Source organism: Alosa sapidissima, chromosome 3 (genome assembly GCF_018492685.1).
Source record: "Alosa sapidissima isolate fAloSap1 chromosome 3, fAloSap1.pri, whole genome shotgun sequence".
Taxonomy (NCBI): Eukaryota; Metazoa; Chordata; class Actinopteri; order Clupeiformes; family Clupeidae; genus Alosa; species Alosa sapidissima.
In genome coordinates this window covers 14,415,020-14,487,108 of record NC_055959.1, presented here as the reverse complement: position 1 = coordinate 14,487,108, position 72,089 = coordinate 14,415,020, and the positions used below count along the sequence as shown (strand labels likewise).

General features: G+C 41.8%; 3 protein-coding genes across 6 annotated transcripts; 1 reads left to right on the top strand and 2 right to left on the bottom strand.

Moving 5' to 3' along the window:
* The first annotated feature begins 31,827 nt into the window (after window positions 1–31,827).
* On the top strand, window positions 31,828–35,615 carry LOC121706267 (E3 ubiquitin-protein ligase RNF14-like). 3 transcript variants are annotated; one of them, XM_042087877.1, is made up of 6 exons: window positions 31,828–32,134; window positions 32,293–32,423; window positions 32,701–33,156; window positions 33,688–33,994; window positions 34,212–34,384; window positions 34,685–35,615. In XM_042087877.1, the coding sequence occupies exons 1-6, from the start codon at window positions 31,993–31,995 to the stop codon at window positions 34,745–34,747; spliced, it is 1,272 nt and encodes a 423-aa protein (XP_041943811.1). In that variant the 5' UTR covers window positions 31,828–31,992; the 3' UTR covers window positions 34,748–35,615. The 3 variants fall into 3 exon arrangements, with proteins under 3 accessions (XP_041943811.1, XP_041943812.1, XP_041943810.1); XM_042087878.1 differs by having other exon boundaries at window positions 32,290–32,423; window positions 34,692–35,615; XM_042087876.1 differs by having other exon boundaries at window positions 32,290–32,423.
* Window positions 35,616–42,881: 7,266 nt separating this feature from the next.
* Window positions 42,882–60,816, bottom strand: nags (N-acetylglutamate synthase). Of its 2 annotated transcripts, XM_042087873.1 has the most exons (9): window positions 60,286–60,816; window positions 58,717–58,979; window positions 58,282–58,498; window positions 57,470–57,650; window positions 56,249–56,288; window positions 55,880–56,011; window positions 54,849–55,031; window positions 43,495–43,628; window positions 42,882–43,463 (listed from the first exon to the last, which is right to left on the bottom strand). In XM_042087873.1, exons 1-9 carry the CDS (start codon window positions 60,649–60,651, stop codon window positions 43,402–43,404), a joined length of 1,578 nt encoding a protein of 525 aa, XP_041943807.1. In that variant the 5' UTR covers window positions 60,652–60,816; the 3' UTR covers window positions 42,882–43,401. The 2 variants fall into 2 exon arrangements, with proteins under 2 accessions (XP_041943807.1, XP_041943808.1); XM_042087874.1 differs by having other exon boundaries at window positions 42,882–43,628.
* A 9,362-nt stretch (window positions 60,817–70,178) lies between these two features.
* LOC121706269 (slit homolog 2 protein) lies at window positions 70,179–71,976 on the bottom strand. The gene is made up of 3 exons (XM_042087880.1): window positions 71,856–71,976; window positions 71,261–71,663; window positions 70,179–71,005 (listed from the first exon to the last, which is right to left on the bottom strand). The coding sequence occupies exons 2-3, from the start codon at window positions 71,531–71,533 to the stop codon at window positions 70,229–70,231; spliced, it is 1,050 nt and encodes a 349-aa protein (XP_041943814.1). The 5' UTR covers window positions 71,534–71,663; window positions 71,856–71,976; the 3' UTR covers window positions 70,179–70,228.
* Between the last annotated feature and the right edge of the window lie 113 nt (window positions 71,977–72,089).

The following is a 72,089-nucleotide window of genomic DNA, read 5'->3' as shown; positions in this document are numbered from 1 at the left end:
CTGAAATAATACTGAATACAGTGGCCCCATCTATATTAACACAGCAGTAGTCACTCCATTACTTTCAAAATCTCAGCCAAATATTTTGTCAGTTAAAACATCTGCATTCATGCAATATTGCCTGAAAAGTTAATTCATTATTATCAGATTGTATTGAAACACATTGATTTCAATGTCAATCCATTCATGGAGTTGATATAGATAGTGCATACCAAAATATTGAAACATACAAATTCATGTCCAGCATGACCAGAGATTTGTTTTTGTTTGCCATTGTTTGGCCCTGTAGCTCTCAGCCTACCATGGTTAACAGATCACAACCATTTCTCTCCCTTAGCACCTCACCATGGGGCAGGACCGCAACACTCTTCACCACCTCAACTCCCTGCACCTGCATTTAACATACGGAGAGTTACTCAAGGTAGGGACTGATCTCTGAAATATTAGTGAATAGAAAGGCCCCATGTGTATTATCAGTCATGGTTAACAGATTTAATAAAATTTTTTACAATTTAATACAATTTTACAATTTAATACTACCATTTAATAAAAAAATGTTCCCCCTCTCGCACACCGCCCACCTCACTATGGGCCAGGAACGGCAGTCCCTCCTCAACTCCCTCCACCCCCACACTAGCCCTCAACGTGCAGCGAACAGAGGAGCTTTGTAAGTCATGTTTCTTTTTAAATTTAATCTCCTTAATACCTATCTCATATATTGTATTGTGTAAGCATACTTGGCTTTGGATGCTACATACCATAAACATAAACATATCTGTCTGTTTGATTACAGGTGCTGTGAGGAAAAACATGGTGACACGGTCTGCCACGGACACTGAGGTCACCAAACACGCAATCAGGTGTTTCAACCGGCGGTGGATCGGGCAACGAGGAGATGTGTTCCGCCTCCATCCACACAAATGGAGTAATAGGAGAAATAAGCATTAAACAATCTTTTTATTGAACTTCTTGTCATTCACCAGTTATTCATTTTCTGATATTTTAGCTGTGCATAGCGCAGTATTTCATTGAAGTTGTAGCCTATTAGATAAAATATTTCATGTCTGCACTGACCTAGGCCTATAAAGCACTAAATTAGGTTTTGACCACAAAATGAATGTAAAGTAGCCTAGGCAATGTAGGCTACTTAACAAAAACAGAATAGCTTATAACCTGTAACTTTCCATAAATGTCCATTTTATATTTCCATTGAGTAGTGATCACGTTTGTACAGTAAATTGATGTCTTGACTTAAACCTTTTCTGTTAGGTTTATTGACAGTATTGTTAAGTTAAAATACGAGGCAATGCAGATTAATCGTAGGCCTATATTGCTGTAGTAGCCTATGCTAGGCCTAGTGATAGTTTTACTTTTATCCTATAGTTGCCTAGTTTTATCCTACAGCAAGAACAGAAGGAATTTTGAAAATGAGATAAACGGGTCCAAAACGGACCCGGGCCAGATGAGCCTTTGAGTCCGTTGCGGGTCCGCGGCGGATGTATGTATCCATTTGCGGATCCCAAACGGACCCGCCGCGGAGGTAAGGTTTTAATCGCGGATGCGGAGTGGATGCAGTGCGGAGCCACGGCGGGTCCGCGATCCGCCTTCGTAGCGGATCCGTTCCTGAGAGCATCTGGACTCCGATACGGGTCCGTTTCGCGGGTCCGTTCCGGAAGTCGTCATACCTCCGCGGCGGATCCGCCGCGGAGTCCTTTTGCTGTGTGGGTCTTACTGGCTCAAAAGCATTGGTGGGTCTATCCCATTCGTCCATATCCATTTTATTGAGGCAATAAGCTAACTGTGAGGCTATGACAGCCGCTATGTAAACAGCGTAGAATGTTGTACCAACCATTCTTGTGATGCCATCATTTTCTGAAAACAAAGATGGCGGTGCACAGCTGAAATTAATGCAACTTGTTTGTGCTTTATTCTGAATAACGGGTCATATTTCTGACTTTATTTGTATTTATGGTATATTTAAATATTTAACTAGTGCTAGACATCTGTTTTATTTGACTGCTTCATTTCCACTTTAAAGCAGGTTAATTAGTGGTGTAGGAAAACAGAAGTTTGCATCTGGCAGTTCTGTTGATAGCTGTATATTTGTAAATAGTTTGTTTGCAGTGGGTTAGGCCCTGAAATACTCTTATTAGGTCTACAATATTCAATCTATTTCAAAATTGGCTTTAAAAAAATGTAGAATGGTATTACTGGTAGGATATATTTTCAACGTTTTGAAAAGTCCAATAGTAACAAATCTGATTTACACCAGGTCATAATCATTCAGCTAATCGCATTAGTAGTTACACATTGTATTGTTGAAGAAGGTTTCTGCCTGGCAGAAGTTTATGCCTGGCAGTTCTGTTGGTAGCTGGTGTATATTTGTACATAGTTTCGCTGGGTTAGGCCCTGACATAGTCCAGGGGTTCCCAAACTTTTCCACGACAAGGCCCCCCAAATACCAATAGGTTCTGGCCAAGGACCCCCTTGATGTTTTATTAATTAAACCCATCGATAATACTACAGCAAATGTAAAAATACATTAAGCTAATCTAATAATTATTTTAGCCACAACCACATCGCGATAGAGCATACAGTGTGTAAAAAGTTTATTTGGGGCTTTCTGCTATATGAGAGCAATTACTCTACTATTATTCCCAGTCATTACCATTGGAAATATGTTCAGATATGTGTCACATTATTATAATGGCATTGTATAACAACCCTCATAGTATATTTTAAATGTTTCAAATGTATTTATTTCTTGCTTTTATTTTTCTCTCCAACTTGCTGACCCCCTCGCGGCCCCCACTTTGAAAACCATTGACATAGGCTACACATACTGTATCCTCTTCATTGTATGCAAACTAGGGATGTCAATCGATTAAAAAAATCAATCTAATTAATTATATACTCTGTGATTAATTAATCTAAATTAATCACATATATAATTTTTGCTGTGAAAGTATTTTAAATATTTAAATTCAAATGAATCATTGAATAATCAGCATTAATGACATTAAAGTTCAAAAACTCTTTTATTATTATTTTCACTGTTCAAATAAAAGTTTTTTTTTTTTCACATACAAGGCATTTCAGGCCACAGATATAACCTAGGGGACACAATGAAAATTTATTAACACTCCCCTCAATGTCAACACTTATTTCTTTTCATTGATGTGCGACTATAGAGTTGATGAACTCCGGTGATATGCAAATTCTTTGCTGCAGACATTGCAGAGGACTTTATTTTTATCACTTTATTTTTTATCAACATCATCAGGCCATTTTTTAAAAGTAAATGTTCCAATCAATGATCCAGGCAGCACATTTTCTTATCTCTCGTTCATGTTACAGTCTGACTAGAACGGCTCAGGGTCAAAGGTCATACGGAATCGATTAATCTGCACTAATTTTTTTAATCAGTTATTTTTTCTCAAATGAATTAATCGAAATGAATCAGTTATTTTGAATATACTTAAACGGCACCGACAATCAAAACATCCAGTGGAAACTAGATGGCAGAAGTGTGTAGGCCAATCTGCCCACCAGCTTTTTCTACTTCGCTACCTACAGATGTTTTACCAGTATGATATTTCGAAACGCCATGTTATTTCCCATAGACAATCGACGCCAGGAAGTTGGATGGATACGGAAGTTACGGAGGCGGGACTTATTCTGGAGAGAGTTTCGCTGACGTCACAGCTGAAGGAGACCTAATTGGCTGTGGCTATGGGTCACTTTTAAATCAATTAAAAACTAGGACTGACCATGAAAACAGGGACAACAAATTAGTACGTGTTAGGAAGCCAAAGCGCCTTTCTACATCAACGTCCGAGCCTTCACCATTCAATGACAGTCACACTTCCAAATGTTCAAAAACTGATATCTATGGGTGTGTTAATTGGAACCCTGTTGACCTCCCTAAAGGAGAAACACCAGAATCAGTAGAAGAGAAAAGAAAGTAAATGGTGAGACTATTCTCTGAAGAGGGACCCAGAGCTGCTGAACGTACCTGGGTGGATGAGTACATGAAAAAAACATATGCCACTCAGCGCTACTCTATTAATGCCAGCCCTCCACCCACCATGGATGAAGTTCAAGAAAAGTGGCCATTTCTTTTTCTTAAGCCATTTCTATCTAGTCATTTTGCTACATTGACTGGGACTTACATTGATGTAAGATTCGGCTGTCTTGGGACCAAAGGGAAGAAGATTCTTCATTTCTTCCAAAGTCAGCTTACACGGTGGAAAAAAGAAGTTAGAAATGTCTTGCAGGACATAGAAAAGGCTGGCTGTGACACCGTCGACCTTGGTTTGGCATGCACTCTCACCACAATGGCATTCTTCAAAGAAGATGTTGATGCTCTGTTTCTTCTGGCAGATGTAAGATAGAATTGGAATTTTCCAAACTTTTATACTTTTTAAAAATATAATTCCTTTGATATTTTATGCATGTGTTAAAACAGGATCCCATAGGGAGTACTCAACTATGACGTCTTTGTATTGAAACTTTGTATCCTCCTTTTTTTGTTGTTTGTTGCTCATAGGTGACCGCATCTGCAGCTGAAGTAAATGGCAGCCTCTCTATTCCCAGCACCCCTAAGGGTGATTGCTCTTGGTAAGGTACACACACACACACACACACACATTACCAGATACAAGTCCAATAGTGCACCTTAAATATAGAATAGCTTTTATTTGTCATTGTTTATAAAAATAAAATGAATTTCGCTGTGCTGTGCCTCAATCTGAAGAGGGTTATAAATAACAACACATGTAGGCCATGTATAATATCAATCATATAAAAGACAGTAGTAAATACACACAACAGTTAGCAGGATGAGATCAACACTTAACGCAAGTGATCCATTATTGCACAAGATCTAATCAGGTTTCTGTGATAATCCCACACTTGCATCCCGGGTGGCTGTCCTGAAAGACAAATCCAGTGTAAGCTTGTCCATTTTGTTGCTCATCGACCTGGCATTGAGACTGTGTAGTGGTGGTCTGCTTGGCGCCCTCCTCAGCTTCACAAAGTGTCCCGCCTGGCATCCCCTGTTCTGTTTGTGTTCTCTTATCTATGGTGGCTCCTGGGCGGCAGGGTGATCCACAGAGATGCCACTGCTAAAACGGTGTTATCTTTTTTTGTTACAGGGGATTCCGTTCTTCAGGCCAAGGCGTGGATGCTTACCGTTGATGGCAAAGTGATTATTGGACCCCAAGAGCTGCCAGATTTTGCCGCTGCATTGGCGGCCCTTTTCTGCTGCTTTTATAATTTCAATATCCAATACCAACAAGAGGCAGAGAACACCCTGGAACTTATTCAGAGGTTTGTTCATTATGAACTTGTAATATATATTTTTGCAGGATAACTCCAGTTTTAAGATTTTTCTGTTTTGGCTGAGATGTTAAAGATATTATTAGCGGGCATGCCCCCAGGGGGGGACTTACACTTTTTGCACTTTGGAACTAAACACTTATACATACTGTATAAGTCTATGTAGGCCAATGCTCTCACAGTGAAACTTAATTGAACTCAATCTAACTACATCGAAATTGGCAGCACCTGTGTAGCTCACTGATCATTGCCAAAGGACATCGTTGAAACTTAATTGAACTCAATTGAACTCAATCTAACTAAATTGAATTGTCAACACCTGTAGAGCCTTTTAACCTTCATAACTCTGGCTCAGCTCGCCTAGGCTACTCTACATTGATTGAAGGCATCTAAATTTAATCTAAAATGGGCTTCTCATCAATCCCTTTAAACTGAGAGACATGGTAGTTCCCTCATTGATGCCACTAGTAATACCTGTACTTACTTCATGGCCATTTCTTGTTTGATTACTCATGACCACATGCTGTGTAGACTAGACTGCTTTTATATTGTTCAACTTCCCTGCTTCTCTATTCTAGCCTACATTTATTAATAACACCTGAATTCAGCTCACTGTTCAGTAATTATACACCTGACTCAAAGTGAAGTTCTCTCTGCTTTACTATAGCTGTGCTTAGTCTACTTCACAGCCACCTTATTCCTCACATATGTATTGGTGGACTGGCTCACTGATTCCAGTGCAAATCACTCTCCCTCTCTGCCTTCATTTCAGTTTTTCTAAATAAACAGTAGGCCTATATTCTCTCCAATAGTCTAACTGCTTTTATGACTATTGCTCAGCTTGCCTAGGCTTCTCTGCTCTACATGTATTAATTGCACCTTTCTGTGCTTCTCATCAATTCCTTAAAACTGCTTGGCCTATTATTTCATCCACTGAACTCATACGGCTACTGTGAAAATGGACATAGGGAAACTATGCAAATTGCGTAGGCTAGCTAGTTGATTAATGCACCTGACTTCTGATGGCTCACATAGGTCATGCCGTTGCCTAGGCTCTCTGCAATTGCAAATTGCATCTCTAGTTGCTTTTTATGACTCTATTGCTAAGCTTGCCTAGGCTTCTCTACTCTAAAATGGGCTGCCTTTATCTGCCTCTCATCAATTCCTTAAGACTGCTTGGCCTATTATTTCATCCACTCAACTCATATGGCTACTGTGAAAATTACATAAGGAAACTTTGATTCTAAATTGACTTTGATTGACACATCACATTTTTTTCTGGCTTCGCAATTTGCGTAGGCTAGTTGATTAATGCAGCTGACTTCTGATGGCTTAGCTATCCTAGGCAACGGCATGATCTCTCTGCAATTGCAAATTGCATCTATTGTTTTATTGTAATATTATGTTGAAAATTGGTGGTAAGCATTGGTTTGAGTCTATTGGCCCTTTTATGTCTGCAGATTCATTCTCAGGATTAATCCTGAAGGTTCCAAGTGCCAAACCAAATCCCAAATCAGCCGCCAGACAGGGAAGAAGGTTCAAAGGAAGACGCCCTCAACCCAGTCGTGGCGTCTTTTATTAGAGAGTGGGTGGATTTTGAGTGGCTGAATTACTGATAATTATCAGGCTAATTCTGCCATATGCCATATTATGAACTCTGTAACACATCACAGGCCTTAAAGGAACATCACATTTTAGGGAAAATAGATTGTTTGTCATCTATCCCTTGGTTAGCTAAAATGATGCATGACCTGCCCTTCCCTGTGTGTGCAGAACTTGTTGGCTTATCTTACCATAAAGACAGTCATGTTGTTTTACAGTTAGTTTTTCTAAGGTTGCCATTATATTTGTATTGACGAGGTTATATTAGTTGTATTATTAGCACAATCTAAACGAAAAGCTTATCAGTAGGTTTTTCCAATTAGTAAGATGTGTCTATGTCTATTGTGAGTGATGTCTTACGTCTGCGCTTAATGACATTGATGACAAAGCCAGAAATCGTTTAAGGGAGCGCAGCTTAAATGCGCTTCTTTTTCTGAGCATCAATGCGCCTCCCCTGGTCCAGTTCAACCCTAAGCCATTCGTGAAATCATGGCTCAAGGCTGGGCATCGTCCATCAACTGCGTGGAAAACGGGGAAAAATGCCCAGAAAGAGACCAATAGGCCACTTTGGGACTATCTCCAGTAGGCTTAGCCGAGATGTGATAAAGACAGCTGTTTTGTGTTAACTTTCAGTTTTTTCAGTTGTGCGATGTTCGGTTGTGCACGTAAAATATTTGACAATAGCTCTATATATAGCTCTGCACAGATTTATTTTTGACAATAGCCTTTGTTATTAGGCTGAATTTCAGAATGTCATAGATTTCATTTTAATAAACTGACTACCCTGCTTATTATAAACTATTGGATGTTGAATCTTTGCTTCAATTGCACTTTCTTGATTATCTAGGCTACACAAGATGTGCCTAGGTCAGATGTAGCTTAACCAAAAATATATGTTAATTAGGCTATGCTTATAATTTCAAAAACAAAAGCAGCATATCTCAGGTTCTGTTTAATCTTTTGTTTTTTAATGCACCTGGGGCCGTATTCACAAAGCCTTTTATCTTACCACTAGGAGTACTCCTAAATCGCACTAAAAGATTTTAGCTAGGAGTTTTCTCTTAAAAGTTATTCACAAAGCCTTTCAGACCTACTCTTAGAAAAATGACAACTCCTAAACTAAGAGTGAGTCTTCGTTGCTATGGATGACGTCATTACTCATGCACGAGCTTGACTGAAGTGACCACCTTGATTGGCTGATGATTGTAACGCGGGAATGATTCCAAACACCTCCCTTACGATGATGAGTGACAGGTGACAGGTCTGAATGCGTGCGCTACACAGGTAGTGCGAAGGACGAAAGATGATGAAAAACTGAATAAAAAGGCCTAGCCAAAATGAATAGAGTAAGGCAAAACAAATAGCCTAGTAGCCTAATAAAACATAGGCCTACGGATTGATGCAGTATCGTTGAAACATTATTAAATTAATCTGTCACCATATTGTAGTGAACTGAGCCTAGCTGGTTCATGACTGAACTCCCATAATGCTGTGCAGTGTGTGTGTGTGTGTAATGTTGATGTTGGTTTTAGTATGAGTAATTGCGTTTACCTTGTCATGTATGTGTTAGCTGGTATAGTCTTTCTTTATGTTGTACCTCATGTTGACCTCCTTCGTGTTGCCTGTGTAATGACGTTTGTGTGTTTTGGTGCATAACCAATAAAACCATTCTGAGACAACTTTGCAAGATTGTTACATTGGTGTCAGAAGTGGGATGGCGACCCCTACTGGACGGGAGGAGAAAGCTGCAACTGATGCCCTGGCGATGATGAGTTTCCTGCCAAGACGGCTCTTCGACAGCGCGCTCGCCCATGGCCACCTGCTGGGCCCAGCAGACGGAGCCAGCCTGCAGCGTGACCGTGACGAAGAGACCCGCCCCCGGCAACAGGAGAAAACGAACCGGGCTGATGGCAGCATCCTGCCACTTGAACCCGCTCCACACAGGAGCGATGGAAACCGGCCGGTCCCCGGTGCGACGGCGGCGGTAGAAGGCCGCCCCAGCGTAAAGTTTCCCCACTACAATGGCGAAAGGTCGCTGGCGACATACCTGGTACAGGTCCGGCTGGCAGCCGAGCTGAATGGCTGGTCGGCGGAGAGAACGGGCGTACAGGTGGCGTTGGCTCTGGAGGGGGAAGCGCTACAAGTATTAGAAGACCTGCCACTGGCGGAGCAAGTAAGCTGGACCGCAATCAAAGCAGCTCTGCAACGACGATTCGGACAGAGAATCTTCATCAGCGATGCCAAAGAACAACTCGCTTCCAGACGGCGACACAAGGACGAGAGACTGGGCAAGTTCGCGGCTGACCTGCAGCTGTATGCCCGGCGGGGCTACCCAACGTACAGCCAGGGTCTACATGAAGAGATGGCACTGGAAGCGTTCGTGCGAGGCATCCACCCAGAGCGGCTCAAAGAACACCTTCGCCTGAGCGCCCCCAGCTCGCTGTCCGCGGCCCTTGCGGAAGCCGAACGGGTGGAAAACATCTTCCGCACAACAGAGTCGAGGCATTGCGTACGCCAGACATCGATGGAGGAAGACGAGGAGGAACTGGAGGTGATGCGGCAGACCACGACACAGCCACCACAACGCCGCCCACGCGAGTGGAAGAGCCCGGCCAGCAGAGACGGATGCCACCGGTCTGGCGAGCCGGGACACATCACGTGGTACTGCCCAGCCCCGGCACCCCTCACGCTCGCGCCCCAGTTACTAGAAGAAGGTGACACGGCGGGAGGGGCTATGGATTGCATACGGCTGGGCCGGCTCGGCCAAACTAGAGGACTGTATGTGGACTGCACGCTAGACGGGACTAGATACTGGCTCCACCATCTCGCTTGTGCGCCCCGGCCTCTTACCCGGCACGCTGGTAGCCAGACCCAGAGACTGGGAAAAGACAAAAACGCGCATCACAACAGTAGCAAGCGGAACTGTATGGACAAAAAGTGGTGTGCGTGTGCATCAGCGGTGAGACGGCGAGCCGCCGGCTTTGGTTGGCTAGCATTCAGGACGATTGCATTCTCGGCCTGGACGTGCTAGAGAAATGGGGGGCTGTGGTGGACATTTCCCGGTTCACACTACACTTGGGGACGAGCAGCGTAGTGTTGCACACGGCGGGGAAAACAGAGCATGAAGTGCGGAGAGCTGGCGCGACAAAGAACTCTCCAACTCGCTCCACACAAGTCCGCAGGAAGCAAACTCGCAAAGAGTACTCGTCATTCCAGACTCCGCCCCCCCCACACAAGCCCGCGAAACTCAAGCCCGCGAAAACAACAGGTCTCATCCAGGTCCGCTTGCTGAGTCTCCGCCCCTCCCCACACAAGCCCGCGAAAGCCACAGGTCTCATCCAGGTCCACTCACTGAGGCCGCCACTGCTCAGCTCACGCCCACCAGGGAGGAGCCAAGAGAGCAGGTTGAGCAAACACCACTCTCTGCTCAGAGAGCGCGGCCCTCTGTAGAAACAAGGCAAGCCGTAAATGAACTCTGCACTCGTAGCTGTGAGGGGCTGAGTGAAGCACAGGGTAGCCAGGTGCGGAGACTACTAGCAGCGTACACCGACATCTTCGCCGCAAGAGATGAGGACTGCACCCGAACGAGCCTGGTCCAACACGATATCGACACCGGAAAGGCCCGGCCCATTCGACTTCAGCCTCATCACTTACCGTTCGCCAAACGACAAGCAGCTGAAGAAAAGATCAAGGAAATGGCCGCGGCAGGAGTGATAGAGCCAAGCAGTAGTCCCTGGGCTGCGCCGGCTGTACTCGTCCGGAAGAAGTGAGGCTCCAGTGCTCGCTTTCCCTGACCTTCAACTGCCGTTCATCCTGGACACCGATGCCAGCGACGTGGACGTCGGTGCCGTCCTCTCTCAAGCAGGCGAGCAGTGCGAGCAGGTGGTCGCATACTTCAGCCGCTCACTGGACCAAGCGGAGAAGAATTACTGCGTGACCCGCAAAGAACTGTTGGTTGTGGTGGTGGCAGTGCGCCATTTCCTCTACGTTAAACGGTTCCTGCTGAGAACGGATCATGCATCGCTCACCTGGCTGCTGAACTTCAAAGAACCAGAGGGCCAGCTTGCTCGCTGGCTGGAGGCGCTCCAGGACTACGACATGGAGATTCGACACCGGGAGGGTCGCCTTCACGGCAACGCGGACGCCCTGTCCAGGTATCCGTGTGCAGCAGACCAGTGCCAGCACTGCCACCGGAGGGAGGAGAGGAGCCTGGCAGCGGCTCAACCGGAGCCCGCTCGTCGGCTACAGGCTGCATCGCCGCTGGCAGAGAGAGAGAGAGTCGCTGTTTTCAACGCTCGCCAGCGTTGCGCCAATGAGAGGGTCAACGCTCGCCAACAGCACGCCAGCGAGAGACTCAACGCTCGCCAGCGCCGCGCCATCGAGAGAGCCACCGCCCGCCAGCTTCATGCCAGCGAGAGAGTCAACGCTCGCCAGCAGCACCAGCTACAGTGATCGAGAGACCGGAGACAGCGCACCGCAGCCCAACGCCACAACACAGCACTGCAGAGCGGCAGCTGGGGCCATGGATGCGCAGTCGCCGGTGGACGTGATGTCAAGGGAGGAGATCCGGAAGGCGCAATCGGAGGACGCCACGCTCGGCCGAGTGTGGTCATGGATCGAAGCCGGTCAGCGAACGCCATGGACTGACGTATCAGCACTCGATCCAGAGACCAAAGCGATTTATTCACAGTGGCCGGGAATAGTAGCATGTCAAGGACTGTTGTATAGACACTGGCGAGCTCCCGATAGACAATCTGACATTTTCCAGTTGCTGGTTCCTGCTGGATTACGAGCCCGTGTACTGGAACAGGTACATGGGGCAGTGGGGGCGGCTCATTTCGGCATTGCAAAAACTCTTCCGTCGGCTGAGAAGCCACTTCTATTGGCCGGGATGCAGGCTGGACGTTGAACTGCATGTTCACTGCTGTGACGCCTGCACAGGGAAGAAGGGCCCCACGCGACGCTCGCACGCTCCGCTGCAGCAATACGCAGTCGGGGCTCCCATGGAGCGGGTAGCCGTCGATATCATGGGCCCACTGCCAGTCACAGAGCGGGGAAATCACTACGTGCTCGTAGCTATGGACTATTTCAGTAAGTGGCCGGAGGCGTATGCAGTGCCAGATCAGAGCGCCCAGATGACAGCGGACAGACTGGTCACTAAGATGTTCTGCCGGTTCGGGGCACCGGAAGAGCTCCACAGTAGGGTTTAATATTTTTCCCGAAAATGAGATGTATCAAATCCTGGGAAAAGACGACGCATTTCCCGGGAATCCCGGGAGATAGCTGTTTTTTGTAGTTGTTGTTTTTAGCCCAAGTAATGTATGATATCACTCAAATATGCGTTCCCAAATCGCAGACTGACATTTTTATATTATTTGTATCATTATTAGGCCAAAAGAACACAGTTTATGTCCATCGACAAAGTTTGCAATTATCATTTCTGCTGCGTGCGTGATTAGCCTATCTGCCGCAGCACTAACTATGAAATGCCAAGTGGATTGTCTAGGCAACCCTTATAAAACCAATATATTACAGAACTCCATTATAAAAACTGACGAAATCTCCGAAAGTAAACCATGGAATGATTCCTAAACCATTCTGATAAACTAAATCCATGATGTGGCTATTGAGATTTGTTAACGGCTGCAAACGGGAATAATCACTCGAAGTTAACCAAATGTTTCTTTATTAAGGCAGGACAGGCATATTTATCTTTTAAACATCACAAAGTTCAAATAAATTAAATAACCCCCCAGAACACCTGACAATCCGGTCACACAACATGCACTTTGCGTTTTCATTTTCAAGTCTTTTAAAATGCTCCCATACAAAGCTGGCAGTAGACATCCTTAGGCGGTAGATACTGCTGCGTAGGCTACTGAATGCAACGTTAGACGCGCAATAGACGCGCAACAATAGACGCGCACTCCAATAGGAGCGCACTGGAATTTTTTTTAACTTTCATTTCCCGTTTCCCACCATAACATTTCCCGGGAATCGGGAAATAGTTTTGATCAGATTTCCCGGGAATCCCGTCTCCCGGGATTAAACCCTACTCCACAGCAACCAATGGCGGAATTTCGAGGCAGAGGTGTTTGCTGAGGTTTGCCAGCGCATGGGCATCCGGAAAACGAGAACGACACCTCTGCATCCACAAAGCGACGGGCTAGTGGAACGGTTTAATCGGACGCTAGCAGTGCAGCTGGCCATATTGGCCGACCGCCGACAAAAGGACTGGGACTTACACTTGCCCCTGGTGCTCTGGGCATATCGCACAGCGGTGCAAGAGTCAACGAAATGCACACCGGCAGCTCTGATGTACGGGCGAGAGCTACGCACGCTGGTGGACTTGGTGTTCGGTTCGCCTCCGGAAGCGGAGATTGGAGGTAAGCCAGGGCTGGAATACTACAAGCAGCTATGCGAGAGACTGAAAGGAGTACACGAGTTGGCCAGGCAGGCTATGAGTGAAGCTGGAATACGTCAAAAGCGAGCTTACGATACGTGCTGTCGCGGCCAGGAGTTCTAAACCGGTCGTCGGGGCCAGTGGGTCGGGCCGTGCGATGTCTTAGAGAAGCTGTCTGACGTGGTCTATCGTGTGAGACTGATTAAGCGTCGGAGAGTTGTGGCTCTCCACCGTGATCGACTGGCCCCATATCGACCCCTGGCCTCAGTTGAGGGTCGTGGAGACTTGGACACTGATTCTGTGGACCTTGGTGACAATGGAGCTGTGGCTCGGGGGGCTGTGTAGTGAACTGAGCCTAGCTGGTTCATGACTGAACTCCCATAATGCTGTGCAGTGTGTGTGTGTGTGTAATGTTGATGTTGGTTTTAGTATGAGTAATTGCGTTTACCTTGTCATGTATGTGTTAGCTGGTATAGTCTTTCTTTATGTTGTACCTCATGTGTTTACCCCGTGTATTGTATGTGACTACCCTGTTTGTGTATCGTGCTTGTTTAATTGACCTCCTTTGTGTTGCCTGTGTAATGACGTTCGTGTGTTTTGGTGCGTAACCAATAAAACCATTCTGAGACAACTTTGCAAGATTGTGACAATATAGTCAGGGGGACTATGTGGTTTCTGTGGGTTTGAAATGTTAATTTTTGGAGAGTGGTTGGATTGTCTTTAGAGGTCATTGAACATGGAGAAAAATGATATCTCCATTTGTTTTACCTGTTTCAACCCTATTTTTTTTTAATTGTATATTTCACTGTAATTAACACCATAAATCTCGCCTAAATCACTGGCTATGTTGAATAAAGTTCACAAAACAGTAATTTTCAACAGTATGATTGTATGTCAGTATTATGATTGTGTCAAACAATTAGAGATAAGATCAATAACCAATCAGTTTCACCATATACACATACTCCATTAGCCTAGAAATCTAGACGCGCCCCTAGTCTAGCAACTCTCCGTTGGCTTGTGAGCTCCAGAAATCGAAACTTAATCAGGCCAATGAAATCGAGTCGTTAGGTGGGCTTAACATAATGATTGATGGCAGAGTTGCAACGGTTTGGCTTGAATTCCCTGATGAAAACAAATAAGATGGATGTTGCTGCTGGCGAACAGTGTGACACGAGTTAAGCTTTTATTAAGTTGGCAAACGTTTGAACTAGCCAACTAGCTCCGCTGGTGGGAAACGCATGGGACTCATTGCGCTGCCGCTGTCCTATTGCGTGCAGAGGTATTTGAAAGACAACTGATTATCCCGCCCCTCGGACTGAGCACTGCGAACGGTGAGTGCCCAGACCATACATTTTAATGTGGGTCTGGCTCGTCAGGCTAATACTCCATTGCTGAAAGATAGCAAAAACATAACAGAATCACAGATGAGACCTTGAACAACATTTAATTCATTTACATATACACAACATATTAGACCTCACCTCCACAATTTCCTCATCAAAATCTACAACTAGTCTACTAGACCTTATTCCTACTCACCTTCTTACGACTGCTCTCCCCTTCCTGGATAATGTTTTGCTCTAGATTATAAATAATTCAATGCTATCAGGGCATGTACCGCAGTCGTTTAAGACATCTGTTATTAAGCCCTCCCTCAAAAAACCTAGCCTTGTATCAATACTGGTCCTCCTGGACCTCAGCACTGCCTTTGACACCATAGACCACGACATACTACTTAGGCTTGAAAATTTGATAGTCATCAAAGACTCAGCACTCGCTTGGTTTAGATCTTCCTAACCGTCAACAATTTGTACAGGTCCATAATAAACCATCTACCCAGATTATGGTAAAATATGGAGTGCCTCAAGGCTCAGTACTGGGTCTCCTGTTGTTTAGCAGATAATACACAACTATACCTCTCCATAAAGCCTGATGAATTAACCCCATTAGCCAAACTTGAAACATGTATAAGAGATATAAAGACATGGATGACGAATAATTTCCTGCTTTTGAACTCAGATAAAACAGAAGTCATGGTTTTAGGTTCTAAAAAGATGAGGGATATCCTATCTACATCACAGACTGTATAGTGATCTTCCACTGACCTCATCCACAAGTGTTAAAAACCTAGGAGTTATAATTGACCAGGACCAGAATAATCACATAAAACAGATCACCAAAACTTCATTTTACCATTTAAGGAACATTTCAAAGATAAGGAAGTCCTTATCCTTACCAGATGCCGAGAAAATAATCCATGCTTTTGTCACCTCAAGGATAGACTATTGCAATGCTATTGCAATGCTATTACGCTGGCTGTAATAATACCTTTCTAAAAAGCTTATACAAAATGCAGCTGCTCACACACAAAAAAAAATATGAACATATTTCTCCCATCCTAGCATCTTTACACTGGCTACCTGTTAAAAGTCATTGACTTCAAAATATTACTTATATCTCTTGGTTGGTTGCCTGCATTGAAAGAGGACACCGCATGAAGACGCTCTTTTGTCTGCTTCTGACAGAAGAAGCACTTATCTATGCTGGCAGCAGCTGCTGCTGAACAAGTGTACAAAGTGCCTCTAGATGGACTTGATGCAGTTGCAGGTGTTGCTGCAGGTTCAGAAGATGGTCTACCACGTCTTTTCTGCTACCTCAATTGGTTGTAACTATTTTATTGTTGAAGTGACATTATTCATGTTGCCAAGTTGAAAGGTCAATCAAATAATAAACATTACTGGCTAGGCATTACACGATTTTGTGTTGGTTTAAATAATTACCTCCTGCTTTGGTCGCTGAAAATGTGTGGCCCGGCTCAAGTCTGTGGCCCAAATGAATTTGTAATTGAATAGCCCTGGTGTATGGTATTCTGAACAACAAGAAAAACCTGAACATTTTCAAAGGAAATCTGTCAATCTCTGACAAGACACTAAAAGTTGGTCATGATTGGATCATTCATCAGGTCAATGAACCAAAACAATCGTCCAGATCGAAACAAATATGGTTTGAAGACAAAATCAAGTCCCCTGATCTAAACTCAATAGAGAAATAGTGGGGTGAGTCAAAGAGGAGAATGCACAACTGTGGACCTAGGAATCTGGACGATCTGGGGAGATTTTGTAAACACCAACGGTCTTAAATCTATTGCTTTGTATTCTCCAACTTTATGGGGTGTCATAGGTGAATATTACAAGCTGTTTTATTGGCAAAGGGAGGCTTAAGAAGGTATTATCAGCAGGGGTGCCAATAATTGTGAGCAACGTGTTTTTGTTAAAAAATATTTATTTCTTTATGAGATTTTCCTTTTTCTCAAAATAAATTTGCTTTCCTTCAAGGTTGATTTTTTCCTATTTTTTTCATTGTGAGATTACAATAAATCACCAACGGATGATTTTTTATACCCGTTTTTTAATCAACTTTAGCAGAGGTGCCAATAATTCTGGAGGGTACTGTACAGTACCCTCCTTTCAAATTTTGAATATGACCGTCAACTGATTTGAATGTCCCTCAGCCTTGTGTTAAAGGTTGACAGTCAGCTATTGTGCACATGCAGTCTTGACAAATGACTATTCTGATCTTTTTGTAGAGCACATTTTTTTTTTTCCGTATCAGTGGTATGGAAATATGCCAGAAATTTGGTTGACATTTTACATAATACCAAATTACCTTTGTGGACCTTCTAGTATGTTTGGCACCACTGACTTTTATATGTAACAGATAAAAGAAAATGTGTAAGTCTTTTTTGTTTTTAATTGTGTTTGGTTCAGGTCAATATGTTTTATTTCTCCAAAATCCTTGTTCTGCCTTGTATAAAATTAGCTTTGGTATTGGGAGTTTACATTATTTTGTGTAACAGCGCCCTCTGTGGGAAGAGAGTTATGAGTGAATGGCATTGCGTTCTCTCGTCAGTCTGTTTACCATTGACTGAGGGGAGGTATGTATTATACGCGATGTGATCATTAAAGGAGAATTCCGGTGTGATATTGACCTAAAGTGTGTTGAAACATGATACCGAGTGTGAACGTATATCTCATAGCTCACCTCGGCTTGTCCCCTGCACTCAGAAATCTGGCGCTAGTTAGCCAATGCTACCAACAGTGTTTCGTTGTGGTGCCTCGGGCATCGGCCTAGCCATGCTAATAAATCACTGTTTTACATCATTTACGAGGCTCAAAGTAGCTCCATACTTCATTAGTAGACTTCCGAGGGCCTTGACATTTAAAACGAGACATGGAGAACTTTGAAAAAGCACTGGTAGTTTATTTACAAGACGATTTATACAGACAGTACCTTAAGGAATTTTACCGTTCCACGCCATTTTGAATTTAATCACGATAAGTCGAGCGACGAGTACGAACGAACAGGTATGATAAAGGATCAGATTCCAAAAATAATTCAGTGGAAATGCATGGATTCAGTTGATTCCAGTAGCAGCAACTGGAATCCATGCATTTCCACGGAATTATTGTGGTGTAGTCCTGCATGTATTTATGTTGTAGCCTATGTGTGAACAGGTTAGATTTAAGATATATTTCCTAAGAAGAACATGCAATGTGATCGGAAAAAAACAGCCTAAAAAAAAAAAAAATGGGCAAATGCAAACATTGATTTTCTGACTCCTTATACAATAACCTTTCCAAAAATGTATAGTTTACCAAATCCCCAAAACATTCCCACAAAAATATATAGTGAACTTGACTATAGGCTACACAAAATTTAACCTTATGACAATGGCTATATTTTGGATAAATTTAGCTTAATGTAACTCGGACAGATCGAATGCTATAGGTTTTTCTAACTTGTATCCTCGATTTTGAACTATCTGCTTTGCTTGCAAATGAAGTTGTAGCCTAGCCTACTTTCCTTTGTTCAATGTGGTTGTTGAACGATGCTGGCAACTGTCTCCCTGTTTTCCTGTTATCATGTCATTGCTCTCGTCTCATTGACTCTGGTTGTAATCTCACCCGAAGTTGCTGCACCTTCCAATAACGTTGTCTGAGCTGTTAGATCTATAGAACATCTACTTCCATGTAATAACATGGGCTGATACTACATAGGCCAGTCATTAGGCCTACTATTATAATCATGGGGCAACGCTTTGGGTGAACGCAATGTAATTCACAAACAGGCATGAGACTCTCACACAGCACAGCCGAACTCACTGCTCACTCAGAAGAGTAAAAAGGGACAGTACATGCCATCACATCAGAGTCTCCAAGAACACAAGAAAAAATAGCTAGAATTGTCGCTAGTCGCTTTTTTAAAAAAAAGTCGCGGGGGGGGGGGGGTGTACTGAAATCTCACTAAATATGGCGACAAAGTCGCTAAGTTGGTAACAGTGAACACTGCTTGTAGCTCTCCTTCTGTCTTCTTGGCTCTGACACTGAAGTTGTAAGCCCAAGAAACATTACGCACAAATGTAGGCCAAACAAGACATTTATCTTATGATTATATCTTATATGGCCACACTGAAAAACTAGGTGTAGGCTTAGATAGCCAGCACATGTTCACAGCGCTGCTATTACTTGCCTTCTACTTTGTGTTGTGACAGACTGAACAGTCACACAACATTAATTTTGTCATAAGGGTGAGGGAAAAGGTCGAAGACGAAGAAGTAGGCTTACTGTTCCTAACAATTGGCCTATGGGGGGCGCTGTGGCGTAACAGGCTACAGCGCCCATACCATGTACGGGTCAAAGTGCCCACGGGGACCCAGGTTCGAGTCCGGCCTGCGGTCATGTCCCGATCCCACCCCATCTCTCTCTCCCACCCCATCTCTCTCTCCCACTCCATCCTGTCTCTCTTCACTGTCCTATCTGAATAAAGGCAAAAAGCCCCCAAAAAATCATATTAAAAAAAAAAAAAAACAATTGGCCTATGAGGGCGCTTTTGTAGATATATGTTGTAACAAATCACGAAAAGGCATAACATACACTGTCAGAAAACAATGTATTGAATAGCCTAATTTCCCTAACTTACCTTGGTCACACTGCTTCTCGTTGGTGCTGGCAAGTCGGTCGATCTTCTCGACTTCTTCAATGCTCGTGGAGTTTTTGAGGGTGTTAGTACAGTGGCTGAGGCCAGATTTTTACCTGAATCGTTCAGTTTTTGCAGAAAGCACGAACTTGGTACAGGTATAGTACTACCCCTAGTGATCAAAAATTGAAATGGACCCCAACACATAGCGCCCCCTAGTGGCCCATATCTTGACTTCAAATATGGCCACCAAAATATGCCCTTTTTTTCTACATTTATAATGCTATACTGCTTTTAACACATAATGTGACATGTCTATAGCCATCTTTCAGCATTATGAAATACATAATGTGACAATCATGCATAATTAAAATGGCAGATATGTTGGATTTTAAGGAAGTAGCCATACATTCCGACACGGAGTCAAAAACTGGGGTGCGTTTAGGCTATGTGTGAAGTTTTGACTGTGTGACTAAACCCTGCACTTGCCTGGGCTCAATCCTTCTAATTTGCCCCCTAGAGGCTGGCATGCTAGCAAGGAGGCTAAAACCCATGGAAGCTAGCATCTGTCAAGTCTCTTAAAGAAACATATGCTGCTTTTTGGGAAATTAGGTATTTCGTCTTCTATCCTAGAGTTAGATAAATTAGTACATACACCCAGTCATAGTTAGATAAATTAGTACATAACCCAGTCCAACACATCCTACTGTTAGCCTAATTCAATTGAGGTGGGTGGGGCCAATTGGCATATGCGAAAGTTTCTTTTAAGGCTTATAGTGATTGTTTGAAAAGGTCCATTTTGTTTTATTGTAGTTTAACATTTTGCATCCCATAAAATGATTATGCCTGTCAATGAAGCTAACTTAAATACGTAATACCTTATGAGTTTATCTCCCTCCTGACACATTAGGGCTCATGCTAGTCAGTGAACCAGCACTTTCAGGACACTTGCTAGTGCGTTCAGCGCCCAGTCCTTGGGTGTGCTTTGTGGTGGAAACACCAAAAGCTCAAGACAGGTAAAGTTGAGTATCGTCCGCATAGCAGTGATAATCAAATTCATGGGAGCGAATGGTCTCACCCAAGGAAGTGCGTAAATAGAGAAAAGTCTGTGAGGTGTGTGTGAGGTCATGTGCCCTTTAAGGTAGGATTTAAACCAGCCAAGGGCTTTCCTAGACATCCCAGTTCAGATAGTGTAGAAAGGAGAATGTCACAGTTAACAGTATCGAAGGCTGCAGATAAGTCTAGTAGAATGAATACTAATGACTTAGCAACTTAGATGAGGACTTAGTTACTCTCAATGCTTCGGACACAGACAGAAAAGCCGTTTCAGTAGAATGACTCTTGAAAACAGACTGCATAGGGTCTAGCAGGCAGTGGGCTTCTTTTGACTTCGTCGGGCGGGGGAAAATAAGCTTTAAGCGGGCAAATAAAATATTTAGTTGAATGGTTCTCTATGACAAAATCGTTGTTGGGGCGGTTTTTTGCTGATGAGGGCGGATTTTTGAGTGTGATTGGGCGGAAATCACTCAACCCAATCTGGCTATATCAGAACACTGCTAGCAGGTTGTTCTGATATAGTAAGTCCAAGACTTGCTTGAAGACCACTTTCTCCAAAAACTTTGACAAGAAAGGAAGATGGGAGGTGGTGGCAAATGATACATTGAATTTCCCCTGGGGATCAATAAAGTATCTATCTATCTATCTATCTATCTATTTATCATTTTCCATCTTTATCCTCCTTGACTGATTTTTCACTAGTTTCACATTTGGCTAGGGTCAGTGTCACTACTGGTAGCATAAGCCAGTACCTGGATCCTACAAACTTTGCACAGGTAGTCCTACTCCTCCAGAATGGCACACCAATACGTTCCATTGCCAGAAGGATTACTGTGTCTCCCAGCAGCAGGACCAGTATCTGCTCCTTTGTGCAACAACAAACAGTAGGAGCCCTGCCAGAGCCCTACAAAATGACCTCCTCCAGGCCGCTGGTGTGAATGTCTCTGACCACACTGTCAGACTTCATGAAGGTGGCCTGAGGCCCCAATGGCCTCTGGAAGGACCTATGCTCACTGCCCAGCACCGTGCAGCTCAATTGGCATTTGCCATAGAATACAAAATTGGCAGGTTCGCCATTGACGCCCTGTGCTTTTCACAAATGAGACCAGGTTCACCCTGAGCACATGTGACGTCTAAAGATGTCTTGGAGAATGTAATGCTGCCTGCAACATCATTCAGCATGACTGGTTTGGTGGTGGGCCAGTGATGGTCTGGGGAGGGATATCCTTGGAAGGACGCACACACCTCTATGGGCAAGACAACTGCACCCTCTTAGGCATCAGGATGAAAACTTCAGATCCATTGCCTGACCCTGTATTGGTGCAGTGGGCCCCACACTCCCCTGACTTAAATCCGATTGAACACCTCTGGGACATTATATTTTGGTCCATCCAACACCACCAGGTTGCACCACCGACTGTCAAGGAGCTCATTGGCCATGTCCACATCTGGGAGCAGATCCCCCAGGACACCATCCGCCATTTCATTAGGAGCATGCGGGAAGGAAGTGAAAATTGCAAAAATAGTTGCGATTTAAAAAAAAAAAAAAACATTTAATTCAGGGCAATTAAGGTTAGTAAGACCAAAATTACACTAATCATCTTGATGCTTATTAAAAAGGATAGTCAAGGTAAATAGTATGGTTTACAGAAAATCAAAGTAGGCCTAGGCTACTTGTGTAAATTCTTTGACTGGGGTAATTCACAAAGCAGTATAACCTTTCGTAGAACTGTCCAAAAAAGACAGCCCCCTAAAGAGATGGCATCATGTCATTATGTTTCAATACATTCATATATGTTAATCATATTAAGTTCATATCTTTTTAATAATTCATAATCTGTGACTTGCATAATTACTAATAGCCAACTAAGTATTAATTTCATATTGGTTTAAACTATTAGATTACACTTTTCTTTAATGTTATTACATGGTGTTTAAGTCTAATTGACTGCCTGCCACAGGGTGTGACAGTAGCGTTTTCTAAGTTGATAGGAAGGCTTGCATCTCACTGTGTTCGGCTAGACGGCTACGAGTGGAAATAACTTTTTGCATAGTGCATTACGATATGTGGATGGAATTCGGGATGTTTTCTATGTCATTTAAAATAAATGTTAAAAAATAACTCGAATGACATCATTCTTGGATCATAGAAGAGGTAAATGTATTGCAATGTTATTAATTTCTATGATTTTGGTAGCACTACACAAACTGAGCCCACAAACTAGCAAACATGACACGAGCTAAAAGGACATCTCCAGGTGAAACCAATGGGTTGCCAATGGGTTGCATACTGTAGCCTACTCAAATGTCAGTAAACCAAGTAGGCCTTAATTAACTTACTTTCATAGCCTAGGTAGGTTAGCAACACCAGGTTGAGAGATGCAAGTAAAGCAGATCATTAACGTAAGCCTTCTATTTATTGTCATCAAAACTGCAGAGGAGTGAAAAGTTATAGGGCAGTCTCTGGTGTCTACAGAAGTGAGTATGGCATCTGACTCAATATTCTGCGCGAGGGACTGTTGTGGTAGGTGAAATTTCACGGGGAAACCAGAATGATTGGTCAAATTTGCGAAAAAGTTGCGGTGTTTGGACAAAATTGCGAGGTCGCCCAAAATTCACAAGGATTTGCTGAATTTGCGTTAATTGTTGCGATCGTAACATCGCAAATTCCTGGAGGGACTGGTCTTTTAATTCAGTCCTCTGGAGATTGATCATTTTCATTCCCAAATAACAAAGTGGCATCCTTTTGTTCCTAAAATATTACCCAGTCCATATCAGTTTGAATCCTACCTCACAGGATGCTCGTTTAATGTATCATGGCTTGGACAGCTGTCCGCACCTCACCATCCCACCACCAGGGGCGGAGCCAGAGGGGTGGCTCGGGGTGGCACAGGCTACCCTTAAAATTTGACTGGCCACCCCAGGTGCCACCCCAAAATCCTAGTCTATGGTTGGCCATTATGACGGTCTATGGCAGGACCTTTCTTGATGCACCTGCAGCGCTAGTTTGAAGTGTCAGACAGACGTCGGAAAGTGGCAAACACGCTTGCCATTATACATGACTTATTGTTTTTAGCATGTGAGTTTAGGCCTACAGGTTAGCTTGTGCTAACAGGCAAAGATATCTATTTACCTATCGCATCTGCCAGTGCCTATGAATTCTGGTGACCATTCAACCAGTCAAGGATTTGTTGTGAAATATTTAAATTTTGGGAAGTTTACGTAGCTTAGGCTAAACTGTATGTTTCTTTCGTCCCCCATGCCTGTTTTATTCGTCCTGACCAGGAGGGATAAATGAAACATTGCGCACGTTCCACTTTTGCTTAAATATATTTAACGGTTTTGTTCAGAGCTGAAAGTGCAACTGTATTTGACAGAAGACAGATGTAAGTTATTGCTAGTGACAAAATATTAACTTTCGGTGTGGTCTCTTTGTAAATAATGTTTAATTAAAAAGTATTTTGATCGTCCCAGCTGTCCCCTATAGGCAGGTGTCCTATATCCAAGGGGAATATTCTCACCCCTATGTATTGCCACTCTGTTTCGAGGGACAAGGGGTAGGCTAGGGGAAGGAGAAGGGGAAGAATGACAAATGGGATTGAGCCTTAGGGTCTGTATGAATGTAACATTATGTTTAGATTAAGGTTAGTCTTTAATTGGTGTTTATTTCATTCATGTTTCATACAAAAGTATTTTAAGCATTTAGTTGAGAGGTGTTTGTTGATTTTGGATGACTTTGTTATAGCTCTTTGCCAGCTCAGGCAAAAAAAGCAGGTCAAATTATTTTAACAGCTACAGAAATAGATGGCCATAGATAGCCATATAATAGAATAGAATATATTTTAATGTCCCAATGAGGGAATTTGTTTTAGCACAGCATAACCCATTAGCATTAATAGGGCCACCCTTGTTAAAAATGTCTAGAATCGCCACTGCCCACCACAGGGGTCCCCCAGGGCTCAGTACTGGGCCCCTTTCTCTTTGCTATCTACACCACTTCTTTGGAACAGATTATCCATTCACACAGCTTCTCATACCACTACTGTGCAGATGACACACAGCTTTATCTGTTCTTTCCACCTGACCACTTGGTCTCGGCACGGACCTCGGATTGCCTCTCAGACATATCTACATGGATGAAGGCACACCACCTCCAGCTAAACCTCTCAAAAACCAAACTGCTGGTCCTCCCAGCTAAACCTACTGCTCCCACCTACTCGAATGCCCTCATACAGGCATATACCCCCCGACCGTTGCGCTCTTCAGACAAACATCGTCTAGCTCTGCCACCTGTACGCTCAGGGGCCGTATTCACAAAGCCTTTTATCTTACCACTAGGAGTACTCCTAAATCGCACTAAAAGATTTTAGCTAGGAGTTTTCTCTTAAAAGTTATTCACAAAGCCTTTCAGACCTACTCTTAGTAAGGAAAAATGACAATGACTTCACTTCAGTCAAGCTTGTGCATGAGTAATGATGTCATCCATAGCAACGAAGACTCACTCTTAGTTTAGGAGTTGTCATTTTTCTTTACTAAGAGTAGGTCTGAAAGGCTTTGTGAATAACTTTTAAGAGAAAACTCCTAGCTAAAATCTTTTAGTGCGATTTAGGAGTACTCCTAGTGGTAAGATAAAAGGCTTTGTGAATACGGCCCCTCATGTGTTTTATTTTTTAAAATGTATAATTTTTTTGAGCAGTGTATAGTAAGAGTTAAGGTTTGCTCAGAAAGAGAAGAAGGTAGAATAAGAATGTATTGATGATGTAGGTAGTTACTTCAATTAACCAAGATATAGAATAATTGGCTTATTTTCTTACACATAGTGGCCATATTGGAATCTTACCAGATGCCTCGTATATTGAGGTTGTCGTGATAAAATGACTGTTCAAACTTTGAAATGGTTTTTGAATGATATTTCTATCATGAATAACAATAGAGATGGTCTATATTTTCACATTTGGTATCCGCCATATTGGATTTCAAAATGGCCAACATCAAGTTTGTTTGGAAATCATGTGTTAGAGTGTTAGAACTTAAAAGACTTTTTTATCTTGTTTAATTTTGAAGTTGTATCAACAATTCTATTAAGAATGGTAGCCATATTTGAATTCAAGATGGCGGCCACTAGGGGGCGCTATGTGTTGGGGTCCATTTCAATTTTTGATCACTAGGGGTAGTAGTATACAGTAACTGTGCCAAGTTTCATGCTTTCTGCAAAAACTGAACGATTCCGGTGCTTAGCCGCTGTACTATGTAGGCTCCCGGCCTCTTTTGTCGGTGGGGGCAGAGGCAGTGTCATCGCCATCATTCTCTGGACAGGACTCCACTACCGTTGCTGTCTCCTTTTCTTTCCATCGCTGTAAAACTTCTGTATTTCGCAGAATCCTCGATATTAAATTACAGCATGTGCGACAGACCCGGTATGAACGAAGCGGCGTGTTTTCAATGATGACATCTGGGTCATTCTACGAAACCGGTGCCTTTTCACTTGGACATTTTTAAAAAAAATCATGTAGGACAAGCCATATTTTAAGACATCCACATGATATAAGACATATATGACCTGCATAAAAAAATATTTTCCCACCTCAGGCTTAAATCCCTATTAATATTTTCCTTTTTATTGTAGCCCAGGTGTCTTTTTTTTTACCACCCCGTAACGGACAAGATGCGCTCCATTTAGACATAATGCATAAATTGAATTCAGAACATTTCATGTTTTCCTGTCATAGAAATGTCCTTAATTTGATATTAAAAGTTATAGGTTTGTTTTTTAATTGGAGATTTGCAGAATTTAGATTCTAATCTTCAAACTGTGAATTCCGCATGCCCATTGGTTGGTGTTTTGAACAATATTGGCTATTTTACTCCCTATTGTCAAATTAAAGTTACATGTGTAAATAGGCCCACTTCATCACACTATGATCAAACATTTATTTATGGGCTATTTCACTCACTCTCTAGTATTTTTAAAAAAAAAAACACACATGTTATGGGGTGGTAAGTCATGTTACAGGGTGGTAAATCCTGTTACGGGGTGGTTAATTTTGTTTGTTTCCATAATTTAACAATAATTTGATTAGTTCTGGACATATGTGTGGACTGTTAATGTCGTAATAAGGCAAGATCCAAAGTATATATAAACATATTTATTGATATGAAGTTTAAAATGCAAATTTATGTCATGAAATACTACATTCAACATGGATAGATTTCAGAAGATTGAGTACATTCATTTTTGAAATATGATCATAAAATTGGGTACATTGAACAAGATAAAGTACTCTCAGGAGGGGTGTCAAAAGCCTTCATTCTAGCCTTCGCCTACCCTGAAAATCCAGAGTTCTCGCAAGAGCACAATGGAATTGTCTCTGCGAGACACTCTGGCAATGAGCAATAATGCACGTTATTTTTTCCCCTTGCATCCCGTGGAACCAATCAAATCGTATCTGACATAGGCGGGCCAGAGGCGCGCTAAACTGATGACGACAGCGCTGCAACGTTGGAAAACCAATTGCGTCAAAGTCCGGAATCATTCAGAGTAAACATTGGTCTGGTGTTATCCAATTGCGTGCAGTGAGATTTTCAAATGCATGCTTGGTGCCACCCCTCGAGTTGGGCCATTACATGATTGTTCGTGGCCAGACCCTTAATCTTTTTAGATTATCAGGGTGTGGATTTTCCAGGCTAGCCTTTGCCTGCTTTCTCCTTTCAGGGCTAGTCCACACGTACCAAACCGATCTTTTTTTCCTCCGTCTTCCCTGGAACCGTATCAAGAATATTTGCGTCCAAACGGATCCATCTCAACACGACTCAACACGTTACTTCATATCCCAGGCCTAGAGGTGGCACTGTTTCTGTTACAGAAATTGACCAAAGCTTGCATGCTGTAGGCTATACAAACAGACAGAATAGGCTACGACGAAAATGGCTAGTGCAAGGAAACCAGAATTGTTTGTGTGGACTGATAGTGAACTGTCAACTGTAGTCAACTGTAAAACTAATAAACTTCATTTTTACGGTTTGTGAAGGGTGCAGTCCCGTCCTTTATTTGGCTAACGCAGGTACAAATAATCTGCTTTACTTTCTTTGGTTGTAGGATAGTCCGCGATTCACATTAGTTTTGGTTATCACCGCAAGTGCATAGGCTACTGAACGCTAGGCCTACCCAAGTTCTAGGCTATTCCGTCGCCACATTTATAATATTGCTATAATACCTTCGTTAGTAACATTTAAACTTACACCGCACTTCCCTAATAAATGGACGGGGCCTCATTCTGTTCCTTCCACTTTTTCCTCTTTTGATCCCGTGAGGGAAATTTGGTCTCTGCATTTATCCCAATCCGTGAATTAGTGAAACACACTGCGGTGAAGCACACATTAATCCCGGCGCAGTGAGCTGCCTGCTACAGCAGCACTCGGGGAGCAGTGAGGGGTTAGGTGCCTTGCTCAAGGGCACTTCAGCCGTGGCCTACCGGTCAGGGTTCGAACCGGCAACCCTCCGGTTACAAGTCCGAAGCGCTAACCAGTAGGCCACGGCTGCCCCTAACTTCTTCCCTCTTTCGACATCTCGTCTCCATCTTTGCCGCTCCATCTCTAGATACTGCTGCCTCCTCTCTGGATCAGCATTGCGGCGAGCACAGAATAGTCACTGTCGTTCAGCATTACTCATTGGAGCCATGATTGTCTGCAAATTATGAAAATTATCATAATTATTTACACTGACTAGGTGTGTGTGCCAAGTTGAGAGAGACAGAGAGAGAGAGAGAGAGTTCATGACTGGGTTGTCACTAGATACACAAAAAAGTACTCTCACATTTTGAAATGCATTCATTTGCTGTGATGACCGCAGAAACCTCCGTTCTGCTTGTAGTTAGCCCTTCCCAACAAGTCCATCACAACTAGTTAATAATTATTTCTCACCGCAATAGTCTCCAGTAGGCTAACATTGGCATGCATACAATATAGTCATAAAATATTAACAGTGACCAATGCATACTGATGAACCAGCATTCAACAGATTAGCTGGTTGCTATGACTAATTGCTAAGGGCTCACTGCAGAAAGAACAGAGGTTTCCCCCAGTCATCACAGTATGTAAAACTATATATAAATATAATTTTTATGAATTGTGTAATCTAAATGGCAATGACAACCACTCTACATTCCCCTTACCACCCCATAACGATACAAAGTGTTATGGGGTGGTATGTTACGGGGTGGTAAATTTCACCTCAGAATGACTGCAGCTAGCACTGTAATTGACTAGCTAAGATAGCAAATATACCATTCAGTTTAAAATTTCCTTCACTTTACATTACAGTTGAAAAAAAAACCCTAATTTAACAGTTTCCCTATCTATTATACGTTATGGGGTGGTAAGGTTAAGCTTAACGGACCCTATCTAACTACCAAAAAGAGCAAATAAATCATATCAAATTGTGTGGGAACTTGCCTGCTTGAGACCTTGGCTCCTGCAAGGGTTTGAGTGATGTCATCTGCTGTCTGTGATGTCACTTAAAGAAACAGTGTCTTTGTAATAGCCAGAACATGTAAGCGTTATGGGGTGGTATGTAAAACTACGGGACGAGCATAAATCATGATTTTTGTATGGGAAATCATACTTTTATTTTAAAAAAACATATAGTATAGTATCAAGAGCATATTTTTAATCATGACATTAATGAAAATTTGGTTAAAAAATGAAATGTTCTAATTAATATATTAGGTGCGAATTCCATATGTGACTTTCCGGACATGGGGAAATTGGCCATGTCCTTGGTAAAGATGACTAAAAAGTGTAGGATTTATATTTACAATGACATTGAAATATGCATTATGTAATTCATAACACTTAAATTAACAGGTTTGATCCTTTGAAATACATTTTGACACATTTTTACATTGTTGAGAGCTCATGAAATGGACCGGACGCAAAAGGCACCGGTTTCGTAGAATGACCCATCTAGCTTTGACAACTGTGATGATATATTATCTTCAGCCTTACTGTCGAATAGTAATCTGCTATTAGCTATTCTTCCACTAACTCTTAAATTTGTATCGCAAAGCCGGCATCGGTCATTTACATCCATCTTGTTCGCTCTGTCTTGGTGGTGGGAATGGTTGTATACAGCGCACGCAATTTCCGGTGAGCATCGTAGCGTAGCTTACTTCACGATCGAGCTGGTGCATAACATACGTCACGGCCAAATGTTAGCGATTGGGTGAAATCAGATACAATCGTTTCAAACTTCTAGAGTCCACGCCTCCAGCTTGCAAGCGTTCGTCAGTAGCTGAGATCTTACGGTACAGATCCACTTGTACTTCACTTCATTTTGTCGTGTCGCATTCCACTCTAGTCCTATGGGTGACATCAAGCTACTTTAACGCGCCCGCACTGCATTCCGTGAAGGCAGCGCTGCATTTGAAATAATGTCGCGCGTCAAATAGCTGGCCGATGCCCAGCTTTATGCAAATGAATCCGTTGAACGCGAGGCGACTCTCCAATGAAAGAATGAGGTTGTAGGTCCTTTGTTGTACCACAACGGTGCCTGTGAAACTTTGGTTCCGCTTACAAGATAAATAATGTTTTAACGATCTCTTCCACGACCACCTAGTAGTCCATAAAACAAACGAAACTAGGATTTGGATGAATATATTGACTGTTGGTGTTTCTGGTGAGGATTTGAGATTGCTTTGAGTAGTTTAAATAAAACAAGATTTCGAAATGGCTTGCATAGTTTGTTTAGGCTATTAATGTGTTGTATACTGTTAAATACATGCCTAAAATTGTGGTCCATTTGTGAAAAAAAAAACTTAAGATACGTTAAAACAAACTGAGTATGAGCTGGTAACTGACATTTTAAACAAAACGCCCACACACGACTGAACGTGGGGAGGCAGCGCGACATCTATGCGACAAGACAAAATGAAGTGTCGTGCAAGTGGATCGGTACCGTGAGCCTGCATGAGCGGCCCTAGAAGGAGATTGTCGTGGTTGTCGGGTGAAACGACTCAACGCTGTCGGAAAAGGTGAGTTTGTGATGTATAACAAAAGAACTGTTCATCATCATCAAGTTTTATTAAATTAATTAAAATCTTCATAAATCCATGCTGAGTTTAGCCTAAATCCATAAATCCATGCTGCCACGTTTAGCCTAAATAATCAGACAGATAGCTTGCAGACAAGCAGACAAAGGCAGGATTTGGTCTTGCCAATCAGTTTATAAAACACTCTTTGATTTATGTAGCCTACACATTCGACCTGGGATTTCCTTCAGACTTATTAATTGTAATCAGAGGGTGAAAACTGATAAAAACTGATTAAAAAAATAGTCTATCATTGCTCCGAAAAATCGACATGAAAGTGCTGGTTAAGTTGTCCAACATTATAACGCCACCTTGTGACTGTAATAGTGTAGGCCTATTGCGAATACAACTTGTTCATTGACAGTCGTGTCAATGTGCAAGACATGGGGTTGCCAAGTGCCAACCATTCCGTAAATAGGCTACGGAATCGTCCTGTATTTGAAAGGAAAAAGATGTGTTCCTTATTGAACTGATACGGAACGCATTTTGTTCCGTTGTTGAGAATCAACTTGTGCAAACCCATGACAGATCACCGGAACGCCGTTCAGCCGATCAGATTTGAGCTGAGCTTATTATAATGGTGGAAACCTTTCCCTGTTTGTACATTAAAAAAATGTGTGTATCTTATTTCTTATTGTGATTTGGGTTTTACAGTAGGCTACTTTCCAATCTGATGCAATGTGAGGCTTTGTTCCTAATGACATTCTGATCATGTCTGGTGGAATGGCTTCTGGGCCATACGTGGTCTACTTCCCTTTTCCTTGGTCATATGTGGTTATGATCCTTTACCTTTCCTTTAACTCCTCTACTTTAACATTTAGTCTGTCTCCCCATGTCTCATTCTTCTCCCCCTGTCTGACAGTTCAGCTTAGGCTATAATAAATGTCACACCTTTAGGCTTAGCCTATTAATAAATGCTGTAGCCCTGAGACTAAACTTATAGAAATATATAACTGTGTTATTGAAACAAGGAAAAAACACCACAAATGTAGTATATTATGCGTTTATTTTAGTAAATAGTGACTAATTTTAGTGCGTTCATTTGAAAGAATTTAGTAAACGGGCCCACAATTTTGTAAAATGTTGCATGATTTAGTAAAACAATACATCATTTTTTGATATAGCCTACGTCTTGCAATACACACACACACACCACACACACACACACATCGCTTATATCAATACCCCCCCCTTATTTTCATATCAAAAAAGTTGGCAACCCTAGCAAGACAACACTGTAGCCTAACTGTAACTGCCTAATACTATGCATTCTTCATGTATTTAGCTTAGACCTACTGACAGATCACGTGATATGTCGAACCCGATGACAGTCATTGCACGTTGTTTACATCATTTTTTCAGTCCACTCCTCAGCCACCCTCGACTCTTTCAACCAATCACATGTCGGCTTTATACGGGAACTTTCGGTGCTAAATTAAAGGGCCGTCTTGCCTCTCGTTAGTTGGAGTTTGTTCGTGGGGACATCCCAACCACTTATTTAAACCCACACAGCATCATAATAACATAATGGACACCGCACGGGAAGACGAGTTGCTTGCGATGGAGAATATATTTGGACCGGATGAATTTCACCGAAGCGAAACTTCCTCGGGTGGAGTGATGAAAGTGTGTCCGCAGCTTCCACATGATTTCAAACTAATTGAAAAAGGTATGATAGACTAGCCAACAGTAGGCTAAGCTGTTTTACATGAAGTTTGTAGTAGGGTAGTCTGTTTTGTTTTTTCTTTAGGAACGTAACGTAAATTATCGTCTACACATAGCCTAGTGTATATTTGTAAATTGAAAGGCCCTGTATTAATTCAGCAGGTGAAATAAACCAAGAATATGATGTAAAATTCCTGCCGCCTCTGGTAGTGGACTTTGAGCTTCCTGCAACATACCCAGATCATTCCTCGCCTGCTTTTACACTGAGTTGCCAGTGGCTCCGCCATAATCAGGTAGGCTATGTGACGTGTTCTGTATTGAAAAGTTCTGTAGTCAAAACAAAGGTTGTTAAGGCAGAGGCGTAACAATATTTGGTCAAAGGTCACATTTAGCGAAGATGTTGGCTTTGGTTTGATTCATGTTTGGCCTGCTGGTGGGCTAAAGCCTATAGGCCTATGTAACTTTCCCCCCAGCTCAGATCCCATATAGTTGTGATACCTTAACATACATTAAGCGTTAAGATTCATATGGTCACCAAATGTCTCATATTAATCACTGGATATGCCACAGCTTTCAAAGATATGCAGGCATCTAGAGGACATTTGGCAGACTTCTGGAGGAGAGGCTGTGCTCTTCTCCTGGTTCCAGTTCCTAAGAGAGGACCTCCTGGGCTTCCTGTCCATCCACTCTCCCTGGGAGATTCCCTGCATGGAGGAGCCTCAGGATACAGACGGCAGAGACCCACGGGTCACTACTACTACCAGTATCCCTGACACAGATCTTCTGCAGTGGCTCCTAGACCACAATCAAAAGATGCAGCAGAGGGAGTTTGAAGGACAAAGTTTTGAGTGTGGGATTTGCTTCTTCGCAAAGTATGGTTTAGAGTGCCACAGATTCACCGGCTGTGAGCACATCTTCTGTAAGGACTGCATCTCTAACATTTTCAGGATTGCCATTGAAGAGGGAAGGGTGCTCCAGTTCAACTGTCCTGATACTGACTGTGACTCTGTGGCCACTTCCTCAGAGGTAAGCTCCATGGGGTTTGTTGCATTTTTAACAAACTGTAACATCTTAGTTTATTCTCTAAACCCAATATTAAAGGTACAATTAAAATTAGCACCGCTTGTAAATGCTGTATTGTAAAGACTCAATAATCACTAAACTTGATGACGGCCTTTTCATAAAATGCAGCCGTAATAGACTAGGTAAATATAATAACTAGAATGTCAGTTCAAATACAGTAGGCCTACATACACTCGATTGAAAATACTTCTCTTGATACATAACATTTTCCACAATTTAGAGAATGTCACTTTACGTCATCTTCTGTCATTCAACCCACAACTTTGATTTACAGAATTGTGACTGTTTAATTAAATATCAGAAGTGCAGTGTAATTAGAAGTTGTACATGCAATTGCTTCTATAGACACAATATATAGTATATATAGAATACATCAGAGTCAAGTGATAGAATATCAGAGTCAGTGATAGAATATGTTGTGTCCATGCACCGAGGCACTGTTATCCATAACTAACAACTTTCCCCTCTCTTCAGGTTAAGGCACTGGTGGGTGAGGAGCTATTCGGTCGGTATGACCAGCTGCTGCTGCAGAAGACGCTGGACTGCATGGCTGACGTGGTGTATTGTCCTCGTGCCAACTGCAGCTCCCCGGTGGTCCTGGAGCCGGGGGAGTCCTGGGCTTTCTGTGCATCCTGTGCGTTTGCCTTCTGTAATAGATGCCGTCAGGGGTACCATGGGGTGAATGTGTGTCCCAAGAACACCTCTTTAGGTGCCAAAGCACAGGATATAGGTACCCTGTCAGCCTCAAGCTCTGAATACGCATCACTGCCAAAGACTGTAGGTAAACACCAGAAAAATATGTGTTTCCACTATCGGGCAAGCCAGTGCATGCCAAAGAGAGTTGCATTTTATATATGTATGTATGTAAAGACTTCTCAATTAGATTTGATGTTTGATTACATGTCACACACACCACATTACTAGTCAGTGTTTTTACAGCACGGCTCATCGCTGTTCTTTTTTACACTATTTCAATGACAGTCTTTTCTCATTTGCAGCGAGGATGCGACATCTGTGGGAAGACTATGAAAACGGCACTAAACAGAGAAAGAAACTTCTGCTGGAGCGATACGGGAGGAGTGTGTTCCTTGCCGGTATAGATGATGCCCTGAGTGGTTACTGGATAGAGACCAACACCCAAGAGTGTCCTAGATGTAGCGTCAAAATACAGGTAAGTAGAGTAGATGTAGCGTTAAAATACACGTAAGTAGAGTCCTAGATGTAGCGTCAAAATACACCTAAGTAGAGTTACGCTTGCATGAGAACGGGAAATACTGATTGATTGGGTGTAAAGTAAAAGTAAAATGACTGGTATTTAGCAGATGCTTTTAACCAAAGTGGACAAAAGTGTCTACCAAATAGAGTTTCTGAGTCATCTGTACTACAAGTAACATGGTAAAGCTGTACTTTGATCATTGACCATATTCTGTTTTTTTTATCTGTCTCTGTCTTTATCTGTCTTTATTTGTAGAAAACAGGGGGCTGCAACATAATGCAGTGTGCACACTGTTCTGCTACCTTCTGCTGGGTTTGACGTGCGATAATAAAGCCCTTAGGTGACTATTACAGGCACAGAATTGGAACCTGTACTGAAGAGACCAAATAGGGGAGGGTTATGTCAGGGACAGGAAATGGAGACACAGACTTCCACATGAAGGCTGAAATATCATCTCACTGACCAAGCATTCATTATGCCATGTTTTTATTTTACTGGACCATACATCAACAAGGCAGCTTGTACATTCCATTTCACACTCTACAACATATGGAAAATCAGGACTTACCTGACTCAATATGCTACCCAACTCCTGTTACAGACCATAGTCATCTTACGCCTTGACTACTGTAACGACCTCCTGACAGGTCTCCCAGCAGTGAACGACCTCCTGACAGGTCTCCCAACGGTGAAACCCCTTCTGATGATCCAGAACGCGGCGGCGAACCTGGTCTTCAACCAACCCAAAAGGGCACGTTACCCCGCTGCTCACCCAGCTACTGGCTACCTATGGCCGCCCGCATTAAATTCAAGTCACTAACGCTTGCCTACAAAGTAGTCTCCGGTTCTGCTCCCACTTACTTGAATGCCCTCATACAGGCATATGCCACCTCCTGACCGTTGCACTCCTGAGACAATTAGGACGTCTGGTTCTGTCACCCGTATGCTCAAGGCAATCCAAACTTTTCTCATCTTTTGTCCCTATTGGTGGAATGCACTACCAGTTTCTACCAGAGCAGGGGCACCCTCTCTATCTTCAAAAAACTCCTGAAGACCCAGCTCTTCAGAGAGAATCTCCTCTCGTAGCACTACCTACAACTAGCCTGGACCTTGCTAATTCTAGCACTTATTATCTGATTAGAACTGACACTTGACTGTATGGAAATAAATAGCACTCACTGATGCACTAACCTGTCCTTGATGTCTTTGTACTCTACCTGGATTGTTTCCCTGTTGGGAGTCGCTTTGGTTAAAAGGTGTCAGCCAAATGTAATGTAATGTACATTGAAGTGTGCAGATCATGTGGATTACATGAATGCCAGCATATCTACAGAAGTATATCAGTATTTACATATATATTTATATATCAACTTTTGGATTGTACATTGGGTTTTAAACCTCTGCCTAAGGTGACAGGTGCCTTTTAGTTGACCTGTTAATGATTAGAAGAAGCGCTCTTGACTTATCTTACCTCTTTTTCCATCGGTCGCTTCACGGAAAGCCCAGAAGAGTCTACCGAGCTCATGCCTTGGATCGAGGCATGAAAAAAGAGGTAGGCTACGTGACCGTACAAACTTTGAATTTAAATGGTTTCTTCACAATGTCACATTGAGTTGAAATGAGTGGAAAACGCATTGTGTTGTCATTTAAGGGCCCTTTTCATGTTACACAAAACTTTTGAGGCTGTTAAGAGGCACAACGGCACCTTTTAGGACATGCCCCCAAACCTAGCATTGTAGCTCACTGGGAGCACTGGCGATTAGCTGCAGCAACTCCAGTTTGGTAGCACCGATTTTGGTCTGGTTTTTGTCCCCCGTATCGACAGTAGGTACTGTAGGCGATCAAGATCCATGTAAAAAGCTGGATTTTCCCTTTAAGTGCCTTGCTCAAGGGCACATTGGTGGAAACCGAGAATTGAACCCACAACTTTTCAGACTGCATTCTAACCTAGATTCTTAACCACTAGTCCACCAGCCCCAGAGAGCTCAGCTGTTGAAGCATGCAGAGAAAAAAGGAAAGAGGGGCAAGAAATGCTGGTCTGAAAGCAGGACAGAGGAGGAGACGACAGTGTCATGGTTCAGGTATGAGGAGGAAAATAAACAGAAACATGCACTTGGGCAGGGCGAGGCAAGATGACATGGCAGGGAAAGATTAACTCCGATGAGTTGGAAAGAGAAAGGTTGAGGGATCCATGCTGAAACAAATCAGTTGACATCAGTGATCATATCACTGACACACACACACATACTGAATTATCATTTCAGTGTTGAAATCAACACAGAGTGAAGTATATTTCACTAATGTAAATCAGAACTAACTATTTTAGGAGTTAAAACAGGGTTACACACTGGAGAACCTCCAAGCCTTAATTGCCTTCATTCATCACAAAAGTATTAAAAGGTGTTTGCATGTGTAAGCACACACTTGTAACATGAGAAAATATGTTTACAGCCAAAAGTCTATCATTTAAAGAAGCCACTTAATGATATGTGTACTTCCTGATTCCCAAATTCTCATACTGTTTCCTCCACTTTGGATGAAGACAACAAGATGAGTATGGCTGCAGTCTGTAGGCCTATACTACTCAATTAAATGCAATTAAAATGAATGGTTGTTGCTGTGGTTGCTATGATGGCATCTGTTACCTTCTTTAGATCCACTGGGGTTTTGGAAAGTACGCAATCAGTATCTCCCTGTAGGGCTATGGCATTGTGTGGGTAGGCCTACAGAATTAATTAAACATGGCAACCATTCAATATCATAACATATGATTTAGTCTTGTCAGTTTATAAAGCGCTCTTGACTTTATATTCAAATGTATGAGTTTCAGGTAACATACTTCAAAATACATTTGGCCAAATGTATTACATTTCAAAAATGACCTCCTAACCAATATCTTCAACTTCAAGTAGTGTATTGCCATGTCCTCATAAAATGAATATAAGTAATGAAATTCTTGTGCTCAAGATCTAGCTCAACTTTAAAGAATAAATAAAAAGTATAATTAAAAAGGTATATTGTGTGTGTGTGTGTATGGGGGGTGGGGTGTGTGGAAGATGGATGATGACATGTGTATTTGGGGGTGTTGGTGTGTATGTGTGTGTGTGTAGGGGGGTGTTGGTGTGTGTGTGTGGGGGGGGGGGGGGGGGGTGGGGGGTGTAATGGGGTGTGTAACTGTGTGTCTGGATCATAGGTCTGGATCCAGATCTGGATCTGTCTTTCAAAATGTGCCTGTGTCGGTTGCCCTCTGGTGGCCAAAAACATCAATACATTTTTACAATAATTCTAGTGCAGTGATTCTCAATCTTTTTCTGTCATTCCCCACTTTGGAGGTGGGTAATTTTCAAGCCCCACTTAACTCCATCAACCAGGCAAAATTATAACGTTCAATTTATTTTTCTTTTTTGCATTTTGGTTTTTACATTTTACTGTCTACTGCTGGATTGGATGTTATTTTAATTAATATGATGGTCTGTTTAAGACTCTTATATTTGCATGTGGCTGTTTTGTTTTGAATCTATGATCTTCCTTGTCAAAAATGAAAGGCATTATTAAAGATAGGCACAATTCTTTTTATTATTATTCCTCCTGTTCCTCGCGCCCCACCTGTCATGTCTCTGTTCCCCACTAGTGGGGCCCGCCCCACACTTTGAGAACCACTGGTTCTAGTGATACATTATCAACTTGGTTATTCGATAGGGCAGTGGTGCTGTGAGCAAAATGAAATGTACTTTGGAATTTTGAGGAGTCCAATATGTTTTTATACAGGCTCATGAAATAGGCTAGAGAGCTATTTTTTTGTGATGAACTTTTTATTGAAAGTTTCAGAAGACAAACTCATTGAGCTCAATGCAAATCAAACCAGCTAATAGGCTAAGTGAAATACACACCATGCCAATCTCTAGGTATGGCGAAGGGTATGTGATGATGTGGGGCTATTTTAATTCAAAAGGCCAAGGGAACTTTATCAGGATGCATAGTATCCTGGATCCATGAAATAACTGGCCTTTAAAAATAAAAATCTGCCTACCTATGGGAATTTAACATAGGGGATGTATACTTATCCACCCTGTATTTTAATGAAGAACATTTATTTATTTACATTATTTTTTCACAAAGAAAATTGGTGTCCTTAAAGGTTGGATTTTCCTCATTTATTTTAATTAAGGCATTAAGATCAATTTCCAAAAGATGATTTTTTAACTTCATATGGAATGGGCATATTTAGGCTTTTCCCCCTTTAAAATTGCACTGTGCCTACTTCAGAGGTCACTGTTCCCACCTAGCTTGGCCTACCATCAAATGCTTGGTCTCTTCAGAAAGCTCAGACCTTGTAGTTTCTTAATCAGAATAGCTGTGGGAAGTACTGGTACAGAAGTACAGAGGCTAGAATACTGTTTTATATTTCTGCCGGATAACAAGTATCTCTGAACTGACCACATTTCAGCCCTCTAGGTCACTTGAGATGACTTAGAAACACAACTGAGCCCTAGCACCAGGCCTTGTGAAGCTGTGTGCAAAAGTAGATCAATATATAGAATAAAAAATGAGTGCTTTGGACCATTATTTGCCAAGGTTTGTAAAATGCCCTATGGAAACTCCCCATAGGACTTTTGGGTTCCCAAAATGCATACTGACAATAAAAGGCTTACTGTGTGGAAACCTCTTGGTGTAGAAGCATAATCCTGGTCTCAAATGAAAGGTAACACTCTGAGGTTTCTTGTAGACTGGATTGGATTGTATGTCAGGGGTTCTGATATAGAATGACTACACAAAATATGGAATAATTACACAAAAGTCTCTATTTTTTGCATTTTCTTTGTTGCTTCAATGGGTGTGTATAAGATGGACAATACATCTGCACAACTAATATTGGATAAAACAACATGAATATTCAATTTCTAGGAATTCCTGTGAATATGTCAAGACCTTTTCTAGGAATTCCTGTGAATATGTCAAGAATATGTGGCATCTACTTATTGCACTGCAGCTAGAAAGTGGAGAAGCACCAAAAGCGGAGGAGGGGGAGGGGGGCATTTTTTATCAAATTTAAGTGAGACATAGTGAGATTAATCTGACAATGTAAAGCACCACACAATTGTACATGAAAAATGTTGTCATATATGTATTCCCAAAAGTCCAAGCTTTCAAATGGTGTATAATAGTACTATGCTACATAACAATATGGTGCATAACATTTATTTAGAATGTTGGGGGGAGGGGTAGGTGTGCCGTGGAACGCACACTATTCCATAACTGGTTCCTCTTCTTAGTCAACTTTAGGTGAATACTTATGCAACCCACTGTACTCCACCATGGGACAGTCCCTCCCTGTGCACTGTCCCTGTTGAAATAAATAAAGGGATGGGTGTGGGAGGGATTATGGATCCTGCCTTCTGTTCAGATCTGACCACACAAGTCCTCACAGGCAATGTCCTCTCGGGCTAGCTAGGCAAAGAGGAAAATATCACCTTGTGTGCCATATATCCACCCTTGAACTGACCAGACCTCAATGTCTCTGCATGCCCCTTCCATTGCTTACAAAATGTTGGCGGTCATATACTTTTCATTGGCACACTGAAAATAATTCTGTAATAGGTTTTTAGAAATGGGGAGTAAAGGGACAAATACAGAACTGTACACGGGTACTCAATGTAAAAGTACACACTTGAACAGGTACACAATAACTTACCTGAAGTCTATTTGTAGTGCTAAGCCTCAAACTAATTGGTGTTCAGTTTTCTCTGTTTCAGGTATGTCTTTGGATATTACCAACAGCAGTGCAGGTATGGTCAGTGACCACCGTCGCACGCATGACCTGGGTGCCGTGCCAGTCACACAAATCCTTTCCAAAAAAACCTGAGGTGGTTGAAGTTCCACACTGCAACATATAACTCTGGGAGGCACTAAAGAGGTATGTTTTAAGTCTAGACTTAAAAATAGGGAGGGGGTCTGCGAATCGAATAGAGTATAAGTGTAAGTATATATACTCTTTCGATCCCTTGAGGGAAATTTGGTCTCTGCATTTATCCCAATCCGTGAATTAGTGAAACACACTCAGCACACAGTGAACACACAGTGAGGTGAAGCACACACTAATCCCGGCGCAGTGAGCTGCCTGCAACAACAGCGGCGCTCAGGGAGCAGTGAGGCGTTAGGTGCCTTGCTCAAGGGCACTTCAGCCGTTCCTACTGATCGGGATTCGAACCGGCAACCCTCCGGTTACAAGTCCGAAGCGAGGAGGGAGGAGAGGTGTGAGGTAGCAGAAAGCTCTGCCTCCTACTGGAATTTTTTAGACTCTTGGGATTAGAAGAAGTCCAGTATTCTGTGATCGTAGCGGTCTCGGTGGGTTGTGTGGGACTGGAGATCTTTAATATATTCAAGTGCCCGGCCATTTATGGCTTTGTATGTTAGAAGTAATATTTTGAAGTCAATGCGACTTTTAACAGGTACCAGTGTAAAGATGCTAGGATGGGGGAAATATGTTCATATGTTTTGGTCCTAGTGAGTGTGCGAGCAGCTGCATTTTGTATAAGGTATTATTGCAGCCAGCATATAGAGCAATATTGCAATAGTCTATCCTTGAGGTGACAAAAGCATGGATTAATTTCTCGGCATCTGGTAAGAATAAAGACTTCCTTATCTTTGAAATGTTCCTTAAATGGTAAAATTAAGTTTTGGTGATCTGTTTTATGTGATTATATTTAGTGATAGGTCCTATAAGTGCAATAAGTGTGTTGCAGAATTGCAACCAATGTGCAAATCAGAAAATGTGTTGAAGCTATGGTTACATAGTGTTTAAGGTAGGCCTATGCTATACAAGACATTTAGGTATTGGGCTAAGCATTCTTTTTTAGTGTGTAGGCAATGGGCAAAACATGCTATTCGAGTTCCTGGAGACAATAAAACCTGTTTTACCAGTTTTATAGTAGCCTTATCAGTATTGGTATGGTCCTACATCAATAAATATCAAGTTTTGGATTTCAAGCCAACCTTTTTCACATTCCCAGAAAGCATGTAAAAGAGTATCATTGTGAGAGCCACATTTTACACACAAAGTAGAAGAATAGGAATCAAGTGTATGTATGTTAGATTTGGTATAATATATTCTTGTCTTAACCTGTAGTTTATACAATAAGCTTTTCATTGGTGGTAATATCATTGGTTAGATTTAGACCGTCTTTCCATTTTATTTGTATCTTTGATATGAGGATCCTTATTCCAGCCTTCATATATATTTTTAATGAGTAATTATTCACCTGTGCCTCAACCAAATACTTATAAACATTATCAGTTTCTTTTTCTCTCCAGTAGGCTATTGTTGTTGATTCAGTATTATATTTTACCACAAAATTCTATTATATCAAACTTTTTAATAATATTTTGTAAATATCTAAATATTTCATTGGGCCTATGTGTTTTTACATTTATTTCTGACATTTCTGTCCTAACAGGATGCGATGCGAGCAAACATTAGCGATAAAAATCCGTTATTACATCACCCTGTTTTCAATTGGAATGTCCTGACTGCATCAATGCGAGCAGCATCGCGACTTTTTCAGAGAGTTTGTCGGACGCCCCGTTTCTATTTTCTTTCTGTCACTCACGTTGCTCTGCTATTTTGAATGAGAAATATGCTGCAATAGAAGGGCATATTTAGGATTCAGTGTAGACAGTTGCTCGCCCGATTGACATACTGACATAGTGTCAACTGTTCAAAGATCAAGATTTGGTTTTTCACCTCAGTCACTGTAAATGTGGATATGAAGATAAACCATACCTCAATCTAACCTAGCATCTGCAGGACTTGAAGAGACTGAGCCTCAGTTTTCAATTCAAGATGACCACCATCTAGGGATTTGCCACATTTTGCATGTTTTTGTTAAAACTTTCCATGATAAAATCAAGGTTACGTTAGGCAACATTAAAGTTACTTGTGAGAGAACATAATGATGTTAATGGATTTTTTTTTTTTTAAATCACTTTGGGAACAAATTCTCCTTTAATGATGTTAGTACCTAGGTAACAGTACAAATACAAGTAACCTGCAATACAAAAGATTAGGAATTCAGCATGAGCTCTACCTGTCAAATCACGGCTATTTTAGAATATCAAATGCAACTTTACAGAGTACGCTCATATAAGAACAATGATTCCTGCATAGGAATTCCCTTTATGTTTTACTGATGCATATTTGTTTTATTTTGCCCTTTAATTTGGCAAGATCCATGGTGAATGAAATCATATCTGGATCATCCCTGCTGCTCTTGTCTTGATACAGGGATGTTCATGCATAACCCTGTCCTTCAAATACACACAAACAAAACTGATATCTGTGTAGAAAGTTCCAAAAGTATGATTAGAAAAAAAAGATTTAATAATTGTATTGCAACAGAAGTCATGAAAATTCCTACTCTTCATATCCAAATATAAAAAAAACACCCAAGCAAGCTAATGCAAACAGAATTTATTAATAGCACAAAGGGCCAGGTCATATGTCCATGCATTAGTAAACCAAGACATAAAAACCTTGCCAAGATCATTTAGTTTTCTGTGAATCTAGTGTCATTGCAGGCGAAACCTGTCAGTTTTTTTTATCCAGTTTAGTCCCTTTTTGAAAGGTCTTTTATGAGAAAAACATTTTAGCTTGGGCAAAACTGCAGTCTTTGCAGAAATACAAAACACCCCACACATGTCACACAGGTCTTGATACATGCATGGATGTTATTGCATCTGGCATTAGCACTTAAGTGTAGTGTTTTGGATGAAACACTGCAACAATATCTCATCTCCATCCTCTTAAGGGCCCAAATCTGGCCTGACAGGTACATCTGCCCCAATCTGGGGACAGGCACCAAATTACTCTCGAAGACCTGTAACTAATTAGGAATGGTTCAAATAACAGCAGGCTTTATTTAAGTGCAGGTGTCTGAAAATGATTTATGTCAACATAGTCGTTAAATGATTTGTTATTACACAGCTTGAGCCGGAAGTTTTGCGGAGAGGTGAAGAAGGTTGCCCTCTTCAGGACCCTGGCGGGGGCTCCAAAGCCATGCCTGGCTGCTCTGGGATGTAGAAGGAGTCTGGCAGTCGCTTGGCGTACTCGACCAACTCGTACGAATCCCTGATGTCCGACAGGCCGAACCAGAACACAGTCCAGCTTCCATTGACAAAGCTGCCGTCGCAGTGCTTGAAGTACCTGAGGAAGTTGGGGAAAGACATGTGCAAGATAAGAAGAATGGAGGGAGATGGAGAAAAGAGAAAGAAGAAAGAAAGTGCCTCTGTACAGTTATACAAAGCAAAGATCTGCCCCTTGTAGTAAACAAGGGTGAAACAAAATCGCTTAACTTTAACAGTAATTTCTAAGTAATTGCTGTAGCTGTGCAGCCAGATGATACAATCAAGGGTAACGTCCAGGCTTCCGTGAAAAATAGGATTTTATTAGGTTGAGGCAACAAGAGAGTAGTAGGATGACAATTTTCTTAAAGGCTACTCTGAATAGCAGAACAATTCGTTTACTGTCTATGGAGAAAGACCGAGCGGCTCTGAAAGCCATTGCACACAGAAAGAGATTTATCATCCCATTATTGCATCATTACCTAAAGGTGCTCGAAACAATGTTACATGGTTTCTAAGCTAAAACATTTTTTGTCACATATTGCAAACATCCGCTAGCTGCCTGTGCCCTGAATACACTGTAAAAACGTCATGTGAAGGGTTTTCCCAGATCGCATCAGATATTCAAACCAAAACAACTACCCCCTAGAAGCATTTTTTAACTAGACACATCACATCCGTTTGTGTTCCTTTCCTCACCCCATGCTACCTTATATGCCTGCCCAGCTTGCATCATCATGCCCCCCCCCCCTCCACTCTAAATGCAAATACTCACAAAAAAATACATTTCTGGTCTGCTTTCTGACTATGCCTTTGTGTGGCTATATTACCATGGCTCCATGTGATATTGTAAACAATATTCAAACCAAAACAACTGCATCCATATTCTACTGTTCTTCATACTATTCATCCTGCACACACATATTCTTACTACTCTTATAATGTTACTGTTTTTGCACTACAATGGCACACTGCACATAGCTGTACATACTGTATGGTTCATACTGAATATCCATATTTATTCTGTTTTCTTGTAATGTATTCTGTTAATACACTGTATATATCTATATTATGTACTATTATAATGTTACTGCTACTACATTGCACATATCTGTACATGTTCATACATTGTTCATATTACATAGCCATATTTATTCTGCTCTTATAAGGTAACTGCTAATACACTGCACATATTTATATTTATATTACTCTAAACCACCTTCTGTAACCAACTGTATACTACTCTCTACACTGCACAATATTTCTTGTCCTGTCTATACTTTGTATGTCACATTGCACTTTTCTGCTTTTTTGCACTTCTGGTTAGACGTAAACTGCATTTTGTTGTCTTTGTATTTGTACTCTCTGCACAATGACAATAAAGTTGAATCTAATCTAATATAATCCTATAGAACAGTGGTCCCCAAACTTTTTCTTCAGAGGCCCAGCTCACTATGCTTGGTTCTAAGAGAGGGCCAGAGACTCGGAGTATGTCAGTATCCATAAATAGCTTAATGCTGTGAACAACAGCAGTCTACCTTAGTTCAATATTAATCCATTACATTTAATCATAGGCTATTGCAATCTCATACCATTGTTAGCTGTGTTTATTTTATATTTCCATCATGTCATATCAATAAAAAATGCAATAGCTCAAATGAAATAATACTAATAAAAAAGACCTTAACATTCACAAAAGTACATTGGTAACACTTTACGGTAAGGGTACATGAATTATTATGAATCATGATACATTACTTCATTCCTTTATATCTTATGAATCATCAGGAATTGACATGAGTTCAAAGTCTCTCATTTATGACCTCAACAACTAAATCAATTAAAGCATTAGGAACAGTGGATACATCATTATGATTTATGATTTCTTAAGCATAATCATCATGATTACATGAATTTAAGGTTAATTACTCATGACTTCATCATGTTTGTGGCCCCTCAACTAAACTGTGAACACGGGGCAGCCGTGGCCTACTGGTTAGGGCAGTGTTTCCCCCAACCTTTTTTCCTTGAAGGCCCCCCTTCTAAGTCTAAGACAAGCCAGGAACCCCCTACCCCGAACTCCTACCCGCATACACACACAAAAAGAATAAAGTGATTAATTACAAACTTATAATTCAGAGGTAATAAATAGCTACATGAATTTAAATGTGGAACAAAAATATGTTTTAAGTTGGATACAGAATTTTGATTATCCAATTGGGTGTGTTGGTAACGCTTTAGAATAACATGTGCTTATTAGGTATTAACAGTGCATAATAAGCAGTTAACAATTTATTACTAACAGTTAGTTAACTGTTGTTATCCTTTAATAACATTAACTAACGGTTAACATGCCGCTTGTAAGTGTTAATAAGCAGCCTTTTAAGTGACTTACAAGCATATTTGTTAACAGCTAACATGCAGCTTGTAAGTGTTAACAAGCAGCTTGTTAATGCTTGTTAATGTTGTATAAGACAAAGAGGTGGATAACTATTATATGCTATATAACGCTTATAAGACCTTTCTTATTTATTTGTAGTAAATTTTGCAGCCCCCCAATCTAAAGCGAGGACCATGTAGCCTATAGCTCCACAAGCCCAACCTTCTATCTCTACTGCATCTATCTGTCTAGCTTGGTTTAGCTGTGCGAAATGCACCTTCAAAATTGCTGCAGTGAGCAGGAATTGAACCCTGGTCTCCTGAGTCATAGAGTGATTTGCTACTAACTGAGCTAAACTAGGCTACTTTACTGTAACAGTATTGATGAAATTGTTCATTTTGTTCACAGCTATGCGCTGACAAGTGACTAGCAGTTGAGGAGCTTTGCTTAAACTTAATATACTGTTGCAAGTTCACTTGAGTATAAACTATCCACTTTAACTAATGTCAGTAATGTTGTCATTTTAAAGAAATTACACTTCTCCATTTAAAATGTTACCTTAGATAGGCGGCTAGCTAATTCGCTAGCAACTGGACAGTAACTGACAGTAGCATGGTCTGATATTAACTTATTTTGTTTACAAATTTTCCCCAAAAACCCTCAACAAATCCAGAAAGACATAATGACCAATTTTTGGTAAAATTCCACAAGTCTCCCATTGACATTGATGCAGCAACAGACCACAAATGTTCGCCTCTGTTCAAGGCAAAGGTTTCAAATCGATCGCGAACATTCGCCTATGTTTGCGACATTGAACGCACCCACTTGTCGTCTTTAACTCTCGGTTGCTATGTAACCAAACTATAAACAAAGCTGGCATAATATCAAAGATCCTTGATTAACCCCCTCTGATAATATCTTTAGACTGCTGACAAACTGACTGTTCACTGAACAAATATTATGGAAATTAAACGCCACTTTTTTTTTTTATCAGAAACATATTTGTAAAAGGTATAATGATATGATCTAGAACATTAACAGAATATAGAATCAAGATGATCATTACATTCAAAGACAGGAACGTGGCTCAGTCAGTAGCACTTCACTCTTTGCCACAGGAGACCGGGGTTCAATTCCTGCTCGCTGCAGCAATTTTGAAGGTGCATTTCTCACAGCTTAAACAAACTAGATAGATGCAGTAGATATATAGAGATAGAAGGTTGGGCTTGTAGAATAGGCTACATGGTCCTCGCTTTAGATTGGGGGGCTGCAAAATGTACTACAAATAGGTAAGAAAGGTCTTATAAGCGTATTAGTTATCCACCTCTTTGTCTTATACACCATTAACAAGCAGCTTGTTAACACTTACAAGCTGCATGTTAACTGTTAACAAATATGCTTGTAAGTAACTTAAAAAGCTGCATGTTAACCGTTAGTTAATGTTATTAAAGGATAACAACAGTTAACTAACTGTTAGTAATGAATTGTTAACTGCTTATTATGCACTGTTAATACATAATAAGCACATGTTATTCTAAAGCGTTACCGGTGTGTTATTGGGATTTTATACATTTAATGTGCGCAGATATAATTTTGGTACCCTTACAATAGGGCTGTCAATCTTCTTCCATAACCCAATTCGAATTTCATTCATTATTATTTTTAATAATCAAATTATATTTGAATATTTAATGCTCAAATTTTGCCAGTTATATCACTATGTAATGTGAGTAACGCAATCAGAAGAGTATATATACCGATACAATGGTTGTTATCTTGATCTCATTGCTTGCATTTTAACTGTTCACATAGTGGATGTGCTGCATGTGCATAACGCACAGTGACAACAGTACAGTGGTTGTTCATGGGAACTTCCCTTCTTTGCAAATTGCCAGTTTGTCAGAGAATTAATGGATGAACTTGACATGACAAAGTCATAACCTTATAAACTACAGTTAAGCCAAGGGGACTATCAGTTTCGTAAACAAACATCATCCCCAGGCCCCCTCACTAGGTGTGAATCTACCGATGCTACTAGGGGGCACTCTGTTGAAGGTCAAAGAACCTTTTTTAGAGAAAGTTACTGAGCCAGTGCTGACTGTATAGGTTGGTGTCAGGATCTGGCCGGGACTGTTGGAGTTTGTGCCACCCTGGTGGCCATTTTGTGTATTGTCCTGTGTTTGTTTTTACCTGTTCCCCATGTGCCTTGTGTTACCTGCCGGTCACCTGTCTTTGTCTCCGCCCCATCTCCTTATTTGGTCTGTGCTTCCTGTCTTGTGAGTTTTCCCTCCATTTCTGCCTCCTCACCTGTTCCCTGTTATTGTCTCGTTGGTTTCGTCCAGTCCTCTGTCTTTCTGTTAATTGGTATGTGTATTTCTACCCTCTTGTTTCTGTTCCTTGTCGGATCGTCTCTCTGTTTGTCTAAGTCAAAGTCCCGTAAGTAAGAAAGTCTTTAAATGTAAAGTTCATGTTAAAAATAAATTCTGTTTTGTCCGTAATTCTGCCTGTTGGAGTCTTGCACTTGGGTCCGCCTGCACAACCCTGACAGGTTGGACAGAATGGTGCTAATACGTCACAGGTTATAAAACAAAAGCACAACTGGTACGCATGAATTGACCATAATTGTGAATGGCCACCAAGGTATACTACAGGTCATTTAATAATCCTTTGCTTTATGTATGTACACAATACAGTATGTTTATGCAATAGTTGTTCTACCATTGCTATAGCTATTATGTTTTGCCGAGGAGAGATCTGACCCACAAGTTGTTCAAACATATATCATATCAAACATATCTTGAATTTCCCCTTGGGGATCAATAAACTAATTCTCAGTGGACAATAAATGACAAAAGCTAACTTTTAAACTTTTAAACCACACACCCACGCCCATACCACTACTACTTTATTGAATGCCTCTATGTTTGATGACACCAAATTAGCAAGTATTTCCCGATTGGGGAAAAGTTTGCTTTCTTTTTTTCTATCGGCCTGCGATTCCATGAACCATTATGCCTATCAGAGAAGTGACAAAAGCACCAGACATAGCCAAGAGGAGGGAGGTAAAAACCTAATTCTTGCCTGCTTTAGCTGTGCGGTTCTTCGTCCTCGGACCGTTTACCTACCCAGCTTGTCAGGGTGTATCTTAATCAGATGTGCACTCAGGCTGCTCGCTGCTACGACATAATCTAGATTGGCTAATTGTTATTTTTCCGTTTTCTGATGGAAATCCAAAAACGTTCCACACATCACTGAAATGGTCAGGAGTGGTGATCTCCGTGGGTGCATCGCTTCTGCCATATTTAGATTAGACGTGACAAAAGCATTTAGTTCACATATTCGCTAAAGTTAGCCAACAAATAAAAAAACTCCCCAAAACACCACATTCGAATAGTAATTTCCAAATTCGAATAATACGATTTATATTCGACTTTAGAAATTCATTCCAACAGCCCTATTTTACATTGTGCGGACCCCCTGCAATCTCTGGCGACCCCAGGTTGGGAACCACTGGGATAGGGGTTCGGGCATGTAACCGTGTGCCGGTTCGAACCCCAACCCAGTAGAAAAAATGTGGGCGGGGGCAGTGGTTGAGCACTGCTCTCCTATGCCCACATCCACGGCTGAAGTGCCCTTGAGCAAGGCACCTAACCCCTCACTGCTCCCTGAGCGCCGCTGTAGCAAGGCAGCTCACTGCTCCGGGTTAGTGTGTGCTTCACCTCACTGTGTGCTCTGTGTGTTCACTAATTCACGGATGGGATAAATACAGAGACCAAATTCCTTGTATACGCAAGTATACTTGGCCTAGAAACCTGATTTTACACAAAATGGCATGTGTTTAGAGAACTGCACAAGTCAGAATCTGAACAGTGATGACCACATGTTTGGCAGAAAAAGACATCACGATCATTACGATTTATTAAGAATGATGTGCCCTCCGTACTTAATGCTTTAGTTGATGTGTTGTTCATGTATGAGGTCACGGATGACAGACTATGAACTCATATAAAGTCCTGATGATTCATAAGAAAAGGATGTAAAGTAAATTCATGATAATTCATGTCATGTACCCTTACCGTAAAGTGTAACCAGTATATTTTATTTAAGATTTGTGAAATCTGTGTGCATACACAGCTCAAGTTGTGAACAAGCAATATACTACAATTAATTTAAAGTTCTCAAACTATCAGAGTTTTATAAAGTGCTGGAAAAAACATCTAAAATGACCACCATTCTAACTTTCATTCTCCTGGTGAGAACTGTGTGAACTCTGCTGTCTTATGAACATTTGAACGAGTGAGTAAAAAATAGAAATTAGCTACAATAACCTCCCTGAATAACTATCGCCCAATTGCCTTGACACCCATAGTCATGAAGTGCTTTGAGCGAGCTGTCCAAAACACATAAAAAGCTAAATCCCCTCTTTTTTGGACCAACACCAGTTTGCCTATCGAGCAAACAGATCAACCGAGGATAATGTTTCACTGGCCCTCCACACTGCAATGTCACATCTTGAGCAGCAGAACAGCTATATGCGCATGCTGTTTGTGGACTACAGCTCCGCCTTCAACACCATCCTCCCCAATAGACCTCTGAAGTTCGCCTACAAAAAAGAACCAAAACGGCCATCTTTGCCCATATAAGGAGATCCGGTTGTTAATTGAAGCTAACTACCTTTGGCAAGTTGCATTGCAGGTTAGCTCTGGGGTAGCAAAAATCTAAGTGTCCCGCCTTCACGTACCGGAGATCACAGTATCCACTCGAAGGCAGAGGACAAAAGTGTGTTCAGGAAAATGTCTGCATTTCAGACTTTTTCTTCCCCGCTAGAGTTTAACAGGTGCGATAATTCAAAATCCCCATGTTATTTTCCCATAGGAAAAATCGCCAGATACCGGATGTCAAAGATGGCTGCTTTTTTGTAGGTGAACTTCAGAGGTCTATAGCTTGGCTGTCAAACTCAATAATCTTGGAATCAATAGAGTGGTGAAGTCCCGCCCCTTCTACTTCCGGTCCATGGGACCTATCTTTCAAAAAATTATGAACGGGAGTTAATGGAGAGATAAATTATTTTTTGGTCCAGTTTGAATTGTGCCACAAATTTCACATATGATGTGTGTGAATTTAAAAGATAATTTTTCACGTCAAGAAAGTACTGTTGTTCGATAGACTTCAAAAGTTATGTTGGTTTTGTGCGAATCCACTCAGTGGACTACATCTCTCATCTCGAACGATGTACGTCACCAACGTAATGAAACGATAAGAGCTGTTATGCTAGTTAACGGTTGCATCTTGCTGCCTGCTATGTCACTTAACAGTATGTAATGTACAGTCTATGGACGAATACAACTTACCTGATGTGTTTAATCCTCTGATTCATGGTATTTTCTTCGGCAAGGAAAGCCCAATTAAGACCTGTTGCTGGTATGCTTGTACAATCTAGTGTGGCTGTGAATGAGCGAATGTCACTAGCGCGACTGATGGGTTTGTAGTCGTTGGAATTACGATCTTTCACAATGTTGTAATTCAATAGTTACGAAACAAACTGCAAATGTCTTTACATGAAAAATTGTCTTTAAAATAATTTCTTTTTCGCCATAGACTGCTGTTCAAATTTTTTTGAAAGATAGGTCCCATGGAGGAAAACGGAAGGGGCGGGACTTCACCACTCTATTCTCATCTGTGCAACTGGGTCCTAGACTTCCGGACCAACAGACCACAAACAGTGTGCATGGGTAAGCACTAGGGGTGTAAAGATTAACCGATACGTATCGGTATCCGTTTTTAACGTGTAAGATACGGCTACATCGATACGTGAAGCCCCGTATCGGAAAAAAACTGAAATTAACCGGTCGTTATATCGATTTACTTGTTATGAATCGGTGCACAACCTTTTCTGCTCGCTCAGACGCTCATTTACATTCCAAGCACCGCGTTCACCCCACTTCTGGTATTAAAACTATACGTGGCACGGTAATTTTGGTTACATTCATTGCCCAAAGTTGTCAAATGACCTCATTACCCATACATCTATTGCAACTTAAGCATGTCACAACTTGCACTCGGTCGGCTTTTGTTTTTCGAAATCCAGAGCAAAATTATGAACTTATAGCATTCCTAAACAGCAACGATAGTCTGTAGAGTAGCCTTACCTTTGATGAAGGGATTTCCTTAATGTTAAATAATAATTTGGCCCTTGCTGCTAAAACGATGCATAAATTATTAGCCAATGATTTTGTTCATATTCACTCAGACTTGTGGCATTTTAGGTTTCTGCATTAGGTCTACTGTTGGAACAAAATAAGCCCTGAGAGTTCATTGATTTGCAGGCATATTTTATTCTTGTAGGGTAGGCTAGGCCTATATGAGAAAAGGCCAAGAGTGTCTTAAGCACCGTTTTATTTTATTTCGGTATCGTCTTACCTCAACAAGGCTACAGCTCCATGAAAACAATCAGATATAACTATAAAATCTGTAAAGTCTATAAAAATGTATTAAAACTATACGTGGCACGGTAATTTTGGTTACATTCATTGCCCAAAGTTGTCAAATGACCTCATTACCCATACATCTATTGCAACTTAAGCATGTCACAACTTGCACTCGGTCGGCTTTTGTTTTTCGAAATCCAGAGCAAAATTATGAACTTATAGCATTCCTAAACAGCAACGATAGTCTGTAGAGTAGCCTTACCTTTGATGAAGGGATTTCCTTAATGTTAAATAATAATTTGGCCCTTGCTGCTAAAACGATGCATAAATTATTAGCCAATGATTTTGTTCATATTCACTCAGACTTGTGGCATTTTAGGTTTCTGCATTAGGTCTACTGTCAATGGAGAGTTCATTGATTTGCAGGCCTATTTTATTCTTGTAGAATAGGCTAGGCCTATATGAGAAAAGGCCAAGAGTGTCTTAAGCACCGTTTTATTTTATTTCGGTATCGTCTTACCTCAACAAGGCTACAGCTCCATGAAAACAATCAGATATAACTATATTTTTCATTTCAATACAGTATATGAAACAAACCTCAGTTTAGATAATAATATTCACACATTTTGTTGCCTAATTGACAACCATGATAATTGATAATATAAAATGAATGTGCACCTTGAGCAAATTATAAAAAATCTTTCAGAATGCTTTCCATTCTTGAACTGCATCGAATCGCACTGAATCGTTTTTTTTAAACATGTATCTTTTCTTGTATCGAATCGTGCCCATGTATCTAGATGCGAATCGTATCGTCTTTTACATGAGAGATTCACACCCCTAGTAAGCACCTCTCCTCCTCCATAACACTAAGCGCTGCGGTGTTTCCCACAGAATTGGATTCAATTTGTGGCGGTAGCTGACTTGGACAAGGGGGGGGGGGGGCGCGGGCGATCTTAAGATCACCTTGGTAGTGTATAGGTCTAATTGAGTGCCTGTCACTTTAAGACGTTTGAGGGAACCCTTGCAATTGTAACACAGTTGAAAGGCTGCTGATGTGTGGATGCAATTCATAATGTTTTCTACATAGTTAAAATAAAGGTTCACTTACTTCTCCTTGGGACAAGCACTTTTGAATTTTGGAAAACACTTTTCCATTTACATCGGGATTTTGCAAACATTCAGTGTCAGAGTCAATAAAAATGAGCCCTTCAACGAAATTGACAAGCAGCTGTAAGTAGGCTAAGCATGCTAAATTCGACATCCAAACAGTATTCTAACGTTAGCTTTGAGTCACAAATAAGCAACAATGTATAAGCAACAATGATAAGGAGGCCTACAGGAGGGAGGTGGAAAACCTAGTGGAATGGAGTCAAAATAACAGTCTGGTTCTCAACTCTAGGAAAATGAAAGAACTTATCCTGGACTTCAGGAGGCTTAGAAAAAATGGTTACAATCCCATCAGCATTAACGGTGAGGAGGTGGAGATGGTTCACACCTTTAAGTACCTGGGAGTACAACTCAGCTGTGGCCTGACATGGTCTAACAACACCAAAGCCATGGCAAAGAAGGGCCACCAGAGGATGGTACTTCCTAAGGTGCCTGAGGAAGGCCCAACTCCAGCAACAACTCCTAATCAACTTCAACAGATGTACCATTGAGTCTATCATCACATACTTGGTATCCTGGCTGTACCGTGGACAACAAGCAGGCCTTACAACGCATCATAACTACAGCACAGAAAATGTTCATGCCTCTCTTCACCCTTGTGCCATCTGGCAGGCGCTAGAGAGCACTCTATGCCCGCACCAGCAGGCTAAGGAACAGTTTTTATCCACATGCAGTTGCACTGATGAACGCACTCCACCTCCTCTGCCCCCCACCACCCCAACCTCTGTACTAGTGTAAACACATTAGTGTGTAACACTGCAAACTATTTTTAAGTGTAATTTGCATATCATGTGCAGCTATCTATTTATGTATGACTTATTTAACTTGACTAACTTATTTTATGTATTTTAGTCTTTTTTAGCTCATCTGTGGGCATCTCAGGTTTGTTCCAAACAATGTCTCGTTGTATCTGTGTGCAATGACAATAAAGTCTATAGAATCTATCTATAGGATCTATCTAGAGAATCGTTTTAGGCCATTCTGAATGCATCAGTGTGAAAACATTAGGATATCATTAGAAAGTATTTTGCTTGATGTTTAGGAATGGACAACTAACCATTTCTGATCTAAATGGCAAATCAAGAATTGATTGACTAATCTCTTGTAGGTCCTGCACACAGTGCAGTGTGACAAACATCCAGTATATTAGCATCATAGAGTTATAGCATAGTTGATTAATAGCAGTCGCAGATCGACCCACTTTCACCAAAACATTGTTTTTTCCTGTCTTCATGGATTTTTAAATTTTTTTTGCAGCCGCTTAGTTCACTTATGCCTCGAGCCAGCTCTGTGCCCCAGCCTACAGTATACACTGCCCACTCACCAGGGGTTAATGTGGTTGGTGGCCCGGGACCTCCAAAAAAGCTTGCCCAGGTCCTGGCAAATGCACTCCCACAGGATTTGGCTGGTGCCCTGGCCCTGCTTGCTGCTGCTCACCACAAACTTGTCCAGGTAGGGTGTGCCACTGCTCACACTCTCCGTGGTGATGATCGCTGCTGCGCTGTACCTGGCAGGGCAGCAATGTGTGGGTTAAATGGCCACTCAAAGAGGTGAGAAGGTTGTGAAGGCACTTCCCGTAGAGGTGAGCTGGTACTTTACTGACTTTGTGTAATCATCAAGAAGAAAACTGGGTGCTGGGTTCCGTCCACTTTACTTGAGTTAAAAGAAATTACTTTAATGCAGTTCAATTTCTCGCAGTATAGTAAAGGGTGGCCAGAAGAGATGTGATGAGAGAGAGTTGGCTATGACTATGCTAAAAAAGGCAGTTTGGCAGTTTGCAAACGGAGTGCATTACCACCACCATCTGCTGGACTGAGGTGTAATGGCAAGTGTACCCTTTAGCGTCGTAATGGCCACTAGGTGAATAAGGCGAATTGACCCCTTCACGGTCCACGTCACAGGCAAATGCACGTGCATATCGGGGTCAGAAAGCTCTCCATCATCTTTTCACCATCTTTTCACGTGTATATACACACTGGGCTTGTCAACTAGATAGCTGTATATGGAGGGCCAATGAATCTCTGGCCACCTGCTAACGTCATCTACCCATTATGTTATAAGCACAGGATCAGGCAGACAATTGCCATAAGCTAAGACTAATTTATTAAGGAGTTGTTCGTGGTCCTGGGGTGACAATGACAGTGGATACCTTGACAGCTCAATGTGCTGGTCTATTAGCTGCGGTATTTTTCTGACTCCATGCTGTGCACGCACCCAACCTAGCCTCTGGATGTTTAAAAACATTGAAGGGGTCTATAGGATGCAGTAATGTCAATGTATTTATAGAGCTGTGTCAACTGTGTCACACAGCGAAAGGCGACGTTATACTCAGAGCTTGCAAAGGCTCAGGCTTACCCCTCCGACAGGTAGATGGAATGCAAGCGTCCCTTCAGCGATGCTATGTAATCCTCTTTTAGTGTCTTTCCAAATGACTTGTTGATGAGGACGAGGAGGCGGTTCATGTCAATGTCATCCAGGCTGCTGAACCTGTGCCACAGAGATACCAAACATTTGTATCATATCTGACATAAGTATAAGTACAGTATTTCTTAAATAAATAAATACTTTTTTGGTGCAGCATGATCATAATCAAACTGCATGTACTGTGCAGTTTCATTTTAAGGACAGGATATACAGTACATGCACACACAGCCATCAAAAACACAGACAGACACATACACCAGTTTGGAGTAGCCCAAGAACTTGTCAGACTGTCTTACTCACTTGTGAATAGGATCTCCATTTTTAAACAGTGTTCCAGACCCTGAAATGAATCAAAGGCACATTAGAGACAGGAGAAGTGACAAAACGATATCAACCAACTGATTTGGTCAGATCCAAATTTCTGGAATTCAACCACATCTCTGAAAAAAACATTTCATAGAGAATATATCACAGCCATACACTGTAGACTACAGTTATCGGTCACAACATAAACTCACTGAGAGCTCATTGAGAGTCTGAATATGCCATTGATAACCCCTTTGGGAAAAAAGATAATCAGTTAGTTTAATGGTAGGCTACAATGTTTCAACCACTCAGACCACAAAGACCTGAGTGGTGAAAATGTTGTAGCTTACCATTAAACCGGGAGCAGACAAGACAGCGTGCGGATATCTTTTCTTTTTTCTACATATTTGCTAGTATCCAGCATCTGTGGAATTTTTACAGATGTGCATACATTGTGCAGATGCCTTTAAGGGTTTGTATTTCGGTTGCAATATGCTCAACCAATTGGAACTTCATTTAACTACACTGATGCACACCAGTAGGTCTCCCATGTTTTCTAGTCCTCATTCAAGCCTTGTATACAGTACGTATACATGCAGTATGTAATCTGATAGCATCAGGTCCCTGGGAGTCAACCAGTTCAACTTTTGGAACCCCATGCTATTTTTCGAGCCTGCTACATAGAGCAGATTTTTGTACTGTGAAATGCACACCAACTGAGATTCCCAGAGTGGGTTATGTGCCCATGCAACAGTGTACCCTCACATAGCATCTGCCATTTCCCTCACCTCTAATGGGAAGTGTGCCAGTAAAACATGTGGCCTGTGTTTAAGTCACGTTGGTGGTGCCTGGTGTGTTGGTTGATATGGTGTGTTAGTGTGTGTGTGTGTGTGTTGTATCTAAACTTGGTTTAGCAAACAAAGCTTTTCTGATAGTCAAACAATATGGTGTTCATATGAAATACTTTTCTGTCTATAAGAACCTTAATTAAAGGGTTTAATGCAGCCACATAGCAGTGGAAAATGTATAAAATCAATGTATGAATCACAGTTAAAAGTCAGGAATTTACAATAAGTATGGGACTGAGGAGTGTATGTCTCATTTTTTGGCTGAAGAGTTTGATCAGTTAGTACTGGCTGAGGTGTCGTGTGTGTGTGTGTGTGTGTGTGTGTGTGTGTGTGTGTGTGTGTGTGTGCGTGTGTGTGCGTGTCTCACCCTTGTGACTGAAAAGCTCAGTCAGGAGTGTGTTTGCGGAAGTGACCACAGCTGAAGACTCGCCGGGCAGCTGGTTCAGGAGCTGTGCGATAACACACACCTGTCGACGCTCCACTGCAGTCAACCAGGCTGCCCCCGACAACGCCGGCAAGTCACCCGGCAACGACACTGAATCCAGAACCTATAGGTGGCGGGGGGGGGGGGGGGGAGTGATTTCTTACATGAGTTATCATTTAAGCCATGCACATGTATAAATACTCATACAAACACACAACACCATACAAACATACAGAGCAAAAGAGAAATAAACAAAGAGTAGAGAAAAAGACCTGAGTCAGAGTTATTATATTATAACGTCAACACTTGAAGTTGAAAGTCTAAATAAATGGCCAGATAAGGTGAAGGAGGAGAAAGTGAGTAAAACAAGAGACAGAGAGTGAGATAGAGGGAGGGAGATGGAGGTGGCAGAGGGAAAGAGAGCATTACGTGTAGACTGGTGGCCTGAATGTGACTGGTATTAATTCCGTCTAGCCGCTTATAACCGGTACCCCTGTAATATCGCACAACTCAGGCTTGGCAGAGAAGAGCTACTCCAGATGTGTACGATAAATTTAGGTCATAGCAGGGAGTAGGTCAGTATCTAATGTGAGGTGCAATGTGCAGGCAGTGCCACTGCTATATACCCACTATCTTTCCCTCAGACACTGCACATATTTTTAGAAGCATACTCCTGACGTAACATACACACACGGTAGCTGTGACCTATATTCCACATACTTAGACTTCATAGGCTTCTCAGGCTCCTGGTTTACCTTGTGGTTTTGGCAGAAGAGGCCTCCTCTGCTGTTGAGGAACATGACCTTAAGGGGTTGCAGGGCTCGTGCCACAGCCGCGGTCACATCCACTGAGTTCAGAGCCACTGAGCGGCCCGACGGCTCCCGGCCCACCGGACACACCAACGGGATGGTGCCACAGTCCAGGCTCCACTGGAGCAGGCCAATATCCACAGTGATGGAGGAGGCACTGACACTGAGCGACAACAAACAGTTCTATTTTAAAGACAGCCTGAAGCAATATGGCACAAATTTCGTATTACCATTCTACTAATTTTTGCTTAAATTTTTCCTGTGTGTCCACACAATTGTGGATCTGACTATGAATGGCATGACCATGAAAGGAGTGTTGGCATAAATGGTGTGTGTGTGTTGTATGATGTATTACACAGGTGCGTGACATGCATGCTGTACCTGCTGTTCTGAGGCAGCTCCTGCACCTGTAGCAGGGCCTCGGCACTGAAGAAGGGCATAACGCTAGCAGAGTTTTGCTGCAGCATCTCGGTCAGAGCTTGACAACGGTGCACCAGCTCCACCCGGGGCTCGTCTCCATCCACCGGGCCACCGGACAGGAACCCCATCACCACCACCGGCTTCATATCCATCCGCTGCAGGAAGGAGAGCCCAAAGGCGAGGCTCTGCAGCATCTCACGGTTCTCGAAAACAGACTCATCCACCTGCCCAAAGCATAGGGGGGTGGTCAAGGCATGTGCTCTTGTTATCTTTGGCTGCAAATAAAGTGATTGGCCTAAAACATTACCAATAACTTGTGTTAGTGCCTTATCATGTAGCTTAAATGTTTAAACTCTCATATTTTTGGTGTGTGAAACTAGCCTGACGAGCCAGACCCACATTAAAATGTAGGGTCTGGGCACTCATCGTTCGCAGTGCTCAGTCCGAGGGGCGGGATAATCAGTTGTCTTTCAAATTCCCTCTGCACGCAATAGGACAGCGGCAGCGCTATGAGTCCCATGCGTTTCCCACCAGCGGAGCTAGTTGGCTAGTTCAAACGTTTGCCAACTTAATAAAAGCTTAACTCGTGTCACACTGTTCGCCAGTAGCAACATCCATCTTATTTGTTTTCAAGTAGCAGGGAATTCAAGCCAAACCTTGCAACTCTGCCATCAATCATTATGTTGAGTGTTCATATAGTCGTTAAGCCCACCTAACGACTATATACACGATTTCATTGGCCTGATTGAGTTTCGATTTCTGGAGCTCACAAGCCAACGGAGAGTTGCTAGACTAGCCCTGGCTGCCGCTAGGGGCGCGTCTAGATTTCTAGGCTAGTGTGAAACACTTCACTGTGTTAAAATCAGGACACATCTGGGACATACACTATCTAGTTTACATTTGGATGAATACAATGTTTTACCTCACATTGCAGTCAATCATTTAAGAAATTAACCACGCAGGTATGGAATGGTGCATGGCTGGCATATTTTCGTGAGATTTTACTTGCATCAAGACTTGGCCACACTCAGAAACTCGAGAAGTTTTATCACCATGCGAAGATACCGCTTCACGTTTAGTTTTGACCTTTTGCAAATGCCACACCGATCACCTCCATACCAGACGCTTAAACTCAAATCTGAAACCCTGGAATAGCATTTTACAAACATGAAACGACCGGTAGCCTAGGTGTTCCTTATGACCAAGATCAACTAGCCTACACCAAAATAAAGCGGCATCCCTCGTGTTCCTTGGCAGCTGTCATTTTCCTTCTCCCAAAACTGCGTAAAACTCATACGTTGTTAAAAATGACTAGCCAGCACTTTTCACTGTGTTGTAACATGATCACTGAGCTAATCTACATATTCGAGCACCCGAGCAATACTACAACTTTATAGCCTAATCACTAAGCTAATCTACATATTCGAGCACCCGAGCAATACTACAACTTTTCTGACTGCCACTTAAGTGTTCATGAATGGTTTCCCATCCCATTCATTCTTACTTGGAGACAGGCCAAAACTTACTCACCTCCAAAACAGCAAATGCAGGCGCTTGTGAAAGATTTGCTCTTTGAAACTGTCTCAGCCAGTACCGAGCTTCTCTGGGATCTCCACCTATTTCATTAAGAAATGCTTTGACGTCCCGGTAGATTAATGTACGATTTGACACACCGTGACGGTCAGACAGTGAGAGAAAACTGGGCATTTCTTGTTGAACCCAAGCCGGGGTTTTGTTGCCTCGTCCGGCAGCGTTGGCAGCCATCATTCTCCGCTGAATTTTCAGGAATCTCTGCTGGCGATTATTTTGCTGGCTCAGTGGCGAGGGTTTAGACAAAAGCTGGCCGGCCATGACCATGGCTCTGCAGCTGGACGTCCCACCATTGACTTTTGCCATGTTTAATATCAATATCAGTAACTTTAACTTCCAGGGGGCACCAGTAACCAACAGCTATTTTGACAGGAAAAAGCCAAAGGAGTGTATGAACCCAGTCACCTAACCCTAAAGCCGTGTGGTGGTCATCATTCAATGCCCAGTCTCCCGCGTTGCTGGGCGTGGCTTCGTAACGAGAGAGAGACAGAGAGAGCGCGAGAGAGAGGGTGGGTTTCTTTGCAGGTAGCTTTTTTAAAAAATAAAAAATAAAAAATATTAAGAGCAGATGGTAACGGGTTATATTTGTGTGATTAGTCTACATTTTCATAAAGTAAAAATGATTTTGAGGCTAGGCTGCCTTTTTTCCACGTGACAACAAACCAACAAAACTGCATGTCTGCCAAATTTATAGTCGATATAATTGCTTTGCTACTTATCCCTTTTTTTTTTTTTTTACTATTTTGGTAACTTAGGCCCGCTTTTCCTGTGAAACATTGCCCTTTAAGACGTTAAGAAAGGGAGGCTTTCAAGAGTAGCCTATAGGCTGCCACTAGAGGGAGCCAGCATATTTTGAAAGTGTAGGGGGCAGAAGGTCAGATGTCTGAAAGTCGACTCCAGTTGAACCATTTCTGGACTGTCAGTGAACACTTTCACTCAAATGTGGTGTTTCACTTTATAAAGAATGGTTATAATAATTCCTGTCTGGGCCCTAATATGCTTTTCCGTTTTCTTTTTCCTGTTATGTAGCTTTATGTGTAGCCTAAATGTCTGCAAAGTCACAAAGGGATCAGCTAAAGCTCTTAATTCCCTACAAAAATAACTGCTGTTTTTCAATTGTCAGAAACTGCGGTCTGGGAAAGATTCTTGAAAGATTGTGGTATTTTGAGTAAAGCTTGAATTGAGGTTGATGTGGATGTGACCGCTAGTTAAAAGACTCCAGTCTTTCAAGAACCGTCCTTTCCCAAATCTTGTCAAAGTTGTTTGGTGTTGTTTTGTCCTGCCACCCCACACTCTAGCACAGGATACTCACCATATTTTCTTGCTCACGGTAGAGAGCCTCGACTGCCTGCTGATGTGTAGGCCTACTTCTCCTTGCCAGGGGTATCAGAAAGCCCACAAAATTACGGTTCGGAACTGGTGACCAGGCTTGATACCGTTTTCCAGGCTGTTCATTCTTATTGTGAAGAACAGAGACTTAAACATGAGTATTACTACAATCAGCAGGTGAGGTTCACACCGTATCAGGATGGAGATTTAGTGTGACGATCCTACCATTCAGAGACAGAAACTGTCTCCAAACTGGACTGGGCCTTACAGAGTGGTCTCCTCCAATGATACAGGACTCATTTATAAGCTGTTGGATTTAAGACGTCCTCAGGCTGAGCCAAAGGTCATTCATTATGATCGTCTGAAACCATATAGAAGCACTTGGGAGACACCATCAACAGGGACAAACAGCAACCCTCCCCCCAGGTATAGCCTACAGCTTTGTCTGGTTCACTCCCTTTGCACGTGGGGTCATCTGACCCCGGTCAGGTCTTGCCTGCTGTTTGCCCTTCTGTTCCTGAGTTGGTACGAAGGCCGTCGGGACGGATCACGCAAGGTCAGCCACAGCAGCCTCAAAAGGCTGCAACGGAGTCAGCAGGGGCAGGGGACACATTTTCCAATGTTCCACTCACTACTCATTCGGGGCGGGTTGTTCGCACATCACAGCGGCTGTTGCTGTGAACAGCCCTATTTACCCGCCCAGTTAGCTTACAAACATGTTGCACAAGGTTGATGGCTTTATGTGTGTATGTATGTACAGTAGTAAGTTGTTGTGTTAAAAAAAAAAAGGAACACATGTTGTTGATGCCCTTTGTGTTTGTATGTATGTATTAAGCCACATTGTGACTGTATTGCCAGATGTGTTTTTGGTGTTTTGTGAAAAGCGTTATATTTTAAAGGTTTCAATTTTTTTTGTATTCAGGCTATTTTAATGTTGATCTATTAATATTGAGAGGAAATTTATTGTTTGTGAAATGAGGACATTTCATTTTGAAAGAGAGGGATGAATGTAAGAGGAGATTTATTGTTTAATTCATTGTGGTGGTTATTGTTTGTTCCATGTTAAAAAGCTAGGTGGAATTATATGACCTGTCACTAGGGGGCAGAAGGTTATAGATAGGTGATGTGTTTTTTGGAGTAGAGGAGAGTGTGTTTTGGTTTGGGCGGAGGTGATGATTAAAACTTGAGACGTGTTCAAGAAGCGGTCCGGTTCCTCATGCTTATTTCTACTCACGACCCCATCTAAATATATAACCTATAGATATATTCTGGATCAACTTGTAATAGCCAGTAGGCTTATTACATTAGCCTACATAAAGACGTAGCTCAATCCAAGGAGAAAATAAAGAGGGGAAACATATTAATACATTGTACAGATCAATGTTGTAGTATTCTGGAGTCTGATTGCTGAAGGGAAGAAGCCATTTTGGAAATATGTGGTTTCAGTTCATGAACATACAGTAGCGCCTTCCAGAGGGAAGAAACTGGAAGGGTCTGAAGAGAAGTCGCCAATTAGGCTATGTCAGAGGCTTTGGTGACAACCCTTTCTAATTTCCTTATGGTGCAACTGTTTGAGCTCCCATACCAGACAGTGATGGATGAGGTGATGATGCTCTCTATGATGACTTTATAGAAATGCACCAACAAATGTTTGCTCAACGCTCACATGAAACAATCTCCTGTTGCCCATCAAGCCTGTCAAGGTTATGGGCTGATCATATAACCAGGGCATTGGGCCTCCTCCTCAAATCCACAGCTATTTCTTTAGTTTTTAAGCAAGGCATTAAAGGTGCAGTCAGCAATCGTACACGATTTTAAGCCCCTAACATTTTTTCTCACATTCAGCAATAATCTCCTCACGGCCACTAGCAGCCCATTCTGTGAGTACACTGTAAAATAAACCTGCTCTCTCCCAGGCTGCGAAAAATGGAAACAAAGTGGGGGCAGCCTGTTCCCCAAACAAAAACAAAACCATGCATGGAGTTTTAAAATATAATGGAAGTTGTTTTCGACAAAGGCATCTGCTGATACATTTAAAATAATATAAACATAAACACAAACAAACGCGGCTTCCCACAATTGCTGACTGCACCTTTAAGATGGAGCTTGTTGTTGCTGCACCAGTCTACAGCCCAGTTCACCTCTTTGCAGAGCTTAGAAAGAGGGTAAGCTACAGAAGTATTACAAAAATATTGTAGAGAAGAATGTAAATCTCTTGTAGACTGCCCAAATAAAATCATGAAGAGTGAAAACGGGCATATTAGGTCCTCTTCTAAATAAGTTCCTTCCAATGTCATAACAAAATGATATGACTGAGAATACAACATCAATAACACAACAACAACAGCAACAACAATACTACACCCCCACCCCCAGGCCTGCCCCTGCTGCTGGTGGTGAAAAGCTGACATGAACATTGCTGGTCTAATGCCTACTTTATTATTGTTTAAGTTTTATATACAAATACATCCAAGTGACAAAGATGAGAAATGTCTAGGTGCACAAATAGGACACTAAAATATAAGGATTGGATAACGCCTTGGCTTTGAGTGCCGTACTGAGAGAGAGAGAGAGAAACAGAACTAGATATGAAAAAAGATGTCTAAATCCTTAAAGCTCCCCATAATTTCTCTGATCTTACATAAAAGCTGCGGGTCTGCCTCATGGGGGCATTAGGTAACAGAGATTTCAGCAAAGCCAGTAGTGATTTCAGCAAAGCCAGTAGTGATGGATCTCAATATTTATGTGTAAGGCCATTACCAGTTCTCGCAATAAAATGCTTGGAGACATTTTTCTAGGCAGAACAGTGTTGTTTTGAGTGGTTAGACTAGTATTGTTTCTCACTACCACATATAGCTACTCCCACTGGCTGACTCCAGTCAGATGATTGTGCAACAGATTACAGCCTCTGTTTTAAATGATAATTTCACATCATATGGAAATAATAAAGACTGACCTCTAAATAGCTGTGATGCGTACACTAAAGGATACACAAAGAGTATGAACAAGGGCCAAAAATATTTTAAAGGACAGTTCAGATCCTGACCATGGACTGTTCAAACTGCTGAGGTCAGGCAGACACCTCTGCTCTCACAGGGCTAAAACAAAAAGATTGAGGAGGAGTTTCTTTCCTCAAGCCACCCGCACCCTGAATACATAACACTCTAAATACATTACATGGACTTGCCACACTGCACTTACACACACTGCACTTTTTACCCCCTTCTCTCTCAATCTATTTATCAAATTCTTCTAAATCTTTCTTCTTTATACTTATAGCTAGTGATACCTCTGCATAAGAAAGTTGTCATCAGACGCCATCACTGTTTTACAAAGTATCTCTGAGACATATAAAATCCTTGTATCCTTGTATCTTATGAGAATGTGGGGCATTGAACTTTGCACTATTTTCATTACTAGAATCAGTCTATTGAACTTGATGTTCATAAGCAATTTAATTAACAAGTTAAGTAGTTTCTTTTCAGATGCATTCTAGCAAAAAGAGCCAATGACATTTCACACTGACCATGACTGACACACAAAAGGAGTAGAGTGTCAGTGGTCAACTGCGACCAGGACAAATGACAGGCATTATCTCTCTCTCTCTTTCTCTCTGTTCTGTTCTACTCTGTTGCTCTTGCTGTTTGACAGAGGATTTGGCCACCAACTCTCTCTCTCTCTCACATAGTCTCTGTCTCATCTTTTAATCATCACTATAATCTGGGGATGTTGCCGCCCAAGCAGGATCCATATGGTGTTTAAGCCACACTGTGACCTTCATCTGTGCTCTCTCTCACTCATGTAAAGAGAGCAATATACCACTGCTGCAGGGCCATAAAAACACAACTGATCTGTAGCTATGAGAATACTGTATAAATGCACTATGTGCTTTAATGCGAATGTGTCAACATGGGTTTAGAGTCCATAAATAACACTTTTAATAGTAGCACTGATTACAGTACATTACTGATCAGAGAGCTTTTTGCTTTTGTAAGGCACTTAAGGTTGCAGTCAGCGAATGCGCAGGAAGTCACATTTGTTTATGATCATTTTTATATTTAAAATTATTAGCAGAATCGCTTGTCCAAAACAACATACATTATATTTTAACCAAGGACCAGCGGAAACACACCAGAGAGGTAACTCACCCCTCCCTTCAGTAATACTAGAGAAATTCCACAGGGATTCATTTTTGTTTGCAGTTTTCGGAGCTTGGGCTGCCTACAATTGTTTTTTTTACAATGCAGGCGTATATTCCGGAATGGGCTGCTAACAGATTGTGAGATGATTGCTGAATGTGACAAATGTGGCTTGAAATCACGCATGATCTCTGACTGCACCGTCAATTAACCTTATTCAACACTCAAGCCATTGGACAGAGAATAGCTTTGGCAATAATCCAAGTTACCTGAAAAAGTCATCTAGTTCTTCACAGAAGGTGAAAACAAATAACATTATAAACCATGAGTTTGACCTGTTTGGACCATCTAGAAATAATCCAGGGTGAGGTTTTTTTTGGCTCACAGCCTTCTGGCTTTTGTCATCAAATCTGATAGTTAAGCTGCTGGGCTGTGTGAAAGCTCACTGATTAATTGGAGTGTAATCTCCACAGCAGCAACAGCAACACATTCAACACTCAATGCAGACTCACAGTACTTCTCCTCAAGCACAGATGAGAAAAACAACCCTGCAACTAATTCAATGAAATACCCATGAAGGAAGGTGCCTGCATTATAATCCCAGTGAATTGCTTTTGAAGGCTGTTCTGTTGGTGATGTTTTTGCCCACAAAGGTTGATTTGTTAGTGATTTTGTATTTAAATAGCTTGGTTGTTGATTGGCCACTGTGTGAAATCTATATCCTATTCCTAAATTCCCAGTGATATAAACCTGTAGCACTAGGAATTTAACATCTCTACAGTGCACAGTGGTCAGTTATATCTGCAACTTCACACATCCCCATAACAAACCTTACGAATAGTTTTTTTTTAGATATTTGATACTAAGATCCAGATAGCACATGCTAATTGAACTGAACCCACATAAGCATTTTATTCTATGTAATTTACTTTGGATAAAAGTGTCAAATTATTCTGTCTACGGCACTGGTGTCAGGTAATATGGTCTGAAGACTGAAGTCTTGATTGACTTCTTATTTGCTGTGACAAAGAGTGGGCCTCATCAAACAGACACTTAATAATGTAAATGTTGTTTCATCTTAAAAGAAATAATATAAACTTAACCTGCAATAATATGTTGATAAGTAATCATTTATTAACAATGTTTTTATGGAAAAATAACTCAGGACCAAACAAACAAAATCACCTCAAATGCTTATGAGAAACATTCTTCATCAGGGAAAACTCATATTATGCACACTTATATTGTCTGACCAGGTAAAAAAAAAAAAATTGTAGACAGGTATGCATGACTTTTTAGTACAATTACGTATAAGTATATATACTATTTTGATCCCACAGTGAGCTGAAGCACACACTAATCCCACAGTGAGCTGCCTGCAACAACAGCAGCGCTCGGGGAGGGGTTAGGTGCCTTGCTCAAGGGCACTTCAGTCATGCCTACTGGTCGGGGTTTGAACCGGCAACCCTCTGGTTCCAAGTCCGAAGCACTAACCAGTAGGCCACGGCTGCCCAACAATTAAACAGATGACCTAGGAGCTCTACTTCATCAATGAAGAGACACTAAACTAGAGCAGCAGAAAGCCGGTATGCTCACAGAATAGTGTTGTCCGTTTAAATATTTATTGTGTCAGAGTATCTCATTACAAAGAGAGACTATAGGATGTAGTGACTTCCCCACAAGAGACTACCACTCATTTGCAGGATGCTTTCTTCAATTTGTACATTTAAATGATCTATAAATGGAGTGTTCATATCATCATAATATTGTATCATAATTTGTGAATAAATAAATAAATTTAGTGTCCAGTTTCCATTTATCTTCATAGTGCTCAAAATGTGTCACAGCATTATATTGTAGTATTTCACATGATATTAGATTATTCTGCAGTGTATAAAAGGGAACGACGAACAGTGTTTTGATTGACAAAGACCTCAATGAAGTAAGAAATAAAATGGTGATTTTTTCCCAAGCCTGGCGTATCCAATGCAAGTTGAGGCTTATGCTACCTCAAATGCCCAGAGATTACGCACACTCATAAACGTGAGGTCACCATCACTGTGTTTCACATACAGTGGAGGTGAAATGAAGGTTCAGCCATTTATGCAAATTACAGTTCTCACAGGGGAAAAAAAAATATTCTATAATGTTTTCAAGGCTATATGCCTTGGGTGTTATAGGTGGGATTGTCTCTAAGTAAAAGTTTTGCCCCAGTCAGTTGTATGTCCTTTTGTACAAGTTTGCTGCATACATTTACAAGAGTTGCAATCCCCTGTAATACCTTCAAGCAACTGTTGGAATCCAACTTATTTAAAAAACGGTCCAAATAAATAAAAACGGTAAGCAAGTTGTGTTACGAAGAAATGGCAATGCAAAAACACTTCTGAAGCCCATACCACAGGGGTCTCAAACTCAAATGAGCTGAGGGCCACTTCTGCCAATGTCATCTGATTGGAGGGCCACATCAGTGTTAAAGAATAATACAAAAAAGAACGGCGATTTCCTAAAATGCTATGTTTTTTCAAATACTGTATTTTCAAACACAAAACTACAAACAGAAAGTGCAAGTTTTTTTTATCTAATTTTAGACACCTGTGCTAGCAATCTTAGCTTATAAATAAAATAATGATAAAATAAATATTAATACAAATTATAAAAACAAACAAAAAAACATAGAAACAGGTAGGCCTATGTGTATGTTTCACACCAAATACAAATATTTTCCTCTCATAACTTTTTTTAAACCTGGCAAACTAGGCGTCAGGGTTAAGAAAGCAACACCATTGGATTTTTATATCAAAAATTCAAAAGGCCATGGCTTGGTCAAGTGGTCAGAGATAAAGTGGTCAGAGATAAAGTCCTACTGTAAATGTAAAAATCAAACAAAATTTTAAGAAGGGGATAAAATTTACCCATCTAATTTGCCACTGGATGACAAGCACCTCAAATGATGCACCTTTCAGTAAATACTGGATGAACATATTTGAGCAGGTTTATTTTCTTTTTTGTCATATTACTCACATAACAGGAAAACACCTAAGATGTATACCAACAATAGTCAACTATTACTAGCCTATAACCACAAGGCCTACAATAAAGTATCCTGGTCAAATCAGTTCCTATCGCGGGTGACTTTTTGTTCTTCAGAGCCCTATTTCTACTAGCCCTGCTGTCTGTACCACGTCCATTACGGACACTTATCATCACGATTACCACTGCAACCTCCAAGCTATGTTGGGCAGAGGGTCGAAATAAGCATGGTATGCAGGGGCGCCTGCAGGAATTAATGCTATGGTACGCACACCCCCCCCCCCCCCCCCCCCCCGCAAAACAAAATTCGCGCGTGGACAATATTTGTCCGTTTCCCGGTTTACATAGCATAGCAACATTCACATGCAATAATACAACAACAACGTCTTCAATGACCTATTCATTTGGACAACTTGATACAGCCATATACAGGCTAAAGTTACCTTTAGTTTTGTTCTAGCTTACCGTGACGTCTGGCTTTAAACAGCTGTCTAATGCAGTCTAACGTTCTGACAAGCAATTGCCCACCTTGTTCTTGCCCATCTGGAATAACTCCTAGGTTTGCTGCATCCATTCTTTCTGTTTTCGTTGTTTAAACTTGTGATGTCCATGATGAGTATTGAGTTAGTGAATTAGCTCAACACTGTGTGCTGATAATATAGATAGCCGAGTAAAAGAAAACAAGTAGCCTAGTTGCGTGCCTGCGTGCGCATTCTCTCTCAAACAAAATGTGTGCGCGTTAATTTTGATAACGTGTTCACTAACTTCAATAGAAAATTGTAGCCTGATGGCATGCAGCTAATGGGATACTGTCCATAGTTGGGAAGGTATGGTGGGCCAAAACACACACACAGGAAATTTTCTCTTGTTGAGTAGCCTGATGGTACGCACAGTGCGTACGGACGTACACCTGCAGGCGCGCCTGATGGTATGCTTAGTGGACACCGTATACACGCAAAGACGCACCTCCATTCACATGACTCACCGTGACTATCACTGTCAATAGACTATCGATCATAATCTACAAAAGGATATTCTCCTTCAGATAGAATAGGTGAATATCATAGCCTATCTAAGACATTTTTCAACATTTGGTGTAGGCCTATTTCTGCTTCAATTTGTGCAAAACTTTGGCCTGCATGCTTCCGTGTCATTACAAATGCACGTCTTCGTGTTTCTCGCGCGTAATCCTGAAAACTTTGTGCAGCGATTTTGGGTTTGAATCAAGCTCTGGATGTCTAGCAAATAGTGGAGGAGAGTATCGTTGTGTCGCAATTAAAAATACCCTCGAGGGCCGGATTACATTATTATTTTGACATACGTCGCGGGCCAGAATTGGGCTGGGAGTTTGAGACCCCTGCCATACCGTCTCTCCCTCTCCTCCCTCACTTCTCCTGCAGGTCCTGCGCATCGGCTTCTCTCCATCCCTTGGTCTTCTGTTTGCGATTGTGTTCAGCGGTCACCAGAGCCGCGATGACTGTTACAAGCACAGCGCCGGTGATGATAAGCACGGTAGCGGTCTCGGCCATGCAGAGCTGGCTGTCTATGCCGGCCAGCGAGGCGCCGGCCAGCTGCCACGGCTCGCGGCACGTCACGTTGCGGTAGTCGTCTACGTGCAGGTGGCGCACGCTGAGGATCTTGCCAAAAACCCGGTGCAGGTCACAATCGCAGCTCCAGGGGTTGGCAGCCAGCTGCAGGTGTGTGCCGGACGTGTGCAGGTTTAGGAAGGTCTTGAACTTGAGGTGCTCCAAGCGGTTGCCCTCTAGGCCCAGTAAGGCGAGGCTGTGGAGCGGTGCGAATGCGTCCGTCTCGATTAGTGAGATGTTGTTGTGGCCCAGCAGCAGAAGCTCCAAGCCTGGTAGCATGGAGAAGGAGCCGTCGCGTACCGTGCCCAGCCAGTTAGATTGCAGGTAGAGGTGCCTCAGACGGGACAGTCCACGGAAGGCGCCGGGCCCCAGGTTGAGGATGTGATTGTGGCTCAGGTCCAGCTTTTCCAAGCTCTCAAGGTGCTCCAGGCTGTGGGGAGCTACCTGCTCCAGAGCGTTGTGGTCCAGACGCAGCTCCTTCAGAGAGGACAGGCTCTGGGGGAAGTCCACTGGTAGCTCAGAGATGTGATTACGGCTCATGTCCAGCTTTTCCAGGAAGGAGAGAGAGTAGAAAGCCTAGAAGGCCCCGAAGGAAAATGTAAAGAGGTTCAAACCATATGATATCTACATTCCAATGCATCATTCGTTCATTAAGCAATAACAACTGTGTTTCAGTATAGATAAAGTATGGTACTGAAAATAATTTCATATTCATTCAATGTAGATATTTGTTTGGGATTTATAGAGTAGGCTACATTTTACATAGGCTATTCAATTGACCAAACATGAACTGTATATAATTTCATAGCATTAAGGTCAAACATTGCCAACCTGTGGGTGAATCTGCTGAATATGACTCTCCGAAAGGACCAGAATCCGCATGGACCAAAGTCCGGCGAATGTCCTGCTCCGCAACTCTGTCAAGACGTTACCACCGAGGTCCAGGAGCCACGTGCCATGCGGCAATCCGTGCGGCACGCTGGTAAGCTTTCTGGCGCGACAGTCTACCAGGTCGGAGTGCTCATAGCACTGACATATGTACGAGCATAACCTGGAACTTCCCACTGAAGAAAGACCGACTAGTAGGAAAGTGAAGACCAGCATATTCTGTTTAAGAAATTGTGTCGTATTCTGAAACGGTTACCTCTTCGGGTGATCTTACTCCGTGTTATCAGTGAGTTCAGCGAGTAGCCTACTTCCATTATATATGAGGAAATGATGGTGAACGATGCATCTGTAAGTATAAAATGAAACCATACGGAGGATGAGACCAGTATTAAATGGCTTTCTTCAGATGAAACTTAAAATGACAAGCAACTCCAAAATGTCCACCCTACCGACACTCCATGTCAAAAAATATAGCCTAATGATGGAATGAACGTTTATTAATAAATTTTGAACAAAGTAAGCATAAAATGTATGTTACCTTTGTTTTGCCCATGTTGAAATCCTCGTTTGATCTCATTGCGTCCGAACACACCAGTGCGCATCAACTTTACCCATGTACGCTCTCCCCCGAATCTAGCCTATTTCGGACACAGCCCCCTCTTCCTCTATTGGAGTATGGACTCTAATCCTGTAATCTCTCTCTGCAGATGTCCCATGCTAGACGTCCCATCATGTTAGACAATTCATTGTTGACTTTCCTCAACAAATTCGT

Excerpts from the sequence above, each read along its gene's own strand:
- LOC121706269 (XM_042087880.1), bottom strand. The coding sequence starts at position 71,533 with ATGCTGGTCTTCACTTTCCTACTAGTCGGTCTTTCTTCAGTGGGAAGT. Across the intron at positions 71,006-71,260 it reads TTCAGCAGATTCACCCACAG|GCTTTCTACTCTCTCTCCTT; the intron begins GTTGGCAATGTT and ends GGGGCCTTCTAG.
- LOC121706267 (XM_042087876.1), top strand. The coding sequence starts at position 31,993 with ATGGACACCGCACGGGAAGACGAGTTGCTTGCGATGGAGAATATATTT. Across the intron at positions 32,424-32,700 it reads AGTGGCTCCGCCATAATCAG|CTTTCAAAGATATGCAGGCA; the intron begins GTAGGCTATGTG and ends GATATGCCACAG. Across the intron at positions 34,385-34,684 it reads GATGTAGCGTCAAAATACAG|AAAACAGGGGGCTGCAACAT; the intron begins GTAAGTAGAGTA and ends CTTTATTTGTAG.
- nags (XM_042087873.1), bottom strand. The coding sequence starts at position 60,651 with ATGGCAAAAGTCAATGGTGGGACGTCCAGCTGCAGAGCCATGGTCATG. Across the intron at positions 58,499-58,716 it reads GAGCTGCCTCAGAACAGCAG|TGTCAGTGCCTCCTCCATCA; the intron begins GTACAGCATGCA and ends GTTGTCGCTCAG. Across the intron at positions 57,651-58,281 it reads TCTTCTGCCAAAACCACAAG|GTTCTGGATTCAGTGTCGTT; the intron begins GTAAACCAGGAG and ends CGCCACCTATAG.